Consider the following 64,144-nt stretch of genomic DNA (forward strand, 5'->3'; position numbering starts at 1 on the left):
GTTATAATACTGAATTTATGATCTATTATTTGCATTATGTTAAACAAAGCAAAATGCTGAGGTTTGAGGCCATGAACAAGACCAAAAGCTTTCAACTGTCACGTTTTCAGACTGATGAAAAAACATAATGTCAAGCGTAAACGTTTCGTAACACATTTCATATCTTTTCATTTGTTGGCATTAATTTTTATTTGACAGTTGCAAACATCCATTTTACCATCTATCTACTGTGAAATGTAAGTGCACAACCTGTGCGCATGTGATAAATTTTATAATATCACCTGTTGTCAAGTATTGTTTCCTGTTGCTAGACAACACCCAGGAGGAAGTGGTTTCTGTTCTTCAAGGGCAACAATGTTTTTCCAAATGCTTTTAAACCAATCAGATTTGACTACATTGCATGAAAGTATAATTATGAACATCTTAATGACTTATCTTTGTCAAGGCTGGGGCTCAAACCAAAGACCTCCTACTAAAAGAGCAAGCATTTTATATATAGGTACTGTTGCAAGCTATGTATCCATGTAAAATTCACAAATATCAGGTTATTGTCAGGTTATTCAGTCACAAATATACCTCAGCATGCTGTTTATAAAATAAAATACGTAAATCCAAGTGCAACAAACAAGTATCTGATTTCAATGCCTGTTATTGGTCAGAAATATTAAACTGCAACTGTACAGTCTATGCGAAAGACATCGGACCGTTGGACCTGACCGATGTGCAGTGCCTCAGGTCCGATGCATCATTTTTTACACCGGACCGGAATGCCCGATGTCTCAGTGTCCGGTTTTGAGCTTTAAATTACTATTTTGATGCGGAGTCATTTAAATATTTGTTATAAGTAAACAAGATACAAATGCCCCCGATAATGGCCAATTCTGAAGATGGCCAAGGTCAAATATCTTGGTACCAGTAGAAAGATCTTGTCACAAGAAATGCTCATTACAATATGAAAGCTCTAATATTTACAATTTAGAAATTATGACCTATGTAAAAAAAATCTAAAAGTAGGTCAAATGTCAAGGTCAAAAGGTTTAGTACCAATGGAAAGGTCTTGTCACAAGGTATACTCATGTGAAATATCAAAGCTCTATCACTTACTGTTCAAAAATTATAAGCAAGGTTAAAGTTTTCAAAAAGTAGATTAAACTCCAAGGTCAAGGTCACAGGGTCAATAATGTTGGTACCCACGAAAAAGCCTGTCACAAGGAATACTCATGTGAAATATCAAAGCTCTATCTATTACTGTTCAAAAGTTATTAGCAAGGTTAAAGTTTTCAAAAAGTAGGTCAAACTCCAAGGTCAAGGTCACAGGGTCAAAAATGTTGGTACCCACGGAAAGGTCTTGTCACATGGAATACTCATGTGAAATATCAAAGCTCTATCACTTACTGTTCAAAAGTTATTAGCAAGGTTAAAGTTTCAGACAGAATGACAGAATTATACAGAATGACAGACAGGACAAAAAGAATATGCCCCCAATCTTTGATCTCGGGGGCATAAAAATAGTACACAAATCCAATTACGTAAATCAATGTGATTAAAACCGCATGGACTGTCTAAAGTATTATACGGGAGGGATCCCTGGTATAGTATTACTAGTATAATAAATAACATTTCCTTGGTTTTGCATTTTCACGTGTTTCACTTTTTTACATTAGGTTTTTCGGTCTGACAAAATTTGCTCCGGTCTGGTGTGTTAATTGATTACACAGGACCGAATGTCCTGTGTGGTCCAAAAAACTTTCGCATAGACTGCTGCAATATATAAGTAACTGCTACTCAGCTAGGTGGGTGTATGATTTATTATAATGTACTCATCCATAATCTGTGTTGTGATACTGTAAATTAAATTCAGTGTGATCCGACTTTCCGGATCAACACACAGGGTGATCTGAATCCATTTCATGTCTCTCCGAAACTGATGACATACATCATAATGCATCAATGCAACATTTTTTGCTGAAAACATCGACTGCGTTACAAACATAACTGCGTACATAAAAAAATAATTTCACCATTTGTTGATTTGGAATACATATCATAAGGGGTATATAATAAAATTATCATTACTATAGTAACTTGATCCAAAGAGTTAGACCACATCTTGTTAACAGCCGCAAATCATCAGATCAAACAAGATGCTTTGCGTCGAGTTTGATCTGATGATCTGCGCCTGTGAAATCGACATGATCTGACTCTTCAGATAAAGTTACTGTAGTAATAATATATATATGTATTGTATTACCAGTATTTGAAGTGCTCATTTTAATAAAAACAAGAGGCCCACTGGCATTATTGGTCACATGAGTATTTGTGAAAATTAACACTAGCCCCAAAGCTACGACATCTACAATAATGCTCCTGTTCTGCCTAAGCTATAAATTCTACATGTAATATGCAATGGCAGTATGAATACACATGTGTTCTTTTTTATCAAAATGTATGCCCCTAAAAGTGCCCATATTGATAAAAGACTTAACATAATATTATGATACATGTTATATAACACCATGACTATTTTGGGCCCACCCTAGGGTCAGAATTCTGGGACTGCAAAATTCATACATTTGGTACATCTCTTTCTGCTTTTCCTAAATATGTAATTAATTCTTATCAGCAAAATTAATGATGAAGTCAAGATATTTACTCACTATGCTCATTTTGGCCCTACTCTGGTACCAAAACCCCTACCCATGGGATCATGAAATTTACAATTTAGGTATAGAGCTACATGCTCCTTCTAAATATCTATTCAATTTCAATCTAGTATCAAATGGTTTACATATATACACTATAAAGTGTGCCAAGTTTGGCCCTGCTCTGGAGTCGGAACCTCTACTTGTGCATCATAGTGGCCTTCCTGCTTTACACAGCTGCACATTTAGTGTTTCATGGATGTGTAGTTGTAGAGATTTTTTAAAACTGATAAATGTTTTACCCATTCTTAAGACCGGGGGTGGGGGTGGGGGTAGGAATCCTGAAATTTACATGTGATATCCCCTTTGACTCAAAGATGCTTCATACCAAATTTTAAAAGAATTGAATGGGTATAGTTATTAAAAAGGAAGTTCAAAATGTTCAATTGTTAACACACGCGATGGACGACAATGGATGCAGTCCAATAGCAGTAAGTCACCCGAGTGACTTAGGTGACCTAAAAAGTACTTTAGAATCCTTTATATTGAAAAATAGGAAAAGTACATGCAGTGCCACATACAATGAACATAAGGTGGTGAAGGCAATCACTAGAGCATGTAGACATATTAATTAAATAATCATCTGGTTTCTTTGACAAGATTAACACTACCTGTATTAAGGTCATGTAATGTAATGGGAACCAGCATGTTTAATTTATGCATTGTTTTGTCACTCTGTGGACAGGATGTTTTGACAATCTAATACACCTAGTTTACAAAGGTTTAACATAGAGTTGGCAATATGCCTGTTGTCACAGTCAAACAAACTCCTTAGTGGAAGCTTGAAATGAGAAAGTTAATTCAAGATATACACAAATGTAACATATTGTCAACATTTCCTAAATGTCTGTAACCCACAGTAGTTAATATGTACAACAATATGTACAACACACTTAGGATCAAATCAATTAGCTGCTACCATTAAACAACCTGAGAACAGTTAAATCATTACCTGTATTTCAATATATCACTATATCACACCTTACCTTGTCTTAATTACCCTATACTCCTTATGAATTTGACACAGGAATCGCCTATACCTACAATAATCAGTGTGTTTATTTCACAACATTGACAAAATACACCTTACATCTGTTACTTAAAATAGACACCAACAATGACCTATAAATACAGGTAGCCCACTGTGTAGTATTTTATATTCTGAAATTCAATGTGAATTTATCTTCTATAGAAAATTTAGGTCAACACCAACATGTATGAAATCTGCAAACATTACACAAATAATTATCCACCTGTGACATTCAAGAGGCCTCATTGTATCATTGCTGTGGTGTTTTCCTTTGATGATCACTGTGTTTTTATTTTTGATTTCGATAATGAGTTTTGATTTCTAAATTTTGGTCATGCAGTTCCTTGTTAGAGTACAGTTATATAATTAAGGATGATGCAATAATTTCTGAGCGCAATGATACAAAACATTTAGAGTAACCTTGAACTCGTGCATCTTCCGATACCAGCGACTGGTATCGGAAGATACACTCGTTCAAGGATACTCTAAATATTACTTATATTATCCTTAAAAATTCCACAAGTCTCTGACAAAATAAATATTAAATCAGATGCCTGGTGATTAAAATTAAACCCTATTAAACAGACTGTGCAAGTTAAGCTGCATTTCAACCACCTACTTGATTTTTAACTTCCCTAGAAATTAACACCTCACTTCACACCAAAACGAGACAAGCCCTACATCATATTAAAATATTGTTTGTTTGCCACTTTCGACTCAAATATTAAACAATAGGTAGGTATGAAGGAAAAATAATTTAGCTCTTCTTCTTTAAATTCAGATGTGAATCATTAACTACTAAAAATTTGCATGTATATATGTTTTGGCATTGGTGCTTCAATGCATCTTTTGAAACAATATGTTTTACATAATAAATAGAACTGTGCATTTATATCTGTCTATGGATGTCAAATCCTGCATAATTTACGTAGTGTACATGTACCTTCTGATCCTTAACCACCTTCTGTTGTATGTTAGTTTAAAATTTATCACATATATATTAACAGAAATTCTGACCGTCTTTTTCACATGGAAATTATCCTGACAGCGCCCATCCAGGAAATCTTGTGCCACCTCTAAGTACATTAAATTGTCTCATCAAAATATTCCACTAGTATATTCTATTACAGTACAGGGTTCGAAATTAACTCATGTCCGTAAGTCCGAGACTAGTAAAAAACGTGTCGGACTAGTGAACTCTCTATAGTACTAGTCCGTACTGACTAGTGAAAATCCAGAAATCAATCTTGAATTGGTAAAGATTTTTAGCAAGATTTGTTTGAGTCTCTTAGATGTTTGAACTTATGGTTGATTACCTGCATGGTCAAGTGTTTGCATGACTATGACAGCCTGATCATCCTAACACATGGAGTGTGTTCGAGACCGCCGTTCTTTGAACGTGCACAAATTGTCAAATTCCTGCCGATTCCGAACGCCGAGTATACATCACGAGAACGTGTTCTAGGTGCAAGTAGTGTGGTCTGAGAACATGCACGTTTGTGCGCACATTTTCTCGACATTCGTGACTCTAACACAGTAGTTCACAACACTATAGCTCATGACTTGGTCAATCGAGTGAATTTTTTTTTACTTTATTGATAAAATTTCGAACTCTTGTGACTTTAAGATCTGAGCACCAAAACAACAGGAACGTCGATCTCGAACGCACTTATGGACATTTATAAAAGGATTAACTCGGAGGTTAATATTGTATGCTTCTGAAGATCTTGAATGCGAAATAAAATATGGTGGTCTCTTTTTCTTCTATAGGTGTCAGAAATTGAATTGTTTGCAACTGTGATGTGTTTGATTTGATTAAATACTATTGAATAAAATGAAGATCATTTTATTATATACTGGACGGACTAGTGAAATGCTTTGCTGACTAGTGAACATTAACAGTTACTAGTCCGTACGGACTAGTGCTTGAAAAAGTTAATTTCGAACCCTGCAGTATATTTCCTTGTGCCTGCACATTCCATCACTTTTTCTCTTGACACTGACTAATTTGTCACTGACTATCAAATGAACAAAGTACAGTAAAACACATTTATATTGAACATGCTTACAACGAATTCATGCTTATTGCAAAGTAATATTTATTCCCTTAATATCATCATTCATGGTTATGAAAGGAAAATAATGGAAATTTTATTGGATATAACAAAATTAGGTTGTAATGAACTATTTTTGCTGGCCCTGAAGGTTAACTATAACTATACTTTACCGTAAAAAATTTAAAATTTTGATACATGCAAGTGTTGATTATCAAAATGCTTAAAACCTTTAACTGTTAAATCAAGCATACTGATGACCCAACCTAGTTTTTATGAAAACCAACAAGTGGATAAAAATAGACAAAAGATGATAAATTCTCTCTCTCTCTCTCTCTCTCTCTCTCTCTCTCTCTTATAAAAATTTATAAAAAAAGCATTAAAATTTTTTGAGGTCGGTCAGCTTATGGCAAACAAGCAATATTTCAATTTAAGCCCAACATTCCGTCACTTTAGTTTACTTTCTGCTAAAGTTACAGAGATTAATTTTGCTTCTAACTTGATAACAATTTCAACCCTTACATTGCTATAAACTAATACAAGTCCAACTAGATGACCACTAACTTGGGCCCTATCCTGAACTTGGCCCCATTTCATCAAAGATCTCAAAATATTAAAAGAAGTATATTACACTACACCAAAAATGTTCTGCCATTATTGAAAAGTATCAAATAGACATGATAAGATATTGAAATGGGAAACTTTAACAATATTTAGTATGAAAATCAATCCCTACAGACTGGCATTAACCTGACACATTAATCCACAGAGCTACCTAGCCAGGCATCAAACTATAAGACACAAATCATAGGACTGATATTTACTGTATCTATGCAGCATTTGTACTTCAAGGAAGTCAGTATTATGGCAATATAGCATACAACCTTAAATGCAAACAAAGATTAATATGAAGAGCAACAGGAGATACATTGCTCACTCAGCTACTGTGATTTTTAAATGATTATTTCTAAGCAAATTTTGACCTCAAAAGGGCACAACATAATCATGATACAAGGTAAAAATTATGGTATGAAATGCAAGATCTTGCCATATGGAATCTATACATATATATACCCAATATGAAAGACTAAACTAATACAGTTCAGAAGATGTTGCCTAAGTTAACTTTTATTAAGAGTAGGTCAAAATCCAAGGTCAAGGTTACAAGGTAAAAAAGGTTTTGTGCTGAAATAAAGGTGCATACATGAAATACATATGAAAGATGCATCACTCAACATTCAAAAGTTTATGCGCAAGGTTCCATTAAGTTTTAAAATTTAGGGGTCAAATTCCAAGGTCAAGGTCACAAACATCATGGATCAAATGAAATTTCTTACCATTAAAAATCTATATTCAAAATATAAAAGCCCTACCTTAAATACTTTAGGAGATATTGCCTATGCTAGGTTTTCATAATAGTAGGTCAAACTCAAAGGTCAAGACCACAAGTTCAAAAACTTCAATGTACTAAAATAAAGGTCTTGTCATAAGAAATGCACAGATGGAATGTGAGAGCCCTTTCACTCACCATTCAAAAGTTATGAGCAAGATTCAAGTTTCAGACAGACATGCTCACCCCCTCCTCCTACTTTATTCCTACAAGTGTATATAGCCCATGTAAAACTCTGATCCCCTATTGTGGCTCCATCTTACCTCTAGATTTCATGATTTGAACAAACTTGAATCTGCACTACCTGGAGATGCTTGCATAATAAGTAATCATGGCCCCGTTGTTCATGAGACGAAGATTTTTTTCTAAATATCCCCATGTAAAACTTCAATCTTCTATTGTATTGTAGCCCCATCTTATCATTGAGGATCATGATTTGAACAAACTTGAATCTACACAATGTCAGGAAGCTTTCATATATAAATTTCAACTTTTCTAGCCAGTGGTTCTTGAGAATACTTTTACATGACACCCATCCATTTTTGCCTTTCATTAATTATCTCCCCTTTGAAGGGGGGGGGGGGGGTGACCCTTCATTTTACATACTGATGATGTTGCTAAATTTCCAACTTTTAATATATGGTCTCGACTCTGACTCTCCCCTGCAAGAGTCCATGGAATCTCGTATAATACGACGTATTATCAATGCCCAACAGCAACTGATCATTTAAAAACTAAATACTTTATGAATATCCTAAACGTATGACAAAATTGTTTCATTCATTTCCATTTCAAAATAATCTGAATTTTAGTAAAAGATAAAATTACAAAACAGTAAACTATTTTTCACTTCAGCTCCTCCATTTGGCAAAACGTCTGGGAGTGAACAACCTTATGGCAAAACACAAAGACACCTAGCACAGGCAACCAAAATTGACTAGTTTCATCAAATGTCTGAAAAGACCTTGTTTCACTCTATTCCAAAAGTTATCTGAATTTCTTTCTAAGGCTAAATCTGTAGGCCCCTATCTTCTTTTTTCATGTTTTTAAATCACAATATGTAGGTCAACTTCGCCTCTGTCAAAAAACCCGTCATGACTTTACCCCATTTAAATAATCTCAATATAGATACTTACTATTAGCTTCAATGAATACCCAAAGATAGAAACTTCTTTTGAAAATTAACTATTTTTTCGTTTAAAATTTTTTCTCTCCAGAACTTGATTTACAAAAACATGGCCTCATAACAAACACAGAACCGCTGACGACGTTACGAAGAAAAATAACAAAACCAATTTTTTTCTAAGAGAGGATAAAAAAGAGGCAGTTGTATGCATAATCCCCTAATTAAATATTAAAAGGTGATGTATAATAGTATACCTTTTGAGGAAGGGTTGAATAATCATAAAAGATAATTCAATAATCTTCAATGTTATAAGCGACGTTCAAGTGAGCACATTGCGAGACTAAAATATTGCTATCTACTGAATATTGCTCATGATTTCAACATTATTTGACTCATATAATGTACTGTAACTAAGAACGCAATTCCTGGAAGATTGTTCTAGAATTCAAAGGTGAAACAGTCAGTACTATTTACATTGTCACTCACGTTTAGGTATACTGATAATCGGTTTAAAAAACTCGACGTATTGACTGATAGTGATACTGATGGAGGTTGTGTTGAATGTATTATAGTGCCGACTTTTAAATAAAATGTACTTAATTTCAAAACACACGTGTATATGTAGGTTTACATGTTCTGCCTGTACAGATTTAATGATGGTTTTATGTTTGTTTTGGTAAGACGTTTAGGTTTGGATTGCTGCATGATTAGGTTGAATTTTGTAGATTTCAATCATTTCTCACTAAGCTATAGAGTAAATGCCGGTTATTTCGGACTGTTGGGTTCAATGTGCAAGTCATTCTTGCATTACTTGGGCAAGCGGTAAATGTAGTACGGTAGAAACCCGAAAGTCCTGAATAACGATTTTTGCATTATTTCTCTCTTAATAGTTGATAGAATGACATCAAACTTATTGTGATAACTGTTTGTGATCTATTAATATTGAATCAGACTGAGTTCTAGATATCTAAGGTAATTTAAATAAATCGCAATTGCATATATGGTGCATTTATATGCGCATTTTATTGTGTTGCCCTACATATTTTTTATTATACATGTGTAGTACTTGTACTCTTCTGCAATATTTCAATCCACTTTAATATATTACACTATAAATAGTGTGCTTTTTTTTAAACTTCGGTTGTTGAAGCATATTCGTTATTGAATTAATGGAATAATTTTATAATTCAGTTATTGTTTTGATGCAGTGTAGGCTACTAAAGTGTGATTTAAAGTAATCATTTTTAATTTATATATCGAAGAGAAACGACAAATTTCAACATTATCATTCCATCATCAAGATGATTATAGACTGTACTATCATAATTCCCTTTTCTTTCTTAATCAAAATGACAAAATATTGTAAAAGCACACTTTTTGGGTTACATTATTTACTTTAGGGAGTATAGTTTCTTTACTTTCGGACTTTAGATTTTTATTCAAAAGAACATGACTGGGTGAATGGGGAACCTTCGCGTGGCCAGAGTTGGGCAACGGAATCAATGTTATAATCATTACTAATTACTGACAGACATCCTCAACTATCGTTTTACATGTACGCGTATGCTGTTTAGGTACGAATTTACCAAACTAAGGGGACCTACTTGTTCGGATTAAAGCAATATCACGATTACAAAATACAGCAGTTTTTATTATTCTGTGTTGTGGAAATAATGATAGAAACAAAAACTGTAGTCTTAATCAATATTTTTTGCATGAATAGGATTACTTAAAAACCAGTATTTACAAAGGGGCTGTGGAAATCGGTCAGTGTCTTCAACCATGTTTGGGTTCCGACAATTATAAAATATACTAGATTTACTGCTTTTTGGCAGGTGAAAACTCTGGTTTGGTACTTTTGTAGAAGAATTCTCAGAAAAAGTTTGTTTTTTATGTACCTAGGTTACAAACAGTAACCTCTGCAAATTACGTATTATTACATGAGAAATCTCGAAAAAATCGCTATCCGAGACTTTCGGGTTTCGGCTGTACTACATTTACCGTTTACCCATTACTTGCTATCTTCAAATCTTGATGCAGACCATTGCGTATTTCCCTTCCTATTATGCATGATATGCAAGGGAAAGTGGTCCAGAGCAGAACCCTGCCATGGAAGGTTATAGCAAGTTGGTTATAATTCATAAAAATGAAATTATCTTGTATTTAACACAAATATCCCTCTGTGAAAACCAGGTCAGCTTCCAGGTTGTTTTTTTTTACGGTTCCCTTGGGGGCGAATATTTGGTTCCATTCCGAACGGGGAAAAGTGTTTTTCCCAAATTTACCTTTGAAAATTCTCCAAAGTGTTTTACTACAGTAAATTCACTGAGTTTAAAAAATATTATCAGAAGAAAAAATACAGCACAAAGTAGACCAGTTCATTTATACTTTACTTTAAAAAAAAAATACAACTGAGTCAAATACTGAATTAGATGAAGAGCTGGACACCCAAAATGTTGAGTTTTCCAAAATTGAGTCGTGTTTCGGAGTATAACGGAAAGTACATCAGATAAAGTATATGTTTGGCCCATTGTGGGTGTTGGTAAGATAAAGTATATGCTTCAATGGCCCATTGTGGGTGTTGGTAAGATAAAGTATATGTTTGGCCCATTGTGGGGTGTTGGTAAGATAAAGTATATGCTTGGTCCATTGTGGGTGTTGGTAAGATAAAGTATATGCTTGGCCCATTGTGGGTGTTGGTAAGGTAAAGTATATGCTTGGCCCATTGTGGGTGTTGGTAAGATAAAGTATATGCTTGGCCCATTGTGGGTGTTGGTAAGATAAAGTATATGCTTGGCCCATTGTGGGTGTTGGTAAGATAAAGAAACCCCACAAATTATGTGGTACTTTGCTAGATTTCAATCTGATTTGGACCTTATACAAGTGATGTATTCTTGAATGAGATGTAAAACTATAATCTTAGAACTATAAGGAACAAATTTTATCTAAAATATCCTTAGTGAATGCAGCAACACTGCAATGCAATGTTCAATTTTGGGAGCTTGCAGATGGTTACAGAGGTATCGGATGTTAACAATGTCTTTCAACTGTTGTGGGTTTAAAAGAAATGTTTTAATGATCTAGAGCTATTAAAGAAGCCCACATTTTAAAATTAATTTGAATAAATAAGTAGTCGCTGCTTTGTTAGGCTACAATTACAAATACATCATGGACAATTTGTTTCAGGTGAAGATAGAAAAGTTCTAATTTACTAGAAAAGACAATAATATCAGATAGAGCAATATATTGTATAAGCCCATTTTACTCCCAATATTTCCTTTATGTTATTAAATTGTTTTAAGCAAGCTCAATCAAACCAAGTGTCGCAAATTTTTTCCAGTAGGAAAGGTCCAGTTCCCTGTTTTCAACAATCTAATTAAAATTAAACCTTTTCATCTGTTCACCTACGATCACTATACAAAATATTGCTACAAAAGGATCGATTGTGTAGTGATTGTAGGTGAGCGGATCAAAGAATTTAATTTTATTTAGACTGTTTTCGAGGCGTGAAAAAGAACCATTCCTTGAAATGAATCTGTGATTGTGATGCAGCTAGTGACATCTCGGTGTGAGTGAAAATTTCTCGAAGGGACATAATACAAAAACAAAAAACTACTGTGAATGTAAGGCATAATGCAAGAAGATTGTTCCCATGAACACACACAATGGATTATTTAGTTTTATGTATAGTAGTGAGTGTGAATGTTCATAAAAATTAATGTTTGTTTAGATTGAATATATACAATGTTTTTGTATATATTGTAGAGAATGGAAAGTGAAATATCAGATTGTTTGGAGAAAGAATTATTAAAAAGACTAGATGCTTATGGAGAAAGTTTGATGGACAATGATGATTATGAAGAGAGAATCAAGCATGCAAAACAAAGGAAGAAGAGGAAGAAAATTGTGGAGGAAGATGATACAAGTGAGCATCATAGTGTGAAGAGAAAGAAACGAAAGAAAAATAAACATAAAACAGAGACGGATCACTCATTAGGTTCAACAAGTGTCGAAGACGAACAGTTGAAAGTGAGTGGAAAAGAAAAACGGATCCAACAAATGAAGGAGGAACTCGGTCTGAATGGTGTGGAGAAAAGGGAGATGAAGTCTGAAGTTTGTGTGGATACGGAGGAGGAAACAACAGCAAACTCAAAGGTGGTGGTCTATAAAAATCCAAAATCCAAAAGAATAGAGAATAATATGATGGATTTAGCTGAAAATTCACAAGAAGCTGCTAAGTCTGATGCTGTATTTGATTTAAAGTCAGCAAGGTTAGACGTGCAGAAATTCGGAATCAAAGGATTTAAGGACGAGAAGAAAGATGCAGCCATGGGTGCCCTGCTTGTAAAACTCGGAGCGAAACCCAAGAAAAATAAAGCTTATAATTATAAGGAATATCAAGAACTTGTGAAAAAGCAGAAAGTGGAAGAGAGGGAAAAGCGGGAACTGGACAGGAAACTTGGTTTCAAGGTCAAAAGTAAGGTCGTCGCTAGGAAGAAAGATCGTAATGATGTGGGTCGGGTGGACGGACAGGTTGGAACATATAAAAGTGGCGTCCAGTTTGTGACCAAAAAGGACTTACAACCAGGAGGTCGGCCTGTTAAAAAGAAAAGGAAGAAAAAGTTTTAGTCATTCAGGAACATGTTATACATGTATTCATAAGGTTGAGAAAATTATTAGATTTATGTTGCTTGATAAAGTTTTATTTGTTCAGAACTCTGAAATTCATAGAGATATTTACAGAACGAATGAAAATAAAAGGACATACATGTACATGTTTTAAAACTCATAGAATCCTTTTCTGCAAATAAATGTAGTTCAACATCGATAGGTCTATTACAACTATATTTATTTCGACTTCATTGCAGTTATTTGATTTTTTTTAATTCCTCTATGTACAAGTTCTAGGATGTGTGTATATGAGCAATTGTAGCAGGTATTCACAAGTTTGTACAAAGAGATGTGCCGTCTTACAGTCACTACCTGTAAAAGTCCTTCATTTAATTATTTATCTAATGGACACTAAACATTGATTTTGCATTATGATACATATATCAGGTTTCTTCAGTTGAATGCCAGCAACTATCAGCTGACCACAATTCTCTGTGTGTGATATTGTGTAACTCAAGGTCTCTTGTTAAGAGTTTGATTTTCACAACAATCTGATAATTACTTTTCTTCATGTGTGAAACAGGACCAGGCCCTGGTCATATAAAAGAACGTTATGTTCCTTGTCCAGATTTCAGAAATACATATGAATTTATACATTAAAAACAATACTTTTACACTACATATACCTTAGAGTATAAATGTTTCCAAGTTGCAAACATTTAAAAAAAAACATTTTTAGTACACTTATATAAAATGTTCTTAGGTGAATATATGATAAGAATAGATGTTTTCCTGTATACGCAGTTGTGTTAAGTAGGGCCATAGAAATATTTTAGAGGAAAAAAGCATTATAAACAGATCAATTTTTGACAAATTCTGTACACACAACCTTTTCATACAAAAAAAAATATGTATATATAATTAAGTGCATATTGACCTCCCATACATTTTTCACCAGACCGACAGTCTGTATATCACGTGATCAAATATTAAGATAAAATCGTACCGTGTATGTATAAATCGTTCCATTGGCACGATATCCAGATATCAATGCAAGTTGAAGTTAATATTACTTCAAAACATATTAATTTCTTAATTTGAAAAGTGCTGAGAGCAAGTTTATCGTGACTTGTAACATGTCTAATTTTTGCATTGAACATGCAAGATGCGGCGATTTTTGCATATACGAAGTTGAATCTAGCCCGAAAAACATGTTTTCTGTTGAAGCCACAACTTGCTCCCCTAACTTTCCTTTTGCACTGAAGTTCAAATGTCGCATAAATCAAACACCTTTCACTCAAAAACCTCGGGGTGTCGTGCCAATGATGAAATTTGTATGTACGGAAACCCTGTTTATGCAAATGAGTTCATTGTGAAAGTTACAATATACATGTAGATTAGGGGCGATATCAAGATCACAATATAATATGGATATTACTTTAGCATGTATGTTATATAAAGAAGAAATTGAAAATATTTCAATATCAAAGAGAATTAATATAACCCATTTGACAGAAACTTTTACACGATTGCGGTTTATTGTTTGACAGCGGTGGTAAATAACGAAAAAAATATTTTGACATTTCCAACTGCAAAAGGAATGTAGATATGTACGTCATGACCTTCATCATGACGTATTTGTCATTGTGACGTCATGTAATGTGCCAGTGCGGTAAAGTACATGTTTTACAGCACTGGTATTTATGAGGAAAGCCTTAACTCAGCCGCGTAAAGATATGATAATTTCCCCCTGCTGCAGCAGTGTGAAATTGTAGTGATTTTAGAGTTGTCTTTCTTTTTTATCACTTTTGTGGAGGATTTGAAAAAATAGGTCTGTTGGTATCAGAAAACAGATAAATTTATCGCCCAGGAAAAGATTTCATGCATGCAGTATATACATGTAAAATCAATGCCAAATTCAATTGTGGACATTTTTGTACTTCTCAGGAAAATAAAGCATTCTACTGACCAAGATTTTCAATAATTGTTTTATTATATAATTGATTGAACAGTGTTCGAAATTAACCATAGACCGATAGACCGAGTCTATGTCAAATGACACTGGTCTATGCCAATTGTAATTGAGATAGACCAAATTGTCTTTGCCGATTTCTAGATTTAAAGCAATAAAGTTATCCCCAAAGGGACCCTGCATGGTCAGTCAACGTCTGATAAATGTTATTAGGAAAGGAGGATATTGTTATAGAAATGGGAAAAAAATATGCTTTCTAAATTTTCCCCCTCGATGTTGCGGTCTATGCCAATTCGATGAGGTCTATGTCATTGTTTTGGCATAGACCCGTGGTCTATACAAAGTCTTAAAGGGACTGGTTCACGATTTTTGAACAAAATATTTTTTCATTTTTGATGTTGGATATTTAAAGTATAACTCATTTAATGTTGACAACCAAAATTTTGACCTTCTGAATGCAAGAATAAAGGCTATATTTTAGCCTTAAATATGTGTTATGTAAACAAACAAACAAGTGAAATATTAATTTCGTAATATAAAGCATCTTAATTTTGCATAGTCACACATTTCAACTTTTAGATGACACATTTTACCCGAAGAATGCTTGAAATGTGAAAGTTATAATAAACTTAGATCGATATCCATTTCTTTTGAAAATTTCGTAAACAATAACATACCGCAATCTTTGTTTACAAAACAAACAATGAACTCTTTAAAATGAGCTTCTGTGATAATGTATGACCTTAATTTTTATGTGAAATTTTTTAAACATATTAGACAGTAGATTTTGATCATTAAAAGTGAAAAATATAATTTTGGGGAAAATCGTGAATCAGTCCCTTTAAACCAATTTCGAACACTGATTGAATAATTCAAAACATTGAAATCAGCTACTAGAGCATATGAAATGATACCTTGTTGGCCATATTAGTTTACAGCTGGAGTGCAAGACTTTGTTAAAAGTTAGAAACTTGAGTATTCATTTTATGACCCAAAAATGATAAGAAACATTCATATCTATTTGTAAATTATCAATTTATTTTTTGTTTGATATTAAAAAAATATCAAATTTTGTATAAAATAATTTATCTTTAAGGAATGTAGAGGTTGGTTAGTTGTATATTGTTTAACGTCCCGCTCGAGAATTTTCACTCGTATGAAGACGTCACCATTGCCGGTGAAGGGCTGCAAAATTAAGGCCTATGCTCGGTGCTTACAGCCATTGAGCAGGGAGGAATCTTTATCATGCCACACCTGCTGTGACACAGGGTCTCAGTTTTTGCAGTCTCATCTGAAGAACCACCCCATTTAGTCACCTCTTATGACAAGCAAGGGGTATTGAGGACCTATTCTAACCCGGATCCCCATGAGGCAGAAATGTAGAGGTGAGTATAGCATTTTATTTTTTCTACTTTGTTGGAGCCAAGCCAGTCAGAGAGCTCTGTGTTATTTATTTAATCATATATTAATACTTCATATTTGTATGTCCCTGAAATCAAGGGTGAGGAGGGGGGGGGGTGTTTTGGTCTGTCTCTATCAATTGTCTTTTTTTTTTTATCTGTTTGCAACTTTAACCTTGGTCATAACTTTTGAACTTCACATTTTTCTTGATTGTCGAGAATGAATTGAAAGTTCAGGGTTAAATCAGCGTGATTGATAACTCAATATCACAATTGAATGTGGCAGCACTTATTTTCCCCAAACCAATTGTTTTTTCGTTTTACAGATTGTAACACTGTTATCAGATTTCAATGTTTTCTTCATTCATTTAATATTTTGAATGAATATGAAAACGATTTTCTGTGAATTTATTGTTTTGTGCAAACAAATGCTGCAGCTAATGTGGAAATTGATGCCTTGCTGTAGGCAAGTGTAGAGTCTAAGAGTGAGTGTGTATATGATGTGTCACTTTGTATAAGGAAATAACACCTGAGGGTGTTTTATACCTGATGTTTATGAATTTTTTGTCAATTTCTGTGTTTTTGGTATTATCAGATGGTGTTATTAATATCTGTGTGTTTTTGGTATTATCAGATGGTGTTATTAATATCTGTGTGTTTTTGGTATTATCAGATGGTGTTATTAATATCTGTGTGTTTTTGGTATTATCAGATGGTGTTATTAATATCTGTGTGTTTTTGGTATTATCAGATGGTGTTATTAATATCTGTGTGTTTTTGGTATTATCAGATGGTGTTATTAATATCTGTGTTTTTGGTATTGTCAGATGGTGTTATTAATATCTGTGTGTTTTTGGTATTATCAGATGGTGTTATTAATATCTGTGTGTTTTTGGTATTGTCAGATGGTGTTATTAATATCTGTGTGTTTTTGGTATTGTCAGATGGTGTTATTAATATCTGTGTGTTTTTGGTATTATCAGATGGTGTTATTAATATCTGTGTTTTTTTGGTATTGTCAGATGGTGTTATTAATATCTGTGTGTTTTTGGTATTATCAGATGGTGTTATTAATATCTGTGTGTTTTTGGTATTATCAGATGGTGTTATTAATATCTGTGTGTTTTTGGTATTATCAGATGGTGTTATTAATATCTTAATATTATTATTGCTATTGTTATTGATATAGATGGGACCAAAATAGGAGTTTGAACTTTTATATTGGTTATATAAAGAAAAAATGATGTTTGTGTATTTGAATTAAAATCTTTTTGATATGTACAGGTGAAAAGGTTAGAAGATAATTAACAAACAGAGATCTCTCTCATAAATCCTATAAACAATACAGAATGGAGAACAGAGCAGACACGGACCCCTGGAAACAGGAGGGGCAGGATTGGGTGCCTTGAAAGAGGAAGCATCCCCTGTTGATCATCCACACCCTCTGTGAACCCTTTGTCTTAATCAGGTAAATGGAGTAATCCTAAAGTCATAATTGGTTCCATTATGGTATCATAATTAACATTCATTTATTTAATGACACATTAATATATAGAATGTTTTATACAGTTCTACCAAAGAAAGTTTAGGTGTCAAAACCTTTGATCCACTCCTAAATGCTCAGAAAAACAGTGAATTCTTTCAATGGGGCCTAATGGTTAAAGCACATTTTATTTAAGGAATTGTCAGCTTTAAAGACGCTGTTGACATTTGAATTTAAATAAAAGTGGACAGGTCTGTGCCATGAATGTCAGGATAAGCTTCTAAATGACTCGGTTTTAAGAGCGTTTCTATCAAAGATCAACAAAATCACCAGGATGAAGGTTTTAATGAAAGAAAAAAATTTTTATACTGCAGACTTTTTGTGACACATTAAATATCTACCTGACTTTTAGGATTTCATGTTTTATTATGATAAAGTGATTTGTTTTGAAGTTGGTTGAAGGCAGTGTAGAAAAGCTTGAGTATTAAATGCATGATTTTGCCTTTTCCCCATCTTTTGACTGATCATAATTAAACCATGTTAACCAAGAGAGATTTCTAGTTGGTTTATTAATGGATTTTCCATTGTAGCCTGAAAGTAGATTAATTAGCATTACAATCATAGATTAATTAGCATTACAATCATAGATTATTTGAGTTTAATGTGGATGGAATGCTGATGTTTATTTTGGAAAATAATATTGTAACTGTATACCATCATTTATGTCTGTATAGATAAATTGTAATCAACAAGGTCATTGGCATATGTATAAGAGGTTGATGTTCTCGGGCATTGGAGGTATTCAATACTCTTTGTAAATATATTCTCAACTCATCTTTGAAAAAGTACACTTTTATCATGATACTTCTGTGTCATTGAAAAGGGGAATTGATTTCTAGGGAAATGAATTTCTGCTGCAATGAATTATTTTTGGTTAATGAGTAAAATGCAGTAAATGGTGGCCAGGGACGTTTGCCTTTCATTTGGCAGGAAAACTTACCAGGCCATGAGATATTTTAGGCCAAATTGTGTAAACTAAGTGTAAATGCTAGTTGCATTTGACTGTTAATGGAAATATTTACACTCTTGAAGTGGGTTTCATAGCTGTTTGATTTGTCCAGTATTGGCTGTGAGTGGTGGAATTACAGGGCCCTTACCTGTACTAGCAGAAGGTAAAGGTGAGATGATGAATGGCTGTAATTAGAAATGACATGGGATGGTTTGATTGTTTTTTGTTTTTTTTCATGTTTGATGCCCTCCCAGGAATGTTTACAGGAAAATACCTATTTCATGATTTTTTCATTGCTTTTGCATTTTCACGGTTGTTTGAATTTCATTTTTGAGAGTCGTGTGAATTCTTCTAGGCGAGGAGGTGTACTGCTCGATAAAGTAAGTGATTCAACTTGTTTTGATCTGTTGCACACACAATTAAAAATCCCGATCTTCATTTGTAACGGATGCCTACGTTATTTGTACCATTTTTTAAAGTTAATAATTCATGCAGCATTCACTATTCACATCCCTTAATTTCCCAAATTAATAGGGAATAATTGGATTGAAATGTAAACTAATTGATGTTAAAACCTGCTCAAATTTTGATCACGATAATGTCATTTGAACTTTTATGTTAAGGGAGGGTTAATTGTTGTTATTGTTTTAGAAATGCAAATGAAATACTATATTGCTGTGTATATGCCATTGACCAGGATGCTGTTATTGAGTGTGATTGTAAGCTATGCAACGTAGAATTAATTAAATCTACAGATCTTAATTAATATGGCAAACCCTAGTAGATTGTGGAAATGACTGAGACTGCTTGTATATAGAAAAACCTGGCATGAAGGAATAGCTATAATAGTTAATTAATGCAGACATTTGTATACTTTATAATTAACTGGAATTATACATGCAACATTACACAATTCTTTTTACCTGATTTGCATACTTTACTATGTGTGCAAGGTTCATAATGAATTTATACGGACAATTAAGTTTACATTGCAAGGTGCTCCAAGTTCTTTTTCGCCTCATTGTATTTGTTCATTGTTTGCTAAGGAAATATCTCACTTAATTTGATATGTTTGGATTCACATATTTATGGTTAGAAATTAGCAGTAATACCAATGTTTAATGTATGTATTAATGCATCTCAATGGGGATTATTGTTAACTTTTGTTTGATTTATGACATTTTCCCAGTACATTAATGCAATTATGACTTTCCTAGTGCATTCATGTACTAATATTTACATTTAGTACAATGATTTTGCCTTCGATATCTCTATAGCAATTGGAATCGATAGCCCTTTCCTCATGAATGTGATGCAATATGCTGGTTTCAAGATACGTCCGAGTTATTTCCCTTTGGAGAACTCTTGTACATAGTAAAGCATGAAACAATTTGCTTATACATGCGGCAGTGGGACGAATATTCATGATTGCGTAAGTGAATGTACTCAGTAAGTTTCTCATACACTGTTTGATCACCCGAATTCGACTGATACACAAACTAAGTAGCAAATACATGGAATTTTTATTATATCACATTATTTCTTTGGTCAGAAGTACTATATCTAGGATACTTGGAAATATAACATTGTTTTTATTTCTTTCGATAATATTTTGTATTTCCCACATTTACATATTTAAAGAGAAGCCGCTTTTAATACATTTTATTGTCTTCCTCACTGACTGTAGGTCATGTACTCTGTCCCACTTAGGCATTCAAAGTTCCACTTAATGCACCTCCTACACAGAAGAGCTAGATCGTATCTCGAAACTGATGTACTGTGAATGATGTTTGTATGAGCTAGTCTTATGAAATATAGTGCATCTATTTCAAAAGCTGGGAATTCTGACAGAAATTACTATTAATATGAAAGTAGAATGTAAATTTTCACATTTGAAAATACATGAGGGTATGAACTGCACCACTTCACGCCACCATACTTTTCATGAAACGTTAACGTGCTTTATGATGCCGGATTGGAGTGTCACAGTTTTTGCCTTCATGTATTTTCAAAATTCCCCAGTACATCCATGTAATTATGATCCCCCCCCCCCAGTACATCCATGTAATTATGATCCCCCCCCCCCCCCAGTGCATTCATGTAATATGACTCCACTCCACCCACCCCCAGTACATTCATGAAAGTTGAAGATAGTAACTCATGTAATTAGGACTCTCCCCCCCCCCCCCTCCTCAGTACATTCATGTAGAATTATGACCGACCCCCCCACTCCCCCCATACATTCATGTAATTGATGATTTTTTCCCTAGTACTCATGTAATTATGACTGATCTAAAGATAAGGACAGAGAAAATTCAAGTCTATACATTATGACATTGACTGCAACCTCTCATAGATTAATATTAACCCTATAGCTTCTTTTTTTTATCTCATTTACCTGAGATTATGAACTGACATAGATTTGCTCAATTCTTCTTTGTCTTGTGGCCTTTAGTTGAACAATGCAGTGCATCATATACACTGGAAATGAGTAGCTGTTTATTGTATAACAAATTGTGATATTTACATTTCCAATGCGTTTGCTTATCTTTACAAATTGTACTGATGGGCATTTCCTCATGAACACGCTGCAGTCGTAAACAATGTGCATATGAATCGTGATAAATATAGTAGGTCTATTCTAACAGCTAGAAATTAGAACAGAAATGAAAGTAGAATGTGTATATATATATCTGCATGTATTTATATCACTTTTGAAAATACACGAGAGTATAATGAACTGCAACACTTCATGCCGGCATACCATTCATTAAGGAGGTACTCTACATTGTCATAATGGCTAACTTCATTTTAAAACATGGATGAAAATATAAATATCAGCACTATTTGTCTATTCTTTTAAAAATTCATCGCCTAGCTGAGTAGGTTATCATGTTGACTGCTGAACTGTAGATCGTAGGTTTGAGTTTCTAAGCAGCTAGGGGTTTTAGATTTTTTTTTCCAGATTGCTTTCTACTAAAACTGCATTTTTCGACTAAATAGTGTAAAGTTAATGAAAGTTTTTAGCTTTAAAATATTGTTGTAAATATCCTTTACTTTTCATCCATATCAAATTTTTCTGGTGTAGCATACCTCCTTAAGTGCTAACATGTTTCATGAATGAAGTGTGCTGGCATGAAGCATTGCCGTTCATACCCTCATGTATTTTCAAGAATGAAATTTATTTAAGACAAAACATCAAATTGAATGTCAGTCATGGCAAGGTGGTATAATTGTGCCATTTGACATCATGACACAAACAGTATATTGGCAGACGTAACAGGGAGGGGACTGTTTTGTGCAACAGAAAATACAAACTTAATCAGCAACCATTCATATCAATAAAGCTTCTAATTTCAACTCCCTAGACATACTCAGTGATTTGAATATGCATGGTGACAGCCTCCCTCCATCATTGCCACGAGATTAGTTAAGTATTACCCCCAAGGTCACAAAAGTGTATCAATTTTTACATGGGGAATATGCAAATGATCAGGTGAACAGAATGGTCCATGGGCCTCTTGTGTAAAATTGAGGATTATACGTAATGAAGTGGTATAATACCTATGACTCAAATGTGTGTAATAAGTCCACCCTTAGGCCGTTTACAGTGATGTTCAAGGTCACTTGGAATCAATGTCTGAAATTAATTTGACCATCCCTGTAACACTGCTGGGTGGTCTGAGTTTTCTTTATTGTTTTGTTCTTATTATAATCTTTATTTTGTATTTAAACTGAAAAAAAGATTACGACATGGGCATTTTAAATGTCTTACTTTAAATACCAACAGTGCTGCCTCTCTCTCTCTCTCTCTCTCTCTCTCTCTCTCTCTCTCTCTCTCTATATATATATATATATATAAAATCATATTATATCATATTATATATATATGTCCTACTACAGACAAAATTCCCTCTCTATATATAATAGAATAAACATACTCCTGAAGAATTTAAAGAAACTAGTGGAGAGTATTCTCAATCAGCTGTGGTATTTTTATTCTCTCTCTTTCTGGTTTGTCTGCATGTATACATTGTTATGTATATATCGTTTTAGAATGATCAAAGATTAGATATTAGATCCACTCACATACATAAGTATTCAAGTACGTGAACGGATCTTAGTTAAACATGAATTTTAATTAGAATGTTTTTAAATGATCATGTATTACCAATTCAGATGGAAGTTACACAGAACTCAATATGTTATTTAGGTCGATCTGCTATACATGGACACACCTTCGATACTTTGTACATAAGTACCTACTAAATGATGCAGTGATTATGATGAGACGACAGTCGGTAATGTTATCTGTAAAGGTGTGAATGGTCATGTACTGATACTTATTCTCGTTAGAGCCTTGAGCAGGTAGGCGAAAGGCTTGTCCACTTCTCTGTAGAAATTCCCTGCCACCCATTCCTCATCAGATATTAGCTTAGTTAAATTCTACATGTAATGCAGGTTTTATAAGTGTGAAAACTTTAAAAATATCACACGAGAGAGAGAGAGAGATAGCTATCTTGACAACACATTGATGCATCGTTTTATTGAATTGAGCAGGAACTGGTTCCCGGCTTGTCATCTGAGCAGATAACTGAAAACACTAAATCACTGAAGCATAGTGTCTGTTGAAGAATTGATGAGGGCTGCAGTTTAACGTGTAGGGAGCGTCAGTAGGGGAGGCGATGGATCGTTTATTGACAGGTAAGTCCACTGCTGTGTACAGCCAAGGTCCATCTGATCATTACAGCCGGTGACGTGTGAAATGTGGGTTTTTGATGTCAGTCCTGTTGTTTTCGATCGTGTGCATTACAATTATCAGTTTTCTTTTGATACAACAGTGTTTTGTAAAGGTTATGGTGTATATTGTTTTTGGTGTTTTGTTACGTTGATGAGATCAATTGCTATCTGACTGCTGACAACTCTGTATTGTACTTAATAAGACCGAACCATACAGCAATTAATTTCTTTCAAGAAATTTGAAAATGATTTTTTATAGTAAACATAACTTAAGTCAAAATCTGAATTTTGTCATGAAATGATTGAGAAGTCAATCATTCCAAAATAAAATTGTGATTCAATTTTGCTTCATTAAATTTCTAGTGTCTGCATGTTAAGAGTTTCGGTTCAAAAGTAAAGAACATCTAACAGGTGATTGAAATATTGACTTAAGTCTGAGTTTGTTACATGATTTGGGGCCAGGGGATCTATAAATGACTTTTTTATGAAAATTTTTTGATATACATACATTCATCTGTATGTATATGTATTTATATATAAATGAAATAATAGCCTACAGTCTAGGGCAACAAGGCAATATCCCACAGCTATATATGGCCTTTTTTCTGTCGTTTTCGTACAATTAACAAGATAGTCTAGAACTAAAGTGTACATTATCTTAATGGAATGGAGAAGTTTGGTTATGTTTGTACCATTCAGGTACTGAACGTTTAGGAGATTGTAAGCCAATACAAAACCACATGATTGACTAGAATCTTTAGATAAGCACATTCAAATTACAAACAGAAACAGTAAACATGTGAAAAACCCCATTATCTCGATAAGCAACAGGTGAGATGGTATGATTGTCTCGTTACCTATACCAACAAATACGGATGTATGTATCAATACACTGTTACTGTATATTCTCAGCTATCACTCTATTTGATGTGAAGTGCACCCCTCCCCCAAAAGTCCTCAAGTACATTCATTTTATTTAAAATACCCTTAAAATCGGAATCAATTAAGGTATAAATTTTTGGGGTATTACCCTTAACATGGGAATCAATTAAAATATAATTTGTTTAAGGGGATAATATCTTTAAAATGGGAATCTGCATGACTACAAACAAAGATTTTTCAAGAATGATGAAAATGAAAACCAAAGTTATGTTTTTATGATTATAAAGTGAATGCATTTTACAGTAAGGAATGCCATTTATTCCCATAAGTTCTCAATATCTAAGTCCAAAAGAGTGAGGAAAATTTGTATAGAGTTACATTATATAAGGGAGGAATAATATATTTCAACTTTTGAACATCATAGAACATTTACAAGTCTTTAATTTTTATTGAAAAATTTATATTTGTACTTATTTGTGTATCCATTTTTGTTTGAAGCAGTTCTAGTTTTCACTTGTATATGTTGTTTCTTTTCCCCTTTTCTGTTTATCATATATAAACTTGTATCCTTAAGTATAAATTGTTTGGGGATAATAAAAAATATTATTAATAATTCTTTAAATTTTGAAGCAGTTCTAGTTTTTACTTGTATATGTTGTTTCTTTTCCCCTTTTCTGTTTATCATATATAAACTTGAATTTTTTTTTAGGGGGTTGGGTGGGGCAGGGGGCTATGGGTTGTCTGTGAATGATATACCCAGTGTATGCGATCGATTATAAATTCAGCTGAAGGGTTTAGTGGGATAATGAAAGCTCTGGTCGCTAAAGAAATGGGTTTATTTTTTTGTTGGGAGTGTGCATGGATTTATTTGTGATGGAAAATGCTTGTGCATTGAGAATTCTAAGGGATGGAAGCTTGGAAGATCTCAGGATATAAATTGGATGTTCAGTTCAACAAAGCTAACTCCAAAGGTGAACCCAGTGTTCATTGTGATTTTTAAAAAAGAAAACCCAAAGCTGACTGAGAACTGATCCAAAGCTGACTGAGAACTGACCCAAAACTGACAGAGAACTGACCAATAGCTTACTCAGAGCTAACTGCTGACTCACAGCTTACTCTTAGATGACTTAGTGCTAACCCACAACTGATCCAAATCTGACTCGGAGCTAACCCACAACTGATCCAAAACTGACTCAGAGCTAACCCTCAACTGATCCAAAACTGACTCAGAGCTAACCCTCAACTGATCCAAATCTGACTCGGAGCTAACTCACAACTGATCCAAAACTGACTCAGAGCTAACCCTCAACTGATCCAAAACTGACTCAGAGCTAACCCTCAACTGATCCAAAACTGACTCAGAGCTAACCCTCAACTGATCCAAATCTGACTCTGAGCTAACCCACAACCTATCCAAATCTGACTCAGAGCTAACCAATAACTGACTGATGGCTGATTGAGAATTGACCTATAACTGACTCTGAGCTGACCTGGATGGCATACCGGACTGAGATTTTACCGGAGTAAACCCAGAGTGAGGACTGTCAGTTTTCTGGTTTCACTCTGGTGCTTGGGTTATCAAGATTTAAATCAAATGCACAAGGATTTACTATAAATACCTGGTAAATCTTTTTGAAGAGATGTCTGCTTTGAGATTTGTAAAAATACCATTATGGTTATCTGATTGATCAGAGAAGCAGAACACTGGCTTCATCTGCTTGGTGTGTTTATGATTTCCACATGGGTAAATCATCTAGACCTTATAGTACAATGTATGTGTTTGCTGATCCATCTTCTGCCCTTGTGCACAGCAAAAGAAAATTGGCCTTAAACTTTGTCTTATTTTGAACCTGATCTGTTTTGTCACACATGAAATATATATGCATTATGGCAATTAAGAAATTTATTGATCTTTTAAATTGCAGATTTTTGGATTAATTTTAATAATGTTTTAACTTTCACTCCGGTTTTTCTTTAACATTCACTGAGGGTTATCTCAATAACTTTCAACTTCTGAAATGGCTAAAATCACTGAATGTGAATAAACGTTTTTTATATCACGTACGGATCGAGTGTTATTAAACGAGTGCTTTTCAGTATGCCTGTGTGAAGATATATCATCTCATGAAAGGTGAAGATAACAAACAGCAATCAATCTCATAACTCCTATTAGCAATACAAAATAGAGAGTTGGGCAAACACGGACCCCTGGACACACCAGAGGTGGGATCAGGTGCCTAGGAGGAGTAAGCATTCCCTGTCGACCGGTCACACTCGCTGTGAGCCCTATATCCTGATCAGGTAAACGGAGTTATCCATAGTCAAAATCAGTGTGCCAAGAATGGCCTAACAATCAGTATGAAACACGTCAGACAGCATTTGACCCAATGATAGGTTGTATAATTTCAAATACTGAAAGACATTTCTAAATCAAGAGAGTACAAATGTTTGACAATAACTTAAAATATAACATCCTCCATTTTGGGTTTATACATGTACTGGGTTTTATTTTCTTTCATTAAACCCACAGAAAGAACAAAGTTTGCAAACAATGGCTGGCATAGAATGTGAAACATTGGACTTGTAAATGTTAAACTTTCCATCTAGGCTGTATACTTAAAAATTTCATATTATTGTAATTTTCAGTTTAAAGTGCATGAGAACTGTTCCTAATTCATATAACATGCATATTGAATATAATCTTAATGAAGGTTAGAGGTATAATTGTGGTATAACACACTATCAGTATCAGATTAAATTTCATGTGATGACTCAGTTTCAGATACATTATACTGGTATATCAAATAGGATTCCTATCATACTCTCGTTATTTCTCCAGTGAACTCTGTGGATTGATGTATCACAGTACTTTTGCAGATTTAAAGTTTGTCCGGGATCTCTACAACGGGAGCTGATATATTAGACGGGCTTTAAAATGGATTGTAACACATGATGACAAATTAACACCACAAGATGGAATAAACAAATCCTTTATAAAACATTAATTTCTAGAATAAACTTTTGTTTCTTTTATGTAAGTCGCAGTAAATCTGTAAACGTAATGTTTATGGAAAGGTTAAGTCACCAGGGGTTATCAAAATAAGACAATTTAGTAGGCAAGGTCAGAACAAAATAATGATGTCATTATCAATGTGGATTATTGAAGTTACAACCACTATAGGTGTAGTTTATTATGCATTAAAAAAAAACAAGACACAAGGAATAAATTCCAGATTGAATACATTAATCTTATCATATTTACATTTCTAATTTTTTTGCCTTTGATATATTTACAAATTGTAATTGTTACAGTAATTTCCTCATGAATGCGTTGCAGTTGTGAACAAGGTGCGTATGAATCGTGATAAATATAGTATGCTGGACGTTCATTCCCTCGTGTATTTTCAAAAGTGAAATTTATTTCTTAAGACAAATCATCAAAATGATTAGGCACAAGTTCAGAGACTTAGATATCTCTCTCCCATTTCTGGAATAAATCATGTACTCAGATGCATGCCTATAAAAATACATAGAGAGTTTGATTAATGCAAATTAAATCCTATTTCAATTGGTATAGAATTTACAAAGTTTTCACAAGAGTACACATTCAGAAGAATAAAAGTTTTACTAATTAATTGACACAGGTTTTTATTGATTTCACTACATAATTTGAAAGTAAAATATTCAAGAAAGTAGTGAAGTATAACTTTGATCCATTAACCATGGATAGGCCCAAGTACTTGTACTTATAAATGTAATTTGTGTTAGTTTACTGCCGATCTCTGACTTACCTCGTGAATTAGTTTACTGCCGATCTCTGACTTACCTCGTGAGTGTGATGTAAATGTAATTTGCTTTAGTTTACTCTGCGTTGCTTTTCCTGTATTCATTAATGAAACAATTAGAAATTAACGAAGAACAAATTTAAGGAATTTCATAGATGTGTGGTTTGTTTGTGTTATCGAGAAACAAAAGAAATGATTAATCGTTAATGAGATTATTTCATGCATTAAAATGATTTTACCTATCAATTTTCCTCAAGCTTTCATTGATTCCTCCTTCAAACAAAAGAACAGACATATAATGACTGGGGCAAATATACGTCCTTACTGTACGTAGTCCTTCTTTTTACACTGAGAAGTGATTACTTTTCAATCGTTGAAAATTTGACGTGGAATTACTTCCACCTATTATATGCAGCTGTTACTGTAGATTTTATTAATTATGTAATGGCTTGACCTTGAGCTAATTAATCACTGATATTATTCAGCTTGAACGTAATGTACCAACAATTTATTTTCGCATTCAATCAATTTCAAGGAAAAGAGAATTGATAGCTATAAACACGTTTCTTTGTTTAGCATTGGAGAGGAGAAAATAATGGACTAGACCCACTTTAAACTGGTCGGGCGGCATGTTGCAGGTATTCTGAGAACGGTGGACAATTTAAATGGCCTTTTAATTGGGATTTTAATATGTTCTATAAATACATTGTGTTGTTTCCAATGTATATGCATTGGATGATAGTGAGAGTGGTCAGCAGTGGCTGGAGTGTTAAAATTGGGACAGTTTGACATCATCTTGCCATATTTTGTGTAATTAATTTTGAAAATCCAAAGACATGGTGGTGAAATGATGGGTAGTGTGCTGAAGATATTGAACATTATGTTTGTTTTGTGAGGGGAAATTTTCTTTAGACTTTGTGGTTGCTTTTCATATTTGGAATGAGGATTATTTTAGGCACCATTATCTCAAAAATTTCCTGAGATAACCTGTGAAGTTAGTAACTTGTTGGAAGGTGTTTCAGATGAATGGTAGGAGTAAATTTTTTATGAAAGGTTTGTTAATAAAGGACAAGATTTGTTTCTATAGTCAAAGAAAGCTATTTACATTTCAAAAATATTGCTGAGAGATATATTTTAGCATTGATTTCTTGAGAATTAGTAAATATTAAGTTCTCTTTGTTATAAAATTTAGTGAAAAATATATGATTTGCAGTTTTGAATGTATTAATTTGCCTGTCTGGGAACAGAATTTTACCACCAGTAGTAGTGTAGCATTAGTAATTCAACTTAAGAGGGTACTAATCAATAATTTTATTTCTTCTTTGTCAATCATGTATATATATCGGTAGTCATATTTCCGTGTCCTTGGAGAGTTACTTATAAGCCTCCCGGATTCTCGGTGTGAATACCCTGGGAGTCAGTTGCTTACACATGCATATGTTTAATGTTACGGGTATATGTTTTCTTAAAGGTTGTTGACTTTATGATTTTTAATGCTGGGGTTTCCTTTAATGAGATTTACTCTTGACAATGAAAAATCTTTTGTGAAATAAACACTTGTTCCATGTGATTATGAATTTTGAATGTACATTTAATGTATGCTATGTACAGGCAAATGCTTTACATGCTTATAAATCATTAAGCACCGATCCAATTGGAATTTGACATCAGATATCTGCTATAATACTCGCTAGGTACTGTAGTGAATATCTGAACGGATCTAACATCTAATTTTAATTAGACTGAGTAGTATAATTGCATTATTTTATATCTATCAAATATACCAGTCTACTTCAAGCGGAATTTAGAATAAGTATTGCAAATTTGTGTTGGGGGGGGGGGGGGGGGGGAATCTGTGAAACAATTGACTTCTGGAAAGCAGTTCTTCTGTCTGATTATGCAAGCTGTACAGGCTTAAATTTTTTCCCAAAGCATAAAGAATTATTTTAATGTAACAGAATTATTTAGTTACTAACTTTCTCTAAATCATATTTTTGCCTTTAAAAGAATATATATGAAATAAATATTGTGAGGTAACACCAAAATATGTTTGTTGAGGAAATGATATGGTGCTAGCTGACTCCTGCATATACCCATCATTTCGATGTAAATGATGGTATCATATGCATATATATTTTAGTGGGAAAATGCAAATTGAAAATTGTTTTTAAATTGTTTCTATAGTTTCAAACATGAGATGTGAGATGAAGTGAGGTTTTTGACGATGACTTCAGTATCCATGTTCATAGACATCTGAAATGGTCACATGACTGTCACTTGATAATGCGTTACAATATGGTAGAGCGACACGTACAGTTGCATGTAAATTCGGATTTAAAACCCAATACTTCTGGTTAGCACAGTTGTAACAATATAAGGCATGCTGGATATCCGTATAGATGTGACACGTTTCTATCAAGTGGATAAAATTTGACAAAACTTTGAACCACACAGCTTTGATTGGATCAGAATTGTCAAAACTGAGCACTTTTGTAATAAATTAATCCACAATGAACATTAAATACGGTAATAACCCGTCAATTACAATAAATTATACACCTGTATTTTGGAAAAAACTTATAAATGAAGTTTGAGAGGAGGGGAATGCATAGGAATTACTTGTCTGTCTGTCTGTATAGGTAAGATGTTATGAAAGCTTCTCTTTCATCTCATACTGTTGCAGGATTGATCAACTTAATTACATCAGAAGTATTATATGTGATGTCAAAGGTTAAGTGAATGGAACAATTTGATATAAGAAAAATGTTCAAAAGTTTTAATAGTGACATTTTTATAATTTGCTGTAACTGAATTGATAATACTGAATTACATGGGATGTATACATGTTGGGCAGGAATGACTCAATCCCATTGGTTTTGTGGGTCAAAGGTCCGATCAATAGTATGAGAAAAGCTAGGACTTTATTTAAGGGCCCTAAATTATAGTTTTTTCACCTTGATTTACGAGACTTTACACACAGACTTTAAATGAAAAGAATATTACTGCTTATTAGTCAATATATCTAGATACTGATGTCAAAGAAGACAGAAAATGTATTTTTTGGCTACATCGGAAACAAAACTTCTTGATTTTCCATGGCAGGGGTTACATGTACTAGTGTTCAAATAAAGCCATCTCTTAGTAATGCTCCCTGAAAAGTTTTCGGAGTAGCATATTGCTTTTGTGTCTGTCTGTCCATCCATGCTCATATCTCCAAGAATTTTTGCTAGAAATTGATCAGAAATATTCCTTTTTACACAGACTTTTGGACCAAGGTCATTTTGGAAACGTCACTCAGTACATATATCTTATATAAGGAAAAAGTTCTTTATTTCAACAGTTTTTGAACAGGTATTGATCATATATCACACAAGTAACAGGCAAATGGCTTTCAGACAAAGGTCACTCGATCAAGTTCATTTCGTAAAGGTCAATTATAGATGAATAATCAACGATACGTTGCAAAATATTGAATCCAAGGGCAATAACTCTGTTTTTATTGATTTCTTTATCAAGTCTATTATGCGATAGATTTCCTTTATTTTTTACAGACATTTTGTATATCTTTGTGAAGAAACATTTTCATGAAATTGTTATGAATGCTATTATATCATCATAACCAGTTTGTATTAAATTTTGATGATGCTGTTGAGTGTTGAAGGAAAATTGCAATTTTCTGACGTTGACATTATGATTCTGTTTATGTACGTCTCGCATCTTAAAAAGTGTGATTACCTATATATTTTACTTGATAATTTGTTAGTTTTAACTCCAATGAATGGAAATAAATACACTTTTTAAACTTGTATCAGATAAAACTGCGAGTATGGAGTTATCTTAACAATAAATTTTAAATTTAAAGAATGCATGACCACCCCAGTACAACACCTTTTTAATTCATATATAGATTCCGGAGATTGCACGAAATGACACTTTAAAATCTGCATAGGAATTCGGACATTCATACTCGACTTTCACTAAGTTCTGTCATTTGCTTCTAAATCTTTAAATAAAACATATCTGAGAAATAAATAGTCTTGTAAACAGGTTGTGTTAGAAAATTTATTCTTCCTGATTCAGGGGACGATTTTCTCTAATCAGTTTGTCATCTCATACTTGGATGGAACACAATGGTCTTCTGTTAGAATTTGTGTGTCTTTGATGTCCATCAGATCCTAAATCTCTTAGTAATCAAAGTATTGTAATGGTTTAACATCCATCAGGCTTTATCTCCAAGGTCAAGTCTTCTGACATAACAGCATTGCTTTGTGTTTGAAAGGTTACTGATAGATTGCTGTACAATCTATCAGTGTCCATATGGAAAATTAGATTGTCTATGTAGAAATTACTCGTATAGAAATTGACATTTATACAATTAAGTATAAGTATCTATGGCTTAATTGTTAGTGTTTAGTGAGATTATCACTAGTATCTATGGTGTAATTGTTAGTGTTTAGTGAGATTATCACTAGTATCTATGGTGTAATTGTTAGTGTTTAGTGAGATTATCATTAGTATCTATGGCGTAATTGTTAGTGTTTAGTGAGATTATCACTAGTATCTATGGTGTAATTGTTAGTGTTTAGTGAGATTATCACTAGTATCTATGGCGTAATTGTTACTGTTTAGTGAGATTATCACTAGTATCTATGGCGTAATTGTTAGTGTTTAGTGAGATCATCACTAGTATCTATGGCGTAATTGTTAGTGTTTAGTGAGATCATCACTAGTATCTATGGCTTAATTGTTAGTGTTTAGTGAGATTATCACTAGTATCTATGGCGTAATTGTTAGTGTTTAGTGAGATTATCACTAGTATCTATGGCGTAATTGTTAGTGTTTAGTGAGATTATCACTAGTATCTATGGTGTAATTGTTAGTGTTTAGTGAGATTATCACTAGTATCTATGGCGTAATTGTTAGTGTTTAGTGAGATTATCACTAGTATCTATGGCGTAATTGTTAGTGTTTAGTGAGATTATCACTAGTATCTATGGCGTAATTGTTAGTGTTTAGTGAGATTATCACTGTAGCTTTGTTTGTTGTTTTACGTCGAATTTAAGAATTTGTCACTGGTGTATAAATATAGTCACATCACCAGCTGTAGGTGAAGTACCACTAATTTTGACCTGCGTCTGACACAATACCTCCGTATTAAGGTCATATTTGGAGACCTGTGACTTTCACTTCTAATGCAGGGTGCTTGGCAAAGGAACAGTCAGTATTTAATTATTTTAAAAGTCAGATTAGGTTTGAAGCGGTCAATGGAATCAAGAATCAAACCCCGAGTCCTCCTGGTTAATGTAAAGCAAGCGTGTAAACCACGAGGCTGCAGACCAATGTGTCGTCTCTCAGTTTTAGTTAATGTAGTCCTGAAAGACTTTAAAAAAAAGAAAGATAATAGAATACTGCTATAAGCAGTATTTAATTTTGGCATTTTATTAGCGAGGGTGTTGAAATCGCTAAAATTGAATGTCGCTAACAATTTATTCCATATCGGAGGTAATAGTTACCTTTCTTAGGAATTTTAAAGTTGCTACAATAATTTTGTTGTCAGCTATTTTGCACTGAAGAATCTCTTGGGACGGATATATTTGGAGTTCATGTGGAAACAAATATGAGAATTTCAATAAATTGCAAGAAAATGGTTTTTTGTTTTTGTTTTATAAATGTTGAGAGCAAAATATTTTGTGGTAACAATTAAATGTTAATTACCAATCTTGGATTTGGTACTTTGTGTTAAACAATGAAAGAAAGCGAAGATTTAGAATTTATTTCTCGATATCCCAGGCCTTGACTAGTTACTATTATTAGTGGCTGTGACCTATGTGAGTGCACTGTGGCTACTCTACCGTCCAGTAGTCTAGGTCTATAGCTAGTAAAGTCTAAACAAAACCGACGTACTAGAAGAATTAAACTCCTGAGGGTTTGTATTATCCTAATTCCCCACTTGAAAAAAGAGTTAAATTTTCAATCTCAATTGTGTTTGAGAGACACTCTATATGATATAGTTAAGTTGTGATAAAGATTCTTACCAATGCCTCAGCTGGTGAGGTCATTATTCTGACACTTCAGATAGAATAAAATGGTGATCAAGTAAGTTCTTTATTACAACCTGTCTAAATCCAAGGAGGTAATGAGTAACCCCACTGTCCAGTACAAATGGAGTAAATGGAAGAGTTCTTGTAACCCTGAAGGCGTGCAGTGCTTTACAGTTTGTCCGAAGGCTGACCTGATTGGGGCCCCCATTCAAAAGTGGCTTAATGGTCTAGATATTGAAATGATCTTTTCCCCCTAAAGGATTATGGGTAAGGATTTTACAGATCTCTTGCTTTACTGCTTGCAACAATGGGTTATAGTTTGGACTTTGAACAAGTGGGACAGAATCATTATTTCTAATTTGAATCATCTATCATCTTCGATAGACAATAAATAAAAATTGTATCCCTACATATATATACCTCACAGCACTGACACTAAGCATTGTAAAAGTTGACTGTGTAGATTTACTTGCCAGTGAGAATATTTCAGCTAAGAGTGTCAAAAGACAAATAGATTTCAAAGTGCCAGCCGTGAGATGAATCACCAGAGTGTTAATTAAAGGTCTCATTTAAAAGACCTGTGACTCTCATATCAGATGCCATTTAGTGTCTGATCTGAAGGGACAGACACTACCCATTTGCTCATGATGGGACCCTCTCTCATAGTGAACTCTCGTGATGGGACCGTCTCATGGTGAACTCTTGTGATGGGACCCTCTCATGGTGAACTCTCGTGACGGGACCCTCTCATGGTGAACTCTCATGACGGGACCCTCTCATGGTGAACTCTCGTGATGGGACCCTCTCATGGTTAACTCTCGTGACGGGTCCCTTTCATGGTGAACTCTCGTGACGGGACCCTATCATGGTGAACTCTCGTGACGGGTCCCTCTCATGGTGAACTCTCGTGATGGGACCCTCTCATGGTGAACTCTCGTGACGGACCCTCTCATGGTGAACTCTCGTGATGGGTCCCTCTCTCATGGTTAACTCTCGTGACGGGACCCTCTCATGGTGAAATCTCATGACGGGTCCCTCTCATGGTGAACTCTCGTGACGGGTCCCTCTCTCATGGTGAACTTGCTCTCAGTACAATGGTGGGGTGAACTGGGACAATTATAATTACTACTATATTCAAGAAACAAGCATAAAACCATAAACTTTAACAGTTCTAGTGAAAGAGAAATAACAGTTCCATTGGATATACTTTTACATGTATTAACTAACTCCCAGGACAACAGCTGTTTCATTTAACCCAAGAACGAACCTGTTGCCTGAAGCCGTAGGCAGAGGGCTAATTCAGATCTGTTTGAGGGTCAAACAAAACAGTTGTTGTGCAAGGATCCAGTCTTATATAACTCTTTTGTTATACAACTTCATTTTCTTCATGTAAGTAAAGATATAGAAAAATAAAATAAAATGTAAATTTATAGGAAAAATAAAACGGCTCATATAATGACATTGCAGTATATGTAACAATCGTTAAACGTAAATCTAATTTACAACCAATGCATCATGTTGCAGGTGTGGATTGAAGATCATGCGACATTTGTTGATTTTTGGCACTTTTTAATGTTATGACAGTCAAATATTTTTTCAAGTTTTTTTTATTGCTTATACAAATGTAGTTCTCTATAGGGGAAAAAAATGTAGGTGTATAGCAATTTATATTAACTTCTTGATTGATTAACAAAAGCATGGAACTGCTGCTAGGTCACGCAGGCAGTGGATGTTGATGTAAGAAAAAGTAGCATTTAGTATGCCATTCTCTCCATGTACACAGTGCAGTGTTACCTTGAAAACACATCAATTAATGCACTTTATTAGTTTTTTGAACCAGAGTGTTTTCTATATTGAGCTGTAAACTCATAAGCAGATATTTGATGGCATGAATTACCTCCACGAATCAGTGGGAGAGAGTGTAAGCTTGCCATGGATTCGCCCCTCGGTGATCCGTCCTGCTAATTACTGAACATCCAGAGGTTTATAGATTTTTTTTGTACTAGTTGAACTAGTTTGTGACAGCTAGGTAGTTTGAATCTGATGGTGCTTGTAATTCTTTATTGAGTAGCTATAGCGCTGTTCTGTTTTGATAAACGCAGGACTTAATTACTGCATGATTTATTAAGTTGATAATTTTTGAGTTTCATATCATTTACATGTAGTACCCAGTAGAGATTTAGCATGTAAGGACTGATATGATAAAAAATTGTGGTGATTTATTGACTCTTCAGTGTTTGTGCGGGTCAGATACCCTCTTCATCAGAGTGTTATAACTAGTAATGAGGAAATGATGAGTGGTTTTTAATCACTTTGACAGGTACGCTTTATTTGACTGAGTGTTAGTAATTAGGATTACATTGTAAGAATGCACACTGAATTTATATGAAATTTAATTTTAGTTTGTCTTAATCTCAGCCAATTGAGCTGTTTTAATCATAGCTATGATTTTAGTAAATAAAATAAGAGAATGTAATGAAATATTATATGCTTTGTTCCTTGGAAGTTCATTGTATAACCAAATATATTTACATTTTCTATGAAAAATTTGAAAACAAAATTTTCTACATAAATAAAAAAATTCATAGGGCATGTGAAATAATTTTTAAATGTAATGTTTTACTGAAATGTACATGTTAGTAATGTATGTTTATTTGTTAACACAGAATATCATAATTTAGATTTATATGTAAATGCGAATTCCTCTGGATCAAGTCACCAGTGACAATATTGTCTCTAAAAAATATACTGTATGTTTTATGTCCTGTGGAGAATTTTATCTCTAATTCTGATTCAGAACATTCCTTTTTTGTTTCATTAATCTGGAGCAGTTATTTGTATCTGGTTTTAGTTATAGCATGTTATGGGACAATATAATTATCATAGGTTGTTTTTGATTTTTAAATCTTCGAATTTCCCCTTAAGTGATAGATCATTGAGAACACTTATGTCTATTGCATATATATATTATTACTACAGTAACTTCATCCGAAGAGTCGGATCACATCGAATTGACAGGTCTGATCATCAGATTAAATGAGACGCGAAGCATGAAATTTGGTGTGATGATCAGTGCCTGTTAACAAGACACGATCCATCTCTTCAGATGAAGTTACTGTATAGTAATGATAAATTTATTATCCCCCATATGTATTCTCAAATTTATGATTTTAAGATAATTTATCAAAAACACAAACATAAAGTGAAATTATTTTTTGTGTACACAGTTTTGTTTGTGACACGGTTGATTGTTTTCCACAAAAAATGTGCATTGATTTATTGTGATGTCATCAGTTTCAGAGAGACATGAAATGGATTCAGATCACCACTGTGTGTTGATCCGGAAAGTCGGATCACACTACGAATTTTAGCACGTATGATGGATGGGTATATGATAAAAATGTATATTTCAGCAGAGCTGACGTCAGCTAATGGAAAGACATTGACAAAAAAAGTCCCCAAACCCTGCAAGATTATAATGGGGGGGGGGGGGGTGTGTGTGGCTGTGAGAACTCCCATGTCCTCATTAGTAACTTTTTTTTTTCAACGTAATACCTCCCTTTATTAATTTTTTCCATATTTTACAAGATACATTTAACCAACCTAATTTTTCTTGAAACTTTAAAAAAATTAAGAAACTCGAGTTTGAGTAAAAAAAAAACAACCTACCAGTTACTAATTTGCACTCCAGTTATTGAACCTTATTTCCTGGGTAATATTTCAAAGCTCTTTTTATTTTATCCACAGCCTTTGTTATGTCCTGTGCAAGGCATCATGGGATAGGAGCCTGCAACCATAGTACCCAACATGTCCTGTCCACTGACAGTAGAGCAGATCAGCCTCTGTAGGCAAGGTTCCAACATTGATCTTGAGGTAATACACAAATCTTTTGAAAAAAGTGAAACTTGCACAATTAGCAATGAAAGTTTCTTACTTATACATTAATGAGATTAACCATTTAGCCACTAGTTTGATTCCACATCAATTTTAAAGGAAGAGAAAATTGGTTGTTTTTTTTTAAAACAAGGATATACAACTTTAATAAAGGTGATAAAGGGTTATATGTTTATAGAGTTTCTGCCTTTGATATCTTTACAAATTGTAATGATAGCCATTTTCTTATATTAGTGGGCTTCAGCAGTTGTGAATTATGGGCGTATGAGTCTTGATAAATATAGTACGCCTATTATTAAATTAACACCTGGAAATTCTGAGAGAACTGATTGTAGAATGTAAATATCAAAAAAAGATATGCATGAGGGTATCTGCAACACTTCCTGCCGGCAGATTTTTCTTGAAGCGTGAATGTGCTTCATGAAGTATGTTGGTTTAAAGCATTATAGTTTATGTCCTCATGTATTTTCAAAAACTGAAATAAACAAAATTGGAAACAGGGGAGATAATGAAAGACTATTTTGTTGTTGTTTTGGGGCTTTAAACAGGGGAGATAATGAAAGACTATTTTGTTGTTGTTTTGGGGCTTTAAACAGGGGAGATAATGAAAGACTATTTTGTTATTGTTTTGGGGCTTTAAACAGGGGAGATAATGAAAGACTATTTTATTGTTGTTTTGGGGCTTTAAACAGGGGAGATAATCAAAGACTATTTTGTTGTTGTTTTGGGGCTTTAAACAGGGGAGATAATCAAAGACTATTTTGTTGTTGTTTTGGGGCTTAATTTCCAATGAAAGGGTTTAGACTGGAAGCTTGGTAAAAACAAGTACATGTATGTGTTTCATTCTGTCCTAATAAACATTGTCACATGTTGCCAGCACAGTGACTGTAAATGTCATGATATGAGCTCATTATATAGGACAAATTAAATTGTCACAAATGAACCACTGTAACATACACATGTATATAGTTTGTAAATTCAAACTAATTTTTGAACTGCAGTGGAAAAAATAAACGATTTGTAACTGCTTAGAAAAGACAGTGAACTGGAGTTTTTATGGCAACATTTCTACTTCATAGTTGTGTTTTTCGCTAATGAACAAATTTCAATAATTGTTAACGAGTACAGTGTATGTCTTATTGAAAATTAATCTGCGATTTTCATGACACTTGATGGCATCTCCAGAAACTGATGATGCAGTTGTGAATGGCGTATAATTTAAAATTTCTTCAGACACGGAATCTTATATCATAAGCAATGATATGAATATTGCACTAGTGGACTTTAAGTGTCTGAAGAATTTCTAGCTGGACATTGTGTACTTTTTCACCAGTGGTGCTATCATTGCCATGTTGTTTCTGAGTATGCTCAGAGTCATGAAATTATTACGCTCCATCAGGAGGTCTGTATTAATAGCCTGTTAAAATAGTTGTGGTCTAGGACAACGCAAATATGAATTCAAACAAGTTTTATTTCAAAAGCTGTGTTTAAAACCGGTTTGAGAAAGAAACAGAAGCTTTACTGAATGGTCATTTCTAAGCTAAAAGGACTTGTACTACAAAATTTCCCTTAATCATTTTAAACAAATACTAGCAGCTGGTATATCCTTTGTGTACAATTTTGTACAGATAGCTAAGAGAGATTTTTTTTTCTGGAATAAGGAATGATGTAATACATAGGATTCATCATCGGAACTTTTGATTATTGTGTAGACCAGCTTAAACATAATGACAGATATTGTGTGATATATGATGTACTGTTGATTTAAGCTCCACGCTGGAATAGAACAGTCTAAGATCTTCTTTGATTATAGGTACTTTTAATCACATGACATGTTTCTAAGATTGTTTTAGGAACTCTATAGTTTTATGGTATATCCTGTGGTGTTTTCCATATGTACTTGTTCCTATGCAATTTCATATAGATTTTATATCGAGCTGCTATCAATCAAAAATGTTTGATTATCATAATGATACCACTAACACACTTAATTTACCAGTAAAACATTCAGCAGGATTTGTAAGACTTGTCAACCAAACCTTTCTAGGATGCCTAAATTAAAGACCACACACACTGTCAGTTTGTTGGGAGGTCTAATACTGTACTAATTCTTATAATAAAATCACTTTAGGTCACCTGCCACAGGTGTGATATTCATTGCCTTCCTTGTTCAGAAACTTTATTTTTAAATTCAACTTCTCTGAACTACTTAAACAATTTGAAGCTAGTTTATGTGGTTTTTCCTCCATTTTAACTCACCTGAGCTAAAGGCTCAAATGGGGATTTGTCATCAAACTTTGTTGTCTGTCGACCAGTGTTATCTTTTCATATATTTGACTTCTTCAGAAACTGCTTAACCAATTTCAATCAAACTTGGCAAAAAAGGAAACTTACATGAGGGAGATTGAAGTTTACTTAATTGTAGGGCCACACAACCAATCTTTAGCTGTAACACTGTAGATCTTTAGAGGAAAAAGTGGAGTTGACCAGAGTGCATGGTCAATCAGATGACACTAGTTCTTTTGTCCAGAGTGCATGGTCTATCAGATGACACTAGATTTTTTCTGTAAGGCCAATTCAACTTAATTAGTAGATTATCATCCAGGGTCAGCAAAAAGTATGGGGCGGGTGGGAGAAGTTTATTTTTTAATTTTTATTTTCTGAGAAAAATATTAAAGACAAATGAGTTTTTTTTTCAACAGATCCGCATCATTTAATGCAATTAAGATGGATATCAATCTATGCTATTTTCATAGACTAATTCCAGGTTAAGCTTTATTCTAAGGATATAACAGAAATATACCTAACTTCTTCAAGATTAACGCTGGTAAGAACGCGAGAAATTAAGAAAACCATATCGATCTATTTTCTTCACGTGGGTTTTCACGTTGCTATACCGGAAATGTAAACACAAGTGTAAATACCGGAGTTGGACATGAAAATAATCCGGACATCGCAAGTTTCGCAAAATAAAAAAAATTCGGGGCGGGCCAATTTTTGAGGGGCGGGCGGGGATGATAATCTATCAATTAAGTTGAATTGGCCTAACCAGAAAGAAAACTTGGGACTTGGATCAAGCATCAAATCGATGCAATTATTTGTTGGATGTGCCGCATGTAGATAAGTTAAAAGGCTATAGAACCGAATCCCTGTATAATGTGTTATTTCTATGATTAATTTCCACAACAGATTCATTTGGAATCATTAAAGTCTTATTCATTCTACATAAGCATGTAAGTGGAAATTGATAGTGTTAGACTATCTTAGCTATTGTATGATATATATCCTAGCTGCATTTGTTTTAGCCCCGAAGCTCGTGTTTCATATTGTAATGTATATCTATGACGTCATAGTGATATTTGTTTACAAACTACAGAGAGTGTACTGTCCTGAACCTAATTCATGATCTGATTATTAATTGTAGACAAGCTCAAGGGTTACTAGGAAAATAGAAATAAATCTTTCCTCAAAAGAATACACTAGAAAGTTTGTAGTTGACTCCGAGTTTGCTTACAATTAGAAGTTGTGTATATATATATATATATATCTTTATTGGATACCCACTTCCGCTCCTACCCGGGGTTGAACTCATGACCTGCGGAACCAAATCTCCTACCAAAATGTAACCAGCGTGCTAGACCGCTCGACCATCTAGGCAAGTCATAAAACTTGCTTTCGATGACGATGGAATTCTCGCCACGCTGTCACACGCTATACGGTCATTTAGAATGGAATTGGGATACAGTTATTTAACGTACATTTAAGAGGATCATGCAAGATACACATTGCATTTGAAGTATTTTATATAAAGCGCAGAAATAGCAATGAACTCTTAAATGAACATAACTGCCCTAAGTGAAGAAATATTTAATATAAAGCACAGAAAATTTCACTTTATTTGGATACCCACTTCTGGCCCTACCCAGTGTTGAACTTACGACCTGCGGAACCTAATCTCCTAGCAGCGTGTAACCAACACGCTGAGACCACTCGACCATCTAGGCAAGTCATAAACAATGACTGTGTAGGGTATGACTTAGATCTAAATTGCAGCGTATATATATATATATATATATATATATATATATATATATACTTATTTTAGGTCATTTGAACAAAGTTTTGTGGATTGTCACAGAGTGATGAAGTATGAAATTCTCTGTGCCATATTTAACAACAAACATTAGATCCAAATACTTTTAAAATATTTAGGTTCCGTATTGCATGGGGATATATGCCATTATTCTGACCCAAGGTTTTGGAGTATTTGAATATATATATCAATAAGGGGAGGGAAAAAATTTCCTATAATTTGTCATGAAGAAAGTTAGAAGTTCATACTGTACACAAAATTGTCTTTTCAAAATGATCAGGGGTCAAGCAGCAGTCTTTTTGGTTTTGGATCATGGGAAAGAATCAAAGTGAAAATTGGCAAGATTTATTTTCAATCTTTAATTCATTTTACACAATGATATAAGTGCATACCATTCATATATATTCAGGTAACTTATAAGGTCTATCGGCATTTTGATTGAGCGGATTTTTTAAATAAATCATATTTCCCTGACAAACGTTTCCTCAAAAGTATCGAATAAGCTTTAGTTGGGTAAATGACTGGAATATATATCAGTGTATTGTATAAAACAGCTTTAGGAAAGTAAGTAAGCATTTCTAAAGTCTAGCAGGAAATTTTTCTTTGAAAAAAGCAAAGATGGATGGTAATGATTAGGAGAACTACTGATATTTGTGGTAGGTGTATTGACTAATTTGTGTTAGAGATGATAAACTAATGTTACCATGACATCCATATTAAGCACTGGCTAAGTGACACTGCCATGTTTTATTCCAGAGCAGACATAATATGGTTGCCATGCAGAACAGTAATCTCTGTTTGCCCAGTCACAGGTTTCGAGCTCTTGTGACTTTTTAATGCAGCTGCAAAACATTCAAATTAGATGCTTTTATGGAATTAAAACAATCTCCATCTTAAAGACAAATTACAAAAAAAAGTCCCGTTGTTTACGAGATGCTATTTATAGGAAGCAAGTCCAAAGACTGCATGCAGTTGGTAATGTAAGGAAGTTTAACAGTGTGTTTTGTGCCTCATAACCAGTTCATTAACTTTATAATGCTTTTGATGTTATGTAAATTTTGCATGCAGAATGGGTATTGAATTCTTGCTGGTCGAATGTCAGGAGAAGAAAAGTGTCAAACATGCTATCATCTCATTAAATCAGAAGAAAAACACAGAGAAACCATTAGATTAAATGCATGGAAGTTGCCTTGAAGGGCTAAGATGGTAAATGGCCATTACCTGGCCAATTCAAAAGATAATCACTTCATACACCTTCTTTATATATACACACACACACACACACAAACACATATATCTCCATATGTAAAAAATAAAATAAAATATGAGAAAAATTGTAAAACGTAAGCGCTTTCATTATCATTCATCATTAAAAATGAAAGCACTTACGTTTTACGTGTTGTCATATTTTATTTTATTTTTGATCTATCTATCTATCTAGAGAGAGAGAGAGAGAGAGAGAGAGAGAGGGGAGAGAGTTTGAGTTTTGTCAAAATAGAATATCCAAATAGCCATTGCTTTAAAGAATACTGTCTTAGTCACAAACCCGATTAATAGAGCTATTTCAAGCAGTAACTCAAGTACATGTATAGGACCAAATAACTCAAATACATGTATAGGATCAAAGGCATACTTTGTTTAAATTTCCAGGTAAAGTTTTTGTGACAGACTCATTTTGACAATAGCCAGGGTAGTGCTTTCATGAAAATAGCTAGGTGACCATTTTGGGGGGGGGCTTTGTGTCAAGGATGCAGGGACTATTTCTGTCTCCGTTTGAAAACATTTGTTTTCCAGCTCTCAAACAGAAGATTTCTATGTCACAAGGCAAACAGCATGTATCTTTAAGAGCGGGCAGATTAGCATTCTACTGTCACCAATTACAGAACTTCTACAGGGTCCTTAAATTAAGGAATTGTGTCAACTTTCTACCATGGAACTTTTGATAAATAATGTATGAACAGAAGAACATTCTTATAAATACAGTGTTAAAGGAATATTTAACACACCAAAGAAAATTGTAATGGTTTAAAGTATTAATAAAATTTTTTAAACTTTACATAAATTAAATGTAGTGAAAAATTGCAAATTTATTGGAAGATCATTAAAAACAAGTATTAGAAACTCTTGCTGGGCTTGAACTAATGATATACAAATTGGAAGTCTATCAGTTAAGGTAGCTCTACCCTCATGTGACTTTGCCTTCATTCATGGGTTCAAACTAGAAAAACTCTACTGATTTCCACTTACCAAAGAAAATGTAGATGTTGCCACTTTTTTTAAAGATGTGAGACATACATGAACACAAGTATATACTGTATCTTAATAAAAAGTACTAAAAAAACGGGTTAAAATGTAAACAGTTAAAAAAAACCGCTACTTTTTAAATGTATATAAATGAAATGTGATATCAAGAAAACCATGATACCAAAGACAAACATTACAGAAAATGCTAGCATGAGTTATTGCCCTTGACAGCATTTTTTTTTAGATATAGATAATTGATTATCTATTATCATTATTGGAAAATATGAACTTTTTCAGTATCAGATAGTTACTAAAATATTTTTTATTGTGCCCTGAGTAAATACATTTTCTAGAAAAAATGTATTCTATATTATAGACAAAGTGTAATAAATTAAAGATTTCGCAAAAAATCTATGATGACACACGAGGATATAGTTACCTAGGATGTGAAATCTTTTTTATTTCTGATCTACTGCCCTTAATCTTAATCAATAACACATGCTACTATGATTAAATTAAAATGCTGGAATGTGTTTAGAAATGAAGAAAAATTAATCTAAGAGTGAAAAAAAAATCTAATCTACAATGTAAAATTTCTTTTCAATGAATTATTTACTTCCATACAATAATGGTTAGGCCATTGTTGCTGTATAAACAAAAGAAATTCTAATGTCAAAATTACAGTAAAAGATGGCAAGATGTATGGATTTTAATATATGTCAGTGGTGGTTTTTACATTATGTAAAGCTGGTTTGGTCATTTTGGTAAAAATCTGCAAACATATGACTTTGGCAAGTAATGCCCCATTAATTAAGTAACAAATAGATTTTACACCCCATTCACCACCTCCCGCGAATGAAGTTTAGGGGGGGGGGGGATATACTGGAATCATCTTGTCCATCCGTATAGACATGATTTATCCCGAGGATATCTTTAACATATGGAAATCTTATTAGTTATATGAATAATGAAGTTGTGTACCTGTTACATGACCCTGTATTGAAGAGCCTTGCACACAATTTTACATTTATCAACCCTGTCAATTTCATAATTGTAGATTGTGGAATATTGTACTCTACTCAAAACATTTAATCAGCATCTGGAGCAAGTCTGATTAAAGGTCTTCCATGCAAGTTTCCATTGTACATGGTCCCCCAATATTTGCTTTGGATCATTCATCCAGAAAATGTAGGTTGATTGCAGCATCTGAAGCGAGTCTGATGAGCTACCTCCTTATAAGTATCACACATACAAGTTTCATCGCTAGAATACGCAGTTACCATTCACTGGATATCATTATGTGGTCTGCAGCCATTAATAACACACCTCTATGACACATCACCGGCTATTCATTGGGCTTGTTCCACGACAGTAGACTCCAGTGACTTGCTTAATCAGCTGACTTTTACAAATCAGTCTTTAATGGCAGGCTTACGATTCTCATTATATCAGGTGGAATTATGAATTGATGGAGATACTGTTGCTTTACCTCCATTCAGTTTTTAAGCCTAGCATTTAAAAAAAATAAATATGAGAACTTACAAGAGTATTGTCTGTAGAATCATACTCTTAATTGTGTTAAATTGCAATCTCTCAATCTCTTTTTCTCAATCTCTTTCTCTCAATCTCTTCATCTCAATCTCCCTCTCAATTTCTTTCAATCTTTCTCCCTCTCAATATCTTTCTTTCAATATCTCTCTCCTCCTCTCTCTATCCCTCGTTCCCTCTCAATCTCTCTCTCAATTTCTCCTCTCCTCTCTCTAAATATTATAAAATATCTAAAACCCTCTTTCAGCTGACTGTATCATACTTCTTGAGATTTTATGTAAGAATACCATTATCGCTTAGTTCATGGTAGTCGGTATGTTGCACCAACAATACTGAATGAAGGATCATAATAATTTTGAAAGGACACCCTTCATTATTGAACTTAATTTACCATTCAACATGGTGAGAATATGAAATACTTTTATTTGTACCCAAATTAACAAGATCAATATTGATTTCAATTTATTCTAAATGTAACAAATTAATTTCCTGTCCTTGACATAATTATAACTTAATTGGATCAAATTAAAATGATATATACTTTTCTCTTATTTGTTTGATGCATCAGATATTTGATCATGTTTTTCAAGCAAATATATAAAGTTCATTTGTTGTATGAATGTGAGAGATTTCCAATACTGCAGTATATACAAGCAATATCGCATCCGTAATATCTCCATCTAACGGTTTGGAGTCGGGGTGGAACGACAGTGAAGGTAGTATATTCCCGGTTAGCAAGCGGAGGCTCTTAGCAGATCTGCCTGCTGACAGAATTAGTCGGGGATAGCTGGTATGTATTACACCATGTGAAACAAACATGCTGGGACAGAAGGCTCACCATTTGTGGAAAGACGGTGCCTCCCCTCAAAGGGTATGTTGAATTTAAAATGGAATCAAGTTTTTAAAACAACTTTGTTTTAATTTGAAGTTTGATAAAAAAAGGAAAGAATGTGTTTTTGAGATAATTTTTCATGACATATTATCATAAAAATTAGCTTAAAGGCTTATAGCCTTAATTAAGGTTAATTCATTTATTGTATAAGTGTACTATTTGTATATGAATTTTCATCTCCGAAAAAAAAATTGATGTATCCTTTTAAAATGGAATAATTTTTTTTTTAAATTTCAGTTTTTGAAGTTTATAATTGAAAACGAGAGGAAATACTGTATTTTTTAAGATAATTTTCATGACATATAACAAATAGCTTAAAAAAAGTTGATAGATTTACTGTATACTTCTGAGTTCAATAATAATTCTGATGCTTTTGTATAATTTACCTCTATTGCAATTCTTTGTAAATCTTAGATTCCCATCAGTGAAATTAGCAAAGAGTCATATTTAGCTAATCTTTTATTGATTTCTCATTTTAAGATTTGCTTCAGAGCATTAAAGTTATAATTGCTCTCAATCTGAAAAATTTATTTTTTAATAAAAATGTGCTATTAGCCATAGTCATTCATTAAATCAAATTTAAGTTTAAGATTTTATCAAAAATAAAGATGTTGGTTCTATTGAATATATATAGCATTATATAGAAATAAATTTTTGTACAGGAAGACAATAATGTAATTTTATTTCATTCAGAGTTTCTGGATAGGTTTTCTAACACAAATATTAATAACAAAAGTTTATAAACCTACTTTTTTCTGTCATTGAAATAGCAATTACCACAATTTTGCAGCAAACATTTTTTACACCAACATATTGAGAGCTAGTATAACTTTAAGGAATTAAGAAAAATATGAGTAAAAGATGATTATTGTCAGAATGTTCCTTGACCATGATATTTTAAAATACCTACAAAGAATTCCTCACCTGCCATTGATCTTTGGTACAATAAAAAATATGATAAATTTCTAGCGATATTAAAAAAGGACACTTAATTGGCATTACCATTTTTTGGACCAAAAATTAATTTGCAGGTTGCTTTTTAGAGATTACTTTAGCTAATGTTATGCAGGGATAGTGATGAAGTCAAATGACCAGAAATTCTCACGAAAATTAAACATCATTGCAGTGACACTGGGTAGCGGAGGATTTCAGGGTTTCAAACAGGGGCTTATTTACCTGTCTATAAAATCGTTCACCTGATGTCGACAAATTAAAAGCTCATCAATTAGAGTATGTCTGTATCTTTGAATACCCACACATTTGCATGTTCAGTGTGTGTTATGTACATCTTTTAAAATTCTCCCATTTTCGACAAGGATTTTAAGTTTTTTACTGAATCTAAAATTATAATGAAGACATTTTCTGTTTTACCGAAATTCAAAATAATCTGATTGCTTTTGCTTTAATATTTGGATTTTTAGTTTTTTATTCTTAATGTTAGATTTGGAAATGTTCTTGAAATGAAAATAGAATTTGCAATGACTGCTTGTAGTTAATGGAAGTTATCAATTACGAGAACAGAATTTATTTTCTCAATTTATGAGATAGAAGGATTTTTCTATTGAATTGATTTTTTCTTTTTTCATAATGCTGATATATTTACGTGAGGAATATCACATAAAAAAAATTGTGTATTGGCCGATTGCGTTAGTATTGTGGTGCAAAGAGTGTACTAATTGAATCTTATCCGAATTGATGTGATACTGTGATACAAAATACCGACCTACGCTGGGAAATACTATTGTCATTTGTGGACTTGGAGGTAAAAATGTGAAAAATATATAATTTGTTCAGCAATTCCTATCCTAGGCATAGCTCGGAAAATGTCAATATTTAATTCGGAAAATCTCTCGAAAAACCGACAGTTAGGATTTCCATGGCAACATTACAAGAGCAAGGTAGGTGATCTTGTGGAACTTTTCCCACCCTCTTAATCAATAACGCATGCTACCTGTAAAATTGGAGATTTCTAAAATTGGTGGAGATTGTGTCCATTGAGGTCCATATATAGACAATTAGGACTTGGTCGTTTAGTTATTCAGGGTAATTAATGATGTAGTCCTAAGGAAAGCATCAAAATGGAAGTTAATTGTATTTTTAAAAATGAATTATGATAACCTATCTGTTATAATATGATGTGTATATTGCTTAGTAAATATATTGAAATTATGAAGTGACGTTGTATGTCAGTAGTGTTAAATCTAGAGGGATCAAACTACAGCGTATAATTAGCAGTTTGCAATCAGTTGGACATTTTATTTAGGCTGATATGAATATCAAAGGGTGCTGCAGAATTATTTTTGTCATTTGCTTTTTAAAAAAGTGAAACCATGCAATTTTCATATTGATAATTTTATCAATTCAGTTAAAATCTCAGGTAATTCACTCATACATGATGTGCACCACCATATGTCATCATGTAGATATGATGGGATTCTATTAATTGCTTGTTATTAGTTTATCTCTTGTCAGCTAGGTCCCCCATAATCGAGGACCAGTGTATATTGAGCCTGACTTGCATTTGGCTATTCCATTTCATGCTCAACATCTAATAACTCCCCCAGTCTCCTCTTTTGCCCATTTTATCTCAGACCTACAGTGACTTTAATTTTGAGGTCGAAGTTTTCTATTGCCTGATATCCTGTATATCCCCCCTCCCCACCTCCACTCCAGAACTACTGGGTCAGACTCCATCAAACTTCCAGTGAAAATACTAAAGAGAGACTAAGAGACAAAATTTCAAAAGTATTCAGGAATTTATTTGTGTCCGGAAATTTCCAGTCCTCATGCATGTTTATGTTAAACTATGTTTGTATTAGGTCTCATGCATATGACATTTGACACTTTGAATGAATTTGATTTTTAAAGAACTCATTCACTTTCTGTCCAGGATGTAAATCTCTTAGCAGCAAATATTGTACCCACCGTGTGAGATGAACAAAAGGTATACATATATATTATAAAATCATGCAGATCAAAATTACCTTGGAATCATTTAGATTCATGGGGACCAGTTTTTATGGATTGTGGCAATTTTAGTGTTTTGTTGGATGTAATTTTGTGAATAACATTGGTTTCTTAATATACATGGACAAACAGACACAGGGTGTTATAAGTATCAGATTACAATATACAGTATACAGTTCTAGATTTACTCCTGGACAGACAGACAGACAGCCAGCCAGCTGACACTTTTTGACCAAGGTCATTTTGGAAAGGTCAAAGTCACCCAGAATTGTACTTTATATAAGGGAAAAGGTTCCTTATTTCAACAGTTTTTTGAAAAGATATTGATCACATATCACACAAATAAGTAACAAACAAATGACTTTCAGACAAAGGTCACTCAAGGTCATTTTGTAAATGTCAAGGTCACTCAGAACATATATCCGAAAAAACCCGTTCTTTTCAACAATATTTCAACAGTTATTGATCATTGTGCGAGTCATTCATCATATGAAGTAGTTTCATTGATTGAAGATGCAGATTGAGAAGCATCCACCAGTTTTACTAATATTTTTATTATTTCATGGTTTTTGGCACACTATGAAAGTAAAGAAAATTAATCTGCAGTAAATGTAATGCTTTATACAAAATTTCTCCATTTTTCTTTCTCTCTGACATAATAATGGGATAACTTGTGAGTATCAGGGCGCGTCTGCAGCAGGAGGACGTGCATTACTCTGACACGAGGAACTCTCATACAAATCTCTGAGATGAAATCCACTCATAATTCTATTCTGTATTTGATCAGGAGCGTCCATTTTCTATCAGATAATATTTCAGTATGGGACTGTCATCATTAATGCACTTTATTATTGCTTCATTGGCAAAATTGTCAACAAATGCTCTTAGAATATCAATTCTGTGATAAGTGTTTGTAATGTAACTTGTGAGAATAATTAACCTTTGCCATTATTAATGTCAGAAAAAGCAATCATACTTCTTGTTGCTTACATGCTTTCATGATTTCCAAAGATATGTTATTAATTGATGTTTGCATGTAGAATAATATCCATTAAATCCTCCTTTTTATTGGTGTAATGTGTATCTCAGGCATTAACATATTTGTCATGAATGGAATCATTTTGAAAGTTTTCTGAATTAGTTTTACTTTAATTCTTGCTCAGTGAGATCTACTCATGTTGTGATCTGTAGTCCAGACCGAAATACTGTGAGCTGCCACCTATTTTATTGTTCTCTGATGATAATGATTGCTGAATGATGCTTGACCATTCAGTTTGAACAACAGAAGTAAATCAATACCTCTCACTTCCATCTTAAATTTCAAATGTGTTTTTTTTTTAGGTGATTTGCTCAGTGTTCAAATCTTGTTCATCTATGATCTTGATACCAGGGGATAGAAGCATGCACAGTGCAGCTATATATGATTAACAGAAGACATGTCTTAGAATTCATAATTAGTGAAATTATCTAATCAGGTACTATCCCAGGAGGTCTATTTGAAGGGCATCGAAATTCTGTTTTACAAGCGTTTTGAATCATGCGTTTTATGTGTGCAGCTGATGTTCTGCGTAGATTTCATCTCAATAAGATGGTATGATTAACAATTAAATCTTGTAGATTACATGTGACAAGTGGAATGAATTTTCAAATCAAATTTCACTCAGATTTTTGGATTATTCTCAATACTGTATCAATTGAAACTGTGTAAAGAATATTAAGTAGATAAAGTTTTGAATGCATACCAATACATTCACATGAACTAGCTGTTATTATTTGGATTCTGACAGTGAAACAAGATATCTTTTCATAAAAATCCGTGACTATATTTGAAATATTAAAGACGAAGGTAGCAATCGCTAAACAAAAATATCAATGCGGATTTAGCCGCCTCAGTATTAAATGCACAGCTGTGGGTTTGTTTCAAGCCAGTGGAGAAACAATTCTGTTCACAAGCACAAATTTTTGATATACATGAAGTTATGGTAGGGGCTGGCTGTTTGACATGGATAATGATCAGCACTTCTTTTTTCCTATTCTGGTAAACAGAAAATGTATAAGTTCTTCATTTTAGAAAATGTTCATGCAGTGAAAATTTTGATTGATAGGGTAGACATTCACTGGTCCAAAATGTAATGTCTATTGTAATCTATACATAACATTGTAATTAATGTGGCATCTCAGAGACCATGTGGGTATTCAAATTTCAAAGATTTTTTTTTTCATCTAAAAGCCAATCAACGAATTTAAAGTCATGTTTTGCAGCAGGGACAGTTGATGCTCCAGACATATTGCAACAAAGTGCTATAGAGGAAATAAAAACTTCTTCTGCAGGGAAATGTTAGAAAGTTCCTGGTAGAGTCCGCATTTAATGGAGGTTGTTTTTTGGTACTTTTACAGGCTGTGTTTCAAGGGCACATTTCCGGCAGAAGACTCCAGGGTGTGAAAAGCAACCCAATATACCATGACAAACATAGACTCACTAGGACAACCGAGGTCTCTGAAAATGATTTTAACATTACTGTCTACAATAGTTTTCCTTTAAAAAGACAAAGAAATGTGGATTATGGAGATCCACCTTTCCTACCTTCTGGTGAAGAAAACCCAAACTTCAGTGGATCTGTTGCCAAGGTAACAAATTCAACTGAGGGGAACGATATGCAACGAGAAAGTTTAAAAGTAACGAATGGGGATGTTGTTGTTGGAGATATCATCATAGAAACAGATTACAGGAACACTCCTAAAAATGAAGAGGATGCCATATTGGAAATGGAAAAACTTACCAAGGCAAAGCATTTGTATGGTGATTCTGTGGCTAGTGAAAATAACAATGTTGAAAAGTTGAACAAAAAACAGGAATTGGATGAAATGAAACTGAAAAATGTAAATGAAGTGAACAAAAAGGATGGTGACCATTTGTTGAAAGAAAGTACAAATGTAACCAATGGGAAGTCAACAGGGATGGATGAGAGTATGACAAGAGGAGACAAAGATTCTGATTGGCCAGAGATCGATGATTTAGTTGTATCTAAAGAAACAGAATTGTGTGACACAGTTAAATGTGAAAGTGAAAATGTGAGTGAGTCTTCACCTCATGAGAAAGAGAATGGATCTCTAACTCAGGAAAAACTGAATGGGGTTTTATCCAATGGAAATGCAGACTCCAATGGACTCCATGTTAATGGAAAAATTCCAAATGGAAATCATCAGCATGATGTTAGTCATTTGGAAGAGGAGACTGAAACCAAAAAATCAAAGAAATCCAAGAAAAACTCTAGAAAGAAAAAAGTTCGAGAGAGGAAAAATTCTCTACCAGATCACATATTAAACTCTCTTGCTATGAAACCTAAAAAACCCATCTTAATCCCTACGTGTTCTGATGCTAATTCTAGCTCATACTCTGATGGAAATCGCCTGAACTCTTCTATCACAGAGCAGAAAAGTGTGAAATTTTCCAAAGACACTGTGTTCAATGAAAATAAACCAAACAAGTATCGCAAAGAGAAAATGCAGGACCGCTGTAAACCGAATGGAATGGCCAGTTCAAATCCTGTGTTTGTGGATGACAATGGTTTTGAGATCAGTCTTACAGATGATGAAAAGGTGCTACATTTTTCAAACAGTAGTGACACCAATAGCCAGGTAAGGTCATTAAAGGTTAAGCTTTTGGTCAGTCACACAAGGTCAAGTTTCTGGTCAGGCATTCAATGTCAAGCTTCTGGTCAGACATTCAAGGACAAGTCAGGCACTCAAGGTCAAGTTTCTGATCAGGCATTCAAGGTCAAGTTTCTGGTCAGGCACTCAAGGTCAAGTTTCTGGTCAGACATTCAAGGGCAAGCTCCTGGCCAGGCATTCAAGGTCAAGTTTCTGGTCAGGCATTCAAGGTGAAGCTTCTGGCCAGGCATTCAAGGTCAAGCTTCTGGCTAGGCATTCAAGGTCAAATTTCTGGTCAGGCACTCAAGGTCAAGCATCTGGTTACACATTGAAAGCCAAACTTCTGGTCAGGCATTTGGCCATTTTAGACAGTTTGCATACAGAATAACTGTTTTTGGAATGACTGCTTTTAGAGTGGTCAAGTGGGAAATTCTGTACATTATGGTGCTACATGTACCAGTAATTACCTAAATCATATTGTCAAGATTTGGTCAAAATGTTATGAAACATGTTAATGAACTAAGTTTGTGTCCTAGCTGAGTGAACTGAACGTCCCGGGATACATGAAGGAGTATGTGATAGGATCAGAAGATCTCCCACCTGTCACGAGGACCCCAATGTCCCGGGCCAAACTGGTGCGTATCATTCTAAACTAGAAAACCAATTTTATGATAATCAACATTCTCCATGTGCAAGAATTAAGTTTTGATTATTACATGTAGTTGATTTTTCTATTAACTGAAAAAAATTGCAGTACAAACAATATTACTATTCTGCAGCTCTGTAAACTTATAATATATATCTTGCCTCTTGCGGCGTGGATCACATAAAGACCACATATATTCCATACACTGTCAGTGGTAGCCATTAGTGTTTATACACGGTCAGTAGACAAGTTACTTCCCTTCTCAAGTTTACTCAGTAACATAGCTGAAAACTCTGTTCAAAGAAATAAATTTCCAAGCATTAAAACTGAATGTGGGCAATATATTGAATGCAAATACACGTCAAGCTTCACAGTTTCCCACGTGACTTGTGTGTGACTGAGTGTGTGACATCATAATTGTTTCAGATCACATTGTATCCTACATATATTGCTCATAATCATGCACTTTTTATTTCTCCTACATTTATGCTATTTAAATTATGGCAGTCAGTAAGAGATACACACATACATGTACACGGTTTGTAGTTGGTGACTTTTAAATATGGTTTATATGTGGGCAGTAAATTCTATATGGGTCGAGAGCTTTGCTCCCACCCCATATAGTATTTACTGACTAGGAATAAACCATATTAGGTCAACTACAAACCACGTAACTGAAATAATACATGTACATATAGCAAGAAATTGGATACAATACCAATTCCTGACTATATACATACATATACGCAATGTTCCTATAGTAGATTTCTTATTATTGCAATTACATATTTGCTTTAATTTGTAAGAAGTCTTTGTTTAATCTCGGCTGAGATTCAGCTCGGCTAGATATTTGAAGTGATGCCTTCAGCTGTGATTTCAGGTCAGTTAATTACTGACTGGTTTGAATTGTACGTCCGTCCGGCCGTCTGTTAGTCTGGGCCATAACTTTGTTACACACAGACATTAGAAGCACATACAAGGTACAAAAGTTGGTAATGGTCAGATTTTGTGTCATGATTTTTAACCAAGGTCATCTTCTAAAGGTTAAGGTCACTTGTATATTATTTTTAGAATAAAAATCTGTGTCTACAGGGCCATATCTTTGCAATGGAAATTTGGGTATAATCTGATGTTTTTGACATGTTCCCTTATTGACACCATAGGTATTGTGAAATAAGTCTTTTCTCTGCAACCACTATAGCGTTATACCTGTGAATCCACTTTTTGTTGTTTTTGGAAAGCTATTATGTTATGTCAGTATTATCTGAGTGCAACTTTGTGTTATTTTCATGCAGTGGAAACAATGATTACTTAACGCCATCTGTTATACCTTCGATGAGGTATTGTGTCACAGATGTAACCGTAATGGATTGTCTGCAGTATTTAACAATGTACTGATTAGAACTCCCAAACATGGTTTTCAATTGATACAGTTTTAGTTTTGCTCATATTCAGGGCATAGATACTCTGTATATATGACTCTTGTTTTTTCAAGTATGAAGGGTTTTTCTGTATGCAAGTTTGACTTGACTTTATGCACAATTTCACTGTTATCCATTGATGTGCATAAAACAAATCAAACAATTCAATAAATACAAAGAACAAATTAACAATGGAAAGCACAAGTTGTGTGTGCTGTGGGTCTTTATCTTACAATTTTAAGTGCAGCAAGAATGGAATTTTTTTACCATGCTCCAAGTTTTCTCTTTCTTTTATAGCAAGGAATAGAAGACATCGAAAAAATCACAAGCGATACCACGTATAAAGATTTAGATCGAGAATTGTCCAAACGGCATCGTAACAAAGTGATCCGCTTGGTGCTTGCGTGCTTCGTTTTTCTCGTTGTCATTGGTGTAGTCGTTTTACTCGTGGTTTATTTCGGTAAACCACAACCCAAAAGTTGACACAGAAAACGTACACCTGTTTGTTTCATTACATAATTGTTAACATTGTTACAAAATATATTATACGGATTTCACGAGGGTATTATCATTGTACATAAGATTGTTAAATGTATTTACAAGGTTTTATATTTATTATGTGATTTTGTTGTTTGAACCTCTGATAAATATGCATTTTAAATGTTCTGAGCCAGTAGGTTCATTTTTCATGTCTTATCATTTTGTATGAGTCTCTTAAATTGTTTTACAAGCCAATTTCTATTTTATAAAGGAGTATCAACATGAAAATTTTGAATTGTATTTATTGGGTGATTTTATTGATTGCAATGTTGATAGTTTGAGATGTTTTATTTAGATGTGAGTGTCAACAATCAAACAAACACATAAGTGCATGTATTTTTATGATATCCGTAAAATGCATTTTATTTTGTGGTATGATATTATAAAAACTAAACGTTTGTTTTTGTCTTAACATTGAATCATTGCATGTACTTTTTCAAGGGATTTTGTTGCACAAACAACTCCATACCCTGCATAATATATACATGTTTATTATATACTTTCAATTTCATCTCTTCTTTTTTCTTTAAAAGTTTGCGGGCATATATCACACGATATATGCCCGGAAACTTTCCGGCCCGCAAACATTACGTCACAATCAAATTTCTACGCCGTTAATTATAAAAAATTTCGTGTTTTTCATCTTTTACTCAGTTAAACCGATAAAGTTATTGTTAAAAATAAAATTATTGTTAGTTTCTAAATGAAATTGAAAGTATATAATAAAAAGGTTATAGACTTTGTATGGGAAATATGACGACCTCGTTTTTTGTCGCGAACGGACCTCGCAAGCTCGGTCCGTCTACGCGCCAAAAAACTCGGTCGTCATATTTTCCCATACAAAGTCTATAACCTATAAATATATCACATAGCCACTTCGGTATACATACATTGATAGCCACTTACACAATCTTCAAAGGAAAGTTTTGAGTTGAGCTAAACATATGTATTTTTATTCATCAAATTTTGATTAAGACTCCATGAAGACAATAAAATCATAATTTATAAAATACCATATTTTTCTTATTGATCGAGTGCCCCAAGTACTTAGAAAATTGGAAAAGAGGGGTGGTAATTTAGAACTTTGTTCTGAATATTTCCAGTGAAATTTTGACTTGAAGAAAAAATGTTTAAATAAATATTAAATTCTGTTATACTTTCCTTTATGATAATATAATTCACTCCAGAGGGTCTTATTCATTGAAATTTTATTTGTCAAAACAACATATCAAATACCCAAGGATATGGCAGCTATTGTCAGTATAAGGTAAGTCGTACCGTATATGAAATGGGGGGGGGGGGGGGGCTCTTCATTTTGAGAATTGAGAAAAGTCCCAGGGGGTCGATTATAGGGGTAGGCGCGCTCAATAGGATGAATCTGGTAACATATTTTACCTGTTACTACAAAATTCCACATTGAGAAATTACTATAGATCACTTGTATTTTGTGAGACCTTATTTTCACAAGCATAGAATGATATATTATTCATGGAACATGACTTTCATCAATCATTATTTACTACTTACCATAATTCATCAATGTGTTTTATTTGCAAGAACTAGATTTTCATGAATGACTAGTCTGTTGAAATTACATATAGATAATTTTCTCATATTAAGTACAATGTTATATACAGTAAATCAGTTTAAATTTCTAATTGCATGCATATTTCTGAGCAAATTCATGGTTTCAAGTTACATTTTGAATATGTTCTACAGGAAAACACAATTTTCTTTGTCTCAGTGGAGGTTAAAGGATATAGACTTGTGCTCTCTGTGATACAAGCTACTGAGTCTTTCAGATAAAGAGGGAAACATATCCTGTAGGTTGCACTGTCTGTCAGTCCATTCTGTGTTAAATGTATAAAGAATTAGGATAGAAATGGAAAGTACTAAAATCAGTTTAAATTTTCATGACTTCAAAAGAGAAATAATTGCAATCATCAGGGCAAGCATAAAATTTTCTGTTCTATTGAGGTCTTTCCATTCCGATCAATAATCACCATTAGCAAGATACATGTGTGGCACTGATTTCCTTTTAAGACAAAACAAATAAGAAAGAATTATATGAGACTTGAAAGGAAATTAGAATCTGTGCATTTGGATCTTTATTGTAATGAATAACTACAAACGAACAGTTAAAGTTCCAATAAAAACCAACAATTGTACTGTATAGCACTGGAGTATAAGCAGCCTCTTTATTCCAGATGCACTTATTTATGAGAAGGTATTTCTAATTCTTGTTTTTAAATTGACTTCCAGTGAAATTTTAGATATGTGAAATTGTAATTTATACTAGGCATAGTATACAATGCATTTCCAATAGAAAGAGATGGAATGAAAGATTGCCAAGAAAAAAAAAACCTTCACTAAATTGTATAGTTGTATTATCTATATAGATATGTATTCACAGGGGTTACGCCCGCTTTGACCTGAAACTCCTCGTAACCATAACAGTTTCAGGTCAAAACGGGCTTAACCCTTGTGTGTGTATTATGGGGTTACATAAACAATCAGAAGCATAATCGTAAAAACCGATAACCAGTACGCAGAAATTACCTTGTCATTTGATTGTTTTCATAACCCCCACATATATTCATATTTTGTAACATACATGTCATGTCAAGTTCAAAGGTCAGAGCATTTACTGAGTAATATAATAGGATTTAACTCGTCAAAGTTAAATCGGTTTATCAAAGCTAAATATCATTATTTATCACTACTCTGTATTACCGGGATATTTCCGGATGCCAGCTATCCTCTATTCAGGTATTAGTGAGGTCATAAATTACGTCACGACCACCGTACAAGATTTCCCAGCAGTTGGCACATGGACCTTACCTACGAGTCTTTGTTCTGTGCATACTAGTTTGCTTAACCCTGCATTTACCATATTTTGTCTTGGATAATACATTGGAATAGATCATTATTGACAAAACATAGGGAATTGTAAATATTTCAGTTTAAAGAAATTGCCCGCAATTCAGATAGATATTGTAATTTAGTGCGTGGAACTGAGAATAACTGAGTTTCATAGCATACTCATTTTCCCCAAAATTTAGCTGCAGAACTTTCTGGAATAAAAATATATTATTACAACAGTAACTTGATCCGAAGAGTTGGATCACATCAAGTTGACAGGTGCCGATCATCAGATCACACAAGACGCTGCTGGGTATATAATAAACATCGGGCTTAAGGGCAGATCTCTCAATCACGAGAACTATAATTCTGCAGTAAATCAGATTGGTATTAAGCCTTGAAGGTCATTACTTAACATTCTCATTTTACCTTAAAAAAGGTTTGATGAAATTTATTTTTAACAGATAGTTTTTTGAAAGTTAGAATGGTAATTAATTGATTGAATACAAATTTTAATGAAGGAAATTAAGGAAATGTTCCTGTTTCTAGCACAATTGTACTGGCAACCTTATGAAAATATATTGAATTATTTTGCTGGTTTAAAAATTTAGGATGAAATTACTTTTATTCCAGTTTTAACCATCTTTGAATTCAAAATCTAATTGTATATATATATTTTCAACTCATCTTAATTTATGTCAAAAACAGCAGTGCACATTTTTTATGATATATTGTGAACATACTGTATTTGAAATGCTTTGGTTCATTTCAACATTACATATAATTAAAGACTTTGAACATTTATTTGCCTCATGAATAGGTGCTAATCACAGGCACTCGGCGTTTTAAATATCTTTAATAAAAAAAATTGTCTTCCTGTAAACACCAAATTCACTATGTTTACAGGAAGACAATTTTTTTTATTATAGCTATTTAAAACGTTGAGTGCCTGTGGTGCTAATGCAGGTATTTTAATGTTTAAATAAACCTGTAAAAGTTGCATAATGTGGAGGATTTTATGTCAGTGATATATTACATGTATTTTAACTTTGTGACTTGTCGGAGAAATGCATGTGCACTTATCTGTGGTTCTACTGTTACAATAATGTTTAATTTTATATTGTAAATCCAAAATACATTGATTTATATAATATGTACATGTTCTTTTATTATACCCTGTTCAATATTATTAATAAAACTTATGAATAAATTATTGTAATTGTAGTAAAATTACTCAGGATATTAATCATGGGAATTATTCAGTGTACCAGTTTGCAATTTTTCATCTTCTTTGCCACACCAACCTTATTGGTCAGCACATTGATAAGTAGGTCAAACAGTAATTATCGACTTGTTCTGAGCAAGCTTTTAAAAAGGGCCGAATATGATTAAGGGCTCTATATAGCCCATGGGCCACATCACTCGCCTGAGCAGCAGTTCCTAGCGATAAACAAGCTTGAATAAAACTATCACTATACAAGGAACTTGTTTCAGAAAACTCTTTTCAAAAGTAACAACTAAAAATTCATTAATTATTAAACTTCACTACGAATTCATTAATTATCATATGCCCTTGTAGATGGATGTGGCCTTTCATATTAATAAATTTCATCTAAGGATCCTTTGTGCCATTTAGTTTGGTTTCCTTCACATGTAAAACTTTGATCCCCTATTGTGGCCCCACCCTAACCCCAGGGATCATGATTTTTACAAACTTAAATTTCCACTTTGTCTGGAAGCTTTCATGTAAATTTCAGCTTTTTTGGGCCAGTGGTTCTGTAGAAGATCTTTACATGAATTATAACCCACCCTATTTTTTCATTTTTGTGATTATCTCCCCTTTGAAGGGGGCATGGCCTTTCATTTGACCAAACTTGAATCCCCTTTATGTAAGGATGATTTGTATCAAGTTTGATTGAAATTGGCCCAATGGTTATGGAAAAGAAGTTATACCTATATATCATCATGTAAAATTTTTATCCCCTGATGTGGCCCCACTCTACCCTCGGGGGCCATATGATCTGAACAAATTTGAATCTACTCTATTCCAGGAAGCTTTCACTTAAATTTCCACTCTTATAGTTCTTGAGAACAAGATTTTTAAAGATTTTCCCTTTATATTCACATTTAAAACTTTGATCCCCTATTGTGGCCCCAACATACCCCCGGGGGTCACAATTTTAACAAACCTAAATCTCCACTATGTCAGGAAGCATTTCTGACCCAGTGGTTCTTTAGGAAAAGATTTTTTAATAACCCCACCCTATTTTTATGCCTCCCTTTGAAAAAGAGGGGGCATATTGTTTTGCAACTGTCGGTCGGTCGGTCGGTCTGTAGACCACATGTTGTCCGCTCATTATCTTAAGAACCATTCACTTGATGATAATGATATTTCATATGTGGGTTGGTTATGAGTGGAAGATGACCCCTATTGTTTTTCAGGTCAAAAAGTCAAGGGTCAATCTACTCTGGACATAGGAATATAATGTCCGCTCAATATCTCGAGAACCCTTTGCTTGAAAGACATCAAACTTGGCACACTGGTACATCCTAAGGAGTAGATGACCCCTATTGATTTTGAGGTCATATGGTCAAAGGTCAAACTGGTCATAGGAATATACTGACCATTCAATGTCTAGAGAAGCCTTTGCTTGACAGACATCAAACTTGGTACACCAGTACATCTTCAGAAGAAGATGACCCCTATTGATTTTGAGGTCACATGGTCAAAGGTCAAGGGTCAAACTGGACATAAGAATATACTGTCCGTTCAATATCTTGAGAACCCTTTGCTTGACAGACATCAAACTTGGTACACTAGTACATCTTCAGGAGAAGATGACCCCTATAGATTTTGAGGTCACATGGTCAAAGGTCAAACTGGATATAGGAATATACTGTCCGTTCAATATCTTGAGAACCCTTTTCTTGACAGACATCAAACTTGGTACACTGATACATCTTCAGGAGAAGATGACCCCTATTGATTTTGAGGTCACATGGTCAAAGGTCAAGGGTCACACTGGACATAGGAATATTTTGTCCATTCAATATCTTGAGAACCCTTTGCCTGACAGACATCAAACTTGTTACACTGGTAAATCTTCGGGAGAAGTTGACCCCAAGACAAGGTCTTCCTATGTCCAGAGAAGATTGACCCTTGACCTTTTGACCTAAAAAACTGTAGGGGTCCTCTTCTACTCATAACCAACCCACATATGAAATATCATTACGTTCAAGTAATTGGTTTTTAAGATATTGAGCGGACAACACATGGTCTACCGACAGACCAACGGGTGCAAACCAATATGACCCTCTTCTTTGAAGGGGGCATAAATATAGGGTGGGGTCATTTAAAAATCTTCTCAAGAACCACAGGACCAGGAAATCTGAAATTTACATGAAAGTTTCCCCGACATATTGCAGATTCAAGCTTGTTAAAATCATGACCCCCAGGGGTAGGATGGGGCCACAATATGGGATCTAAGTTTTACATGTGAATATTTAGGGAAAATCTAAAAATCCTCTAAAGAACAACTAGACCAGGAAAGTTCAAATTTACATGGCAGCTTTCTGACATAGTGCAGATTCAAATTTGTTAAAATCCTGGCCCCGGGGGTATGTTGGGGCCACAATAAGGGGGATCAAAGTTTTACATAGAAATATAAAGGGAAAATCTTCTCAAGAACCACTGGTCCAGAAAAGTTTACATGAAAGCTTCCTGACAAAATGCAGATTCAAGTTTGTTAAAATCATGGCCCCTGGGGTTAAGATGGGGCCACAATAGGGGGTCAAAGTTTTACATGCAAATGTACTGTGAAAATCTTGTCAAGAACCACTGGGCTAGAAAAGTTAACATTTCGAAAGCTTCCTGACATTGTGCAGATTCAAGTTTGTTAAAATCACTGCCCCTGGGGTAGGTTTTGTATTCCTTATGGGAATTATGAGATTGATCACCGTTCGTTGTCTTCACATTTCATGTAGCAATGTATATCAGTCATTAATCACACGTAGCAATGTTGTGAAGAAATCAAGATCAAAGTTTTTCATGTACAGTCAGTAATCACATATAACAATGTAGATCAAGGTCGTATATAGTCAGTAATCACATGGAACAATGTAGGTCAAGGTCATATATAGTCAGTAATCACATGGAACAATGTAGGTCAAGGTCATATATAGTCAGTAATCACATATAACAATGTAGGTCAAGGTCGTATATAGTCAGTAATCACATGGAACAATGTAGGTCAAGGTCATATATAGTCAGTAATCACATGGAACAATGTAGGTCAAGGCCACCCAGTAAATGCACATAACAATGAAGATACCATCAGTAAACACATATTTTCTTATCATAGATTATTTCCTATCAACTCTGTTGTTCAATTCAGAGTTCATGTCAGCAACGTGCAAGTCAAATGGCAGTACTTGGAACAATGCCAAACCATGATCTGGGTGGGCTATATTTTGATTGCAGAACAATTGAAAACAATACATCTTCACGAATCCGTTCCATTGGTGTTAATATATATATAAAAGAAGGCAGTGTGGTTTTGTTCTCATTGTGTGGGAGATGACAGTCGCAAGCATTGTGGTAAAATTTGCAAGCACATCATTGAATGTTCCTACAATGCCGTCTTCCGTCATTCTCCAAGTAATGACAACATAGCAATGCTGTGAACACAATAGTTTTATTTGATATTTCAGCCTCATATTTACAAGAGAAATTCTAGGTGGAAGGATCGTTATTGATTTCCAAAGTAAACAATGCTGCGAGTGGGACCAACTGAATGCCACGCTTACCAAGTCTGGGAGCACCTACCCTACATTGTATGTTGCTGAATGCCATGTTGCAAGCCACGCTTACCGAGTCTGGGAGCACCTACCCTACATTGTATGTTGCTGAATGCCATGTTGCAAGCCACGCTTACCGAGTCTGGGAGCACCTACCCTACATTGTATGTTGCTGAATGCCATGTTGCAAGCCACGCTTACCGAGTCTGGGAGCACCTACCCTACATTGTATGTTGCTGAATGCCATGTTGCAAGCCACGCTTACCGAGTCTGGGAGCACCTACCCTACATTGTATGTTGCTGAATGCCATGTTGCAAGCCACGCTTACCGAGTCTGGGAGCACCTACCCTACATTGTATGTTG

General features: G+C 34.0%; 3 protein-coding genes across 8 annotated transcripts in view; 2 read left to right on the top strand and 1 right to left on the bottom strand.

Moving 5' to 3' along the window:
* Window positions 1-8,453, bottom strand: part of LOC125651441 (enhancer of mRNA-decapping protein 3-like) — a 21,984-nt gene extending 13,531 nt beyond the window's left edge. The window contains exons 1-2 of one of the 2 annotated variants that reach the window (XM_048880031.2): window positions 8,313-8,442; window positions 3,689-3,742 (exon numbers count right to left, since the gene is read on the bottom strand). The gene's annotated coding sequence lies outside the window, so the exon portion shown is untranslated. Of the gene's footprint in view, window positions 1-3,688; window positions 3,743-8,312 lie in introns of both variants that reach the window. The other variant, XM_048880030.2, reaches the window with a different exon arrangement.
* Window positions 8,454-8,604: 151 nt separating this feature from the next.
* LOC125652285 (uncharacterized protein C1orf131 homolog) lies at window positions 8,605-13,128 on the top strand. 2 transcript variants are annotated; one of them, XM_048881343.2, is made up of 2 exons: window positions 8,605-8,761; window positions 12,068-13,128. In XM_048881343.2, exon 2 carries the CDS (start codon window positions 12,071-12,073, stop codon window positions 12,929-12,931), a length of 861 nt encoding a protein of 286 aa, XP_048737300.2. In that variant the 5' UTR covers window positions 8,605-8,761; window positions 12,068-12,070; the 3' UTR covers window positions 12,932-13,128. The 2 variants fall into 2 exon arrangements, with proteins under 2 accessions (XP_048737300.2, XP_048737299.2); XM_048881342.2 differs by having other exon boundaries at window positions 8,605-8,753.
* A 3,146-nt stretch (window positions 13,129-16,274) lies between these two features.
* On the top strand, window positions 16,275-57,131 carry LOC125652575 (uncharacterized). 4 transcript variants are annotated; one of them, XM_056166643.1, is made up of 6 exons: window positions 16,275-17,753; window positions 23,338-23,481; window positions 37,973-38,098; window positions 52,261-53,502; window positions 54,051-54,149; window positions 55,879-57,131. In XM_056166643.1, the coding sequence occupies exons 3-6, from the start codon at window positions 38,033-38,035 to the stop codon at window positions 56,062-56,064; spliced, it is 1,593 nt and encodes a 530-aa protein (XP_056022618.1). In that variant the 5' UTR covers window positions 16,275-17,753; window positions 23,338-23,481; window positions 37,973-38,032; the 3' UTR covers window positions 56,065-57,131. The 4 variants fall into 4 exon arrangements, 3 of the variants coding, with proteins under 3 accessions (XP_056022618.1, XP_048737854.2, XP_056022619.1); XR_008803382.1 differs by lacking the exons at window positions 16,275-17,753; window positions 23,338-23,481 and adding an exon at window positions 28,762-28,822 and having other exon boundaries at window positions 55,879-56,753; window positions 56,967-57,131; XM_048881897.2 differs by lacking the exons at window positions 16,275-17,753; window positions 23,338-23,481 and adding an exon at window positions 28,788-29,213.
* Window positions 57,132-64,144: the final 7,013 nt, after the last annotated feature.

This window comes from Ostrea edulis, chromosome 5 (assembly GCF_947568905.1).
Source record: "Ostrea edulis chromosome 5, xbOstEdul1.1, whole genome shotgun sequence".
In the NCBI taxonomy this organism is placed as follows: Eukaryota; Metazoa; Mollusca; class Bivalvia; order Ostreida; family Ostreidae; genus Ostrea; species Ostrea edulis.

Excerpts from the sequence above, each read along its gene's own strand:
- LOC125652285 (XM_048881343.2), top strand. The coding sequence starts at position 12,071 with ATGGAAAGTGAAATATCAGATTGTTTGGAGAAAGAATTATTAAAAAGA.
- LOC125652575 (XM_056166644.1), top strand. The coding sequence starts at position 48,720 with ATGTCAATATTTAATTCGGAAAATCTCTCGAAAAACCGACAGTTAGGA. Across the intron at positions 48,795-52,260 it reads GGCAACATTACAAGAGCAAG|GCTGTGTTTCAAGGGCACAT; the intron begins GTAGGTGATCTT and ends GTACTTTTACAG. Across the intron at positions 53,503-54,050 it reads GTAGTGACACCAATAGCCAG|CTGAGTGAACTGAACGTCCC; the intron begins GTAAGGTCATTA and ends TTTGTGTCCTAG.